Below are 72,089 nucleotides of genomic sequence, written 5' to 3'. Positions count from 1 at the left end.
ATGGAATAAAGAGTATGAAAAATGGTAAGAAAAATTGTGGTAATGGTGAGGCAATGTACAGAGCATAAATAACACACACCTAGGTAGAAATATTTAAATAAATACCAAAATAATTATGAAAAAATCTTTTATTTAGGCCCTATATACAAAGAAATATTTACATACGCATGGGCCATAATGTACTTATATTTTTTATTTTTTTGGCTCAACTAGCCCAATGCCTAGCTAATTGAGGGTTTTTTATTTCAATAAGGAGATATGGGAAAAGTCCCCTAACTCACACGCACCTATATACAGTGAAAGGGTGAGGGTAACCACAATGTTTGAGTGATTTGATAGGGGGGGATAACTCACTATGGCAATCACAGAGAGCCGAAAAACGGCTATCAATAGATAGCCCTAGAGTGATGGGCGTATATACAAAGCTTGGGAGAAAAACCTCCTGAAGAGGGAAAAAATGCCCCGGCGGTCCTAGTGTGTTCACACACATCACTACCACATGTATATGGTAACAAAAAACCTCCTAAAGAAGGGAAAAATGCCCGGCGGTCCTAGTGTGTTCACACACATCACTACCACATATATATGGTAACAAATCTCCCCTTGAGCGGTGAACGAGAACTGGCACCTAAGTAAAGGGAACTGCCATGCCTTGAGGACATGATCAGTCCACAAAGGGGAGCAAGCCCAAAGCTTTGCTGAAAGCTTCAAGCTTCTCACGAGACAATGCCTTTGTGAAAAGATCTGCAAAGTTGTCCTGTGTTGGCACATAAGCCAAGCTGATCTCTCCTGCTGAGAGCCTCTCCCAGACATAGTGGTAATGCACCTCAATGTGCTTTATGCGAGATGTCCTCTGAACTTACATTACTGTTTCTAGTACATGACAGCAAGGGCTGAACAGAATCTTCCACAAACACTACATCTCGTGAAAATAGAATACGTTTTGTTTGCAAATGATACAACCTATAACCTTTGCTTTCAGCACTATAACAAACAAAAATACATTTGATAGACTTATCATCCAATTTTCTGCACTGTGCTTGTGGCACCAAAGCATATGCCAAACAACCAAAAACAAGCATGTGCTCAATAGAAGGCTTTCTATCATCCCATGCTTCATATGGAGTAATAGACTGCAAAGCTTTCGTAGGACACCTGTTAAGTACATAAGTGGCACACATGATGGCCTCAAGCCAAAAAGAATGCGGAAAAGCTTGACTTTTGACCATACATCGTGCCATTTTCGTAAGTGACCTGTTTTTCCTCTCAGCAACACCATTTTGCTGAGGTGTATAAGGCACTGTACATTGGTGTTTTATCCCACAACTAGACAAAAATGCATTGAATTCATGAGACATATACTCCCCCCCTCGATTGGAACGATGGGTGCCCATAGTACATTTCGAGACATTTTCAGCCATAGCTAGAAATTGTTTGAAGCACATAAAAACTTTGGGCTTGGCTTTAAGCGGAAATACCCATGCATGCCTGGAGTAATCATCAATGAAAGTCATGAAGTAAAGGTAATTTCCCAAGGATGGAGTTTGCATGGGCCCATAAACATAACTATGGACAAGCTGCAACCTGCATGTGGCCCGAATTGAACCATCCTTTGGAAACTTAGAATGCTGCATCTTACCCAAAATACAGCCTTCACAAACATGTTTGACAGGTGCTTCAAGAGGCGGCAAAGAAGCAACCATATCAGATTTCAGCAAACGCAGCAAACTGGCAAAATTCAGATAACCAAAACATGCATGCCAAAGTTTTGCATCTGAAATAGCCCTTGAATCTACAACAGCATTTGCAACAAAAATTCCACACTTGTCGTACAAAGTGAGCTTATATAGGCCGCGGCACAAAAGGCTAGATACAACAATTTCATCACCAAAAATGAGATCATGGACTGTACATCTGTCATCCACAAATTAGACTACAAGTCCAAGTCTAGCAAGTGCGGATACAAATAAGAGACTCTTCTTGATCCCAGGTACATAAAGTGCATCAACAAGTGGGAAGGAATGCCATTTGCAGCAGTAAGCACAATCTTTCCAACTCCCTGAACCGGATAAGAGGCATTGTTGGCACAAGTGACTGAATTCCCATCAGGGGCAGACTGGAGAGAGGTGAACAATTCACGATGTGAGGTAATGTGCTTTGTAGCACCACTGTCAAAATACCACACATTTGAGTCTGCAACAACTGACAAGCATGCATCATGGACAGCAGGATTGTAAGTGCACTCTGCGCTAAAAGCCCATTCTTCATCAACACCAGCAACACAGTCTCCTTTCATAGAAGACTCAACAATGGCTACATTTGTAGTGGAACCAGCATTTGCAGTGGAACCACCCTCTTTCTTCTTAGCCTCTTTGGCCTTCAACTTAGGACACGACTTGATCAAGTGATCATTAGCTTTACCATAATGGCAACGCATTTTCTTTTTGCCCTTATCACCAGAATTTCCACACGAATTGCTGCCAGTAGAAGCATTAGGAACAAAAAAAATTCCACTCGCAGCAGAACCATAAGAAGTGGTTGTATTGTTGTTACCACCATTTCTCTGAGAAGCAATAAAAGCTTGTTCAACTGCACAGTGCTAGTCCTATTTTTCCTAGAAAGTGACTTTTGCAACAGCAATGTGCATAATGCATCAAACTTGACAACTTCAGGATTTCCTTGGGTCATAAGTCTCCAAGTACTAGCAAAAGTCTAGTAAGAATCTGGTAAGGCATTAAGAACAGTCTACACAAGGGAACTGTCATAAATGACTTCACCTGCAGAAATAAGTTGCTCATTGATGTCCTTGACACTAGCAAGGAAAGTGTCCATATCATCTTCCTCATGCATAATCTTCGACTCCAGCTCTTTACGCAGCAAAGCAATTTTAGCCTCATGGCGACTTGCATAAAGACCATCCAAAAAATCCCAAGCCTGTTTTGCAGATTTTGCTGAACGGATGTGAGGAACAATGGTTCCCTTCAAAGACAAAGCAATCAATGCATGAGCCTACGCATCCTTTACATCCCAACAAGCTTGTTCTACCGTAGACAAAACAACTCTAATAGCAGCAATCCTTGCACAAGACCTGCAACATCCTCAACATCGCCTACATCCTCACAACCAGGACGTACATCAATGCCCTGCACAATATTCCAGACGCCCTTTGATACAAGAACGTGTTGCATCATATAAGCCCACATAGGGTAATTGTCCCCATCCAACCTGTCCTTAGCAGCAAACATCCTGAAGACATTAATGTTGCATTTGATGTGAAAATTGCCCAAAAATAGGAGAAACGGAGCGGGAACAACACGTGCTATATAGCACAAACCGTAGAAGACTGTAAGGCACCTGTAATGAAGAAATCGGCACTGACAAAAATTCTGCACAATATGACAAAATTACCTGTGCAGACCTGCCTGTAGTGGAAACGGAGGCCGAAATTAACCCGAATTAGAAATCTGAGCAGACTAAGCTCTACAAGCACTCCCAAAATATTTGTCAACCTACAAATGCTTGCCATACCTCACTGTAATTGGAGAAAGTGAGCAGGCGTGTGCTGGAGCAGCTAGCGACTAAGCTCGGGAGGACATAACCTGCTCTGATACCAATTGTTGGAATTAGGGTTGCAGAGAAACGCACACAGCTTGGAGAAGATGAAAGGAAGCTCAAGGCACACAATAGAGAGTGTGTTACTTAGTGTGCAATGGAAAGATAGATAGCCCTAAAGTGATGGACGTATATACAATCCTCGGGGGGAAAATTCTCCTAAAGAAGGAAAAAATGCTCCGACGATCCTAGTGTGTTCACACACATCATTACCACATGTATATGGTAACAAAGTCAATCCAAAGGTGAGTACTCTATCCAGGGCTTCATAAGTCTATATGAACCTTAGATCTGGTCGTATACTAGGAAATCAGGGCATACTCGGAGAAACCTCTAGTAGAGTATCCACCGAAGAAAGCGTGAATCAAGGCAATTCCTTGCACACAATTCTTGAAGAAGTCTCATACACTTTTTCAGACTCAACATCCGAAATGTCTTCTTACTTGACTCACTCGGAAATCGGAACAATGCGCTATAAGCATATACTCTCTTTTTACAAGACTAATCGTCATGGAGCCCAGGTTTACTTAGACCCTAACGAGGAGTATGCTATTCACATTGATGACCATGGTATTGAGTTCGAAGAGGAGATTAGGGCAAACAAACAAGGAAAAATGTACATGGATCGAAACGGAACTCGGTCTTTACAAGTCGAAAACCCTGACGTGATAGACAAATGGGGGTTAGAAGTAAACACCATAATCCCAGGTATGTCAGCAAAAGAAGGACCACCAACTTTAGAATTCAAGGGATACGATTAAGTAGACTTGAAGCCTTTGAAACGGCTTAGTATGGATAATCCTAGGATCGGGGTCTATTGTTGGGAAGATAGAAACATAAAAGATCTTTTATGGACTTTGCATGCCAGACCAGGACAACTAAGGGCCATGAAGATCATTTATATCTTCAAGATCAAAGATAAGGGATCAACGGACCTACCAACCTACCTATTTAGGGATTGTTATAACAACAACTTTGTTATGATGACTCCTGAGGAGGTAGAACAAACCAAATACCAAAGGTATTCCATACGGGATTGGATATTGGGACAAGGACCAGAGACAATTCCAAGAGATGAACACCGTGAGAGATCATCTGAGAGTAATTTAAAGAAACTAGAAACCACCTCATCACGTAGAAAACCGGGTGACACTAAGGCCACTCCAAGGCTACATGAGTCACTATTTCCAACAGACTGGTTTGAAGGACTCGAAACAACACCAACTGCTAGAAGACCTGGAGTTGAACCAAACACACGCGTCAAACCAGCTGATTTTCAAAAATGCGTCATAAAATACAGTGGATCAGGGGATCCATACAGCCACTTAACAAGCTTTAAGCAAGTGCTAAGAGCAGAACGTATATTTGATTTCCATACTCAATTCGAGGGGTTTGGAATGAAATTAGAAGGAAAAGCATTAACATGGTTCCGAAACATTCCACCAAGGTCAATCATGGACTTGAACACATTAGCTCAAGGATTTGTAGGTGCTTATTTCAAAACAGGGATCAAACATAATACGGTGCTCAAATCTACAGCTTTAAACAGAAACATGGTGAGTTTGTTAGGGATTGTGCAACTCGAATGAAACAATGCATTGCCAGATGTCCAGAGCTGGAGATACCTACAGAAGAACAACTTGTATCTTTGTTTCTGGAGGGACTGCTAAACAAAGAACTTCATGCTATACTCTATAGTTGTTGACCGCTGGGTCAACAACACAACATAACTCAAGTTTCATACCAAAGTCTTATCTTTTGCGAGTTATGAAATGCTACGGATTATGGATATAAACGTCATTTGTAATGAGTAGTTATTCTAGTTTCAGAAGCCGGGGTGCAATGGCACTTCCAGATTGTAAATACAAAGACATTTGACCCTTTCAACCGCATTTTTGGTTAAACCTAAGGTAGCCTTAGTATATAAGGTACCTAGGTCATTTTGTAAAGGAGACTTTAATCATAATCAAACTTTAGCGTTGCCGTCTACTGTGTGTGAGAGAGAAAGAGAGTGAACGTGAGCTTCATCCTCTCGCTACGCCAGTCTCGCTCAACACATTGGAGATCCGACTGCACCATTGTTGTAGGCTCGAGGAGAGCTACGCGACCACGCCAAGCATTCCACGCGAGAAGAAGCGCACACGCCGACGCATCTACGAGCTATTTGTGGCCGTAAGTGTATCAAACGATGTCTGTTTTCTGCGTGCTAGTAGTCTATAGAATCGTGGCGACATAAGCTACGCATAGGTATTCATAAATTTCAGTTTTGGGCACTTTCAAAATTCGGCTCTATCATCCTACGCGTTTTCCGCAGATGAGTTTAGAGTGAGGGTTTTGAGTGTAGAAGCTTAGGAACAGGTGTATCCTAGTGAGGGGATGGTGTTCCTTAAGTTTCGTATGAATCTGGCATGATTAGGTGAGTTACCTTCCGTATGTGTGTATGTGGCTAGGTGGTGTAGTTGAGAGCAGTGAGGTTCTTGATTGTGGTTTAGTTGGCCTTCCTGAGTGTTGTATGTGTAGGATGGTCTCAGCCTGACAAGCTAGAGAGATTTCCTCCGTGTGCCTATCGTGTCATCTGTGTCCTCGATTGACATTATGTTGATCTAGGTAGTGTTTGCATGCACTTCATGGGTGTGTGAGTCTCTCCCGTCCAACATTGGCGCCGCTGCCGGGGACACAAGGACCTAAGTAGGTTTCCTACTAACACTCATGTGATGGTTGCTTGATTTAGTTTCGGCTAAAGAAAGCGTTTTTGTTAAGTGGATCCGAAAGAGGATATTCCGTGATCAAGTGGATAGCCAGAAAGCGTGTGTCTTGCCGAGGGTCTGCGACTAGATAGGTTTAGTTAGGATTTGTGGATTAGAGTAGTTGTTGGTGGCCGAGTGATTTGTGAGGTGATAAAATCGTTTACTAGTCCATGGTTGGCAGTGAAGCGTTTTTCTACTCATAGATGCAAAACCCCATATGATTTGTAGGAGTAGCTTTAGGTAAGTGATCCGATTCTGATCTAGAGCTATTCACATTGAATTATTTGCTAAAGTGCTTGATTGCATTTGAAATCACAAAAAAGTGTGCTTTTGAGGGTAAAAATGCATTAAACAAGCTTTTGTGGATATTTTTGTATGACTATCTGATGCTGTGCATGCATATAAAACAGCATTTGCAAGGGTTCTGTGAAGAAAACTTGCAATTCTGTAAACATAGACATCCTACGCGTAGGATGTCTCAAGGGGGTTCTGGAGACCAAATTTGAAAATTCTGACTGCACCAGTGGGTTCAGAGGGTAGATTTTACCCTAGTAACATATTGACTTGGGTGTTTTTCCCTATTTTTGTTGACCAACTGCCAAAAGGCGGAGTCAAAAAACGTAAAATTTCAGCAAAGGCTTAATTGAGTGATTTTTGCATGTTTTTGCAATTGTGAAGCATACTTGCACTTGCTGAGAGCATAAGGAAGCATCAGAGACACTTCAGTCTCAAAAAATCAGCAGTAGACATCCTACACGTAGGATGTCTACAGGGTGGTATTGGCATTTTTTTGAAAATCTGAGGTTACCAGTGTGTTTAGAAGGTAGGTTTTACCCTATTTTTATCTGGAAGCGGGAACTTGACCATATCTTGACAGGATAAGGCCAGATAGACTGAAATTGTAAGACATCCTACCCAAATTGTGCCAAGGCATTATTCCAAGACCAAAACCATAGGATGGCTGCAGGAGCATGATCTACATGATATATTGAGTGACTAAGAGAGTTTTCATCTCATTTGGGGGAGAAACGGGGGTCCTAAGTAGACTCTAGCACTTTTGACTGAAAAAGACTAGAACAGCTAAAATTGGGGTCTTTTGAAATCCAAACCAAAATCTGACCATACCACTGGGTTGCTGACATCAAGGGGAAGCTTTGGGTCAAGTCTGGGGTCAAACAGGCCAAAAAGACATCCTACGCGTTGTCGAGAAATTTGCGGTCTTGCCAGGAAAGCACCGGGCTTATGGCTGTGAGAGTTTGTGAGAGAACTCAACAAAAACTATATGAAGGAGTTAAACCATAGATGCCATGAAGACTAGGGTTTGTAAAGAAGTGCAATCAAAGAAGATTCACTCTTTCTCTCTTGCACTCACACACACAAAGAAAGAACACAAAAGAGAATGTCAAAACAATACGAAAATGAAAACATCAAGGCTATGGTCATATCGTATCATGGGTAATATGAAATGGTTAATAAATGAGTTAATGGCATTCAATCTTGACTGACAAAATAGGCTACGAATTGTTCTTTGGAATTGTAGCTTTGTGCTTACCATAATATATATATTTTGTCTAGTGATTGGGATTAATTGTGTGTACAAATCCTCTTGGTTCATAGCAAGATAACTACGCTTACGTCAAAAGAAAAGTTATAGTCTATGAGAGGTAGTATGATGGGATCCGGTGATAGAAGTATTTCATTAAGCCTTTTTGGGCCAAAGAGAAACACTATACGTTGTTGAAAGTGTATTTTTTGGCTAATCCATACGTTAATTCTAATAGATCGTACAGAGTGAAAGCGATAGAAATGATCATCATGTGGGTTATTCATCTACGATAGTAGGTGAGAAATGTAGATATGAGAGAAGTGAAGAGATGAGAATTTTCCCTCCCAAGCCCTATTCTTGCCCGTAGGCAATAAGGATACTGCGGGGAGAGATGTACCTGTAGCAAAGAGAACCTAAAATTTGTAGAGAGGATGAATTACTAAGAGTGAGAGAGATAGGTTTGGTTAAGGAGATGAGATTAGATATATATATATATATATATATATATGTTGGATTAGAGATGAAAAAGAAAACAACAAGAAATCAAGAAAACATCAATGTAGAACACATCTTACTTGACAAACCCTTTGGCACCATTATTGATGGAGAGAGAAGAAGAGGGGAGAACTCCACTTTGATTGATACGCCAAGTGCAAGACCTTCTTTGATTAGAGTTGATCTTCCAAGGATAGCATACAAGAATTTCTAGTCTTCCTCTAGGAGAAAGTGTAGGCTTGGGCTTATGTTAATGGCTAAGTACAATTAAGCATTACTACTCACTCCCTCAAGAATTCTTCTCATCAATAGCTTGAATGCTTGAGTTCTTTTCAAGGAAGAAGAGGTCCCCTTTTATAGGTGAAGGGAACCCCCAAGGATTTACACAAGAAGAGAGGAGCCAGTGTGAACAGGAATTGGAAAAGTTGGAAATGAGCTGTCCCTGCATTATGTGGGCAGACTGAGGTCCAGTATTTTGATCATATCTCCTCAACCGTGGCTCCAAATAAAAAAGTAAAAATATGGGCAGAAACTTCAGCTCATTAGCTATGATTTTCATTTTAAAATCATTTTCCAATTCAAATTGGAACCTTGTGTAAAAAATTCATCAAAATAGGGTCCATTTCTGGCAGCAAAAGTCTTCCTGTGGTCCCCTTAGCTTAGATTTTCATTTGATTCCAAAGGACACCTCATGCCATATGAAAGCATGACATTGCTCTTTGACAAAGTTTTGTAATCATGCTTGCAATAATGCATTAAAATAAGTGTATCTTTGAAATCAGGCCACCAAGTGTCCCACTAGGATTTGATTCCCTCCTAGTAGCTATTTAAAAAGAAATATGAGAAAAATATGAAAAATACATAGAATATATATATATTGGAGTTTACCCTAGATACAGGATCTAGCTAGGGTGTGAGATGATAATGAGATAGTATAAATAAAGAATCAATGCTTTTTGCCCCAAGTTAAAGAGGCGGAGCTATTGATGCTTTTCCCATAGTATTTTCTGATGGTAAAGTAAGAATAGGTTATCCTTGAGAAAAATAATAGGATGAGATAGAAGGCTTATTATTATACTTAAATATGCATGTGTACATTATAGGAAAGATAATTATGTATCTAAAACTTTACAAGATAACTCTTGTAGGATGCGTTCTCACTATGTACGTGTCACAGCACGACATCCACCCCCTCTAAACCTGCACATCCTCCTGCATGTGCCAACCTCATGGTAACTTGTGAAAGCAATTGTATCCCCTGTCATCCCATGACCTCCTCCAGGATCATATGGGTAACTCAAAAACTTGTATTGTACTAAGCATTGAGATTCTACGCATCTTTTAATTGCTCTCGGATCAGAAGGAATTTTTATATACATCTGTCTCCAAAACATCTGTAACAAATCTTCATTATGCGCAAAATCTTCATGACGTAGAGACATAAGTTCCTCATCCTCCTCTTCAAAAAACACTTCCAGGCTTCCTGTAATATACTTGAAAGATTTTTGAAACTGCACTTCAATCTTCTGACCAACCTGTAAATCCATATGTACCTCTTTCGCATAGAAGTCTGAATCTACATCTTCATTCTCAAAAGAATCCTCTAGATAGCCTTTCTCAACATCGAGAGAAACCTCAGAAATGTGCATGGTAAACCTCTCATCAATCCTCTCACCTTTTACCAAATACCTCTCCAGCTTTATAGCATAAAACTTTGCATACCTCTCAAATATGGTGTCTAATTCCCTTTCCAAATCATCCTGGTAGGTATGCTCCCGGTCACTTGTAACCGACTGCTCAAAAACCTCCTTGGAGTTAGTCTCTGACACAATATCTTCACCCCTTCTTCCGTTTTGACTCATCGCTAAATTATCTTCAACTGAATCATGTCTCCACTCATCTAGGGAGAACCCTTCTTCATTACATGACTCTGGTGTCAGCATAGAGCTAGCATCCTCTTCTTGCTTCAAGGAATCACCATGTATACCCTTCCTATCCATAGCAGATAGATGCTCACAAACCTGCTTGCAATTTATACCCTGTGACACAAGACCTAAATCCCTTTTATGCCTCAGATATTGTTTGCATACCTGCAGGCAACCGAATTTCTTAGAACCCTGTTTAGTAGGCACTTTATGGCAAGCATCTTTATTTGCATCTTCACACAGATAAGAAATATCACCCCAATCACAGACCATATCCAAAGAGGTTTCTTGCTCTTCTACTCTATCCTCTAATGTCACTTCAACCTGCATAGCATAACCAAACACTTTTCTATCTTTCATTTGTGAATCTTGAAGATTCATAGCTTCATCTGCAGAACCCCAATCCTCATGCAGAGAATCTGCATCTGTCATTCCTTCCTCTACCATGGAATTGTGAAAGCTTGTTGCATCTAGCTCTAAATAAGGCACAATTTCATGAGTCATCTGCATCACATCTGCTACTCCATATATACAAGACATACATATTACTTTGTCAATGCACTCCTCTTCTTCCACCTCATCTAACTGAGGTACTTCACAATCCGCAATGCTACTAGCAGAGCTATACTCACAAAGGAAGAGATTTTCAGTCACCCCCTCTAAATTAGCACTTTTGCAGCTAGGCATATCCATTTGGGTAGTACCACATGCATCAAACTCGCATAGGAAAGCATTGATAATGGCTTCTTCATCCTGGTATATGTCTTCAGTATAGGCATCCGGCTCTTCTAAACTTGGTAAAAGTTCCTGGATCTGCTCAAAAGTAGATTGTAGCACATCACTAATATATCCATCTTCCACCTGTTTTCCCTTCACATCCTCTGTCAAAACCATAGCATCCTCATCCTTGTATATACACTCATGTGCATCTTCAAACGAATCAAAAGGAGCGTCCAAATCATCTATCATAGCCGACGAGTTTGCATCATCCTCTAAGTCGCTTTGAGCCGTTTCAGGCACTTGGATAGCATCATGAGAGTCATTATCTTGAGATACGAAGGTTACAAGACCCAAACATGCATAAATAGCTTGCACTATGTCTGCTTCATCTGCATACAATAAATTTGCATCTTGCAAAAGATATGCATCTATTACTGCTTCTAAATTGGCCTGTATGGATGTGTTGACACTTGCATGGCTTACAGAAGACACCAACTCTAGCTGGTCACATCCACTTCCACTCTACTCCATCTCTTGGTCTTGATGTTCCAAGCATACCTGTGTTATAGCTGTAGAAAACTCACCCCAGTTGCTTGCATATACACTTGCATAGTCTTGAACTTGGTGCTTGAAATCATCACTCACAAGTTCAACAAATGCTGCAATCATCCGAGCTTCTGGAATTGCTTGAAGCCTCATCTCTGTCACATAGCACTCAAGATATCCTTCTGGATCATAGCCTTTGAATATATTAAGCTCATTATATACGGATTCCATAGCGCTTTCAATCGTTTTTTGAATCCGGTCTTCTTCTTCAAGCCATTTGCATCTGTCTTCAAGCTCTTTCATTTAAGCATATAGCTGCTCCACTTTGCTAACCATCTTTATGTACTCTCACCCCGGCTTGTTCATGTCGGGTTCACCAAAAATATGTCGAGAAATTAGCGGTCTTGCCAGGAAAGCACCGGGCTTATGGCTGTGAGAGTTTGTGAGAGAACTCAACAAAAACTATATGAAGGAGTTAAACCATAGATGCCATGAAGACTAGGGTTTGGAAAGAAGTGCAATCAAAGAAGACTCACTCTTTCTCTCTTGCACTCACACACACAAAGAAAGAACACAAAAGAGAATGTCAAAACAACACAAAGATGAAAACATCAAGGCTATGGTCATATCGTATCATGGGTAGTATGAAAGGGTTAATAGATGAGTTAATGGCATTCAATCTTGGCTGACCAAATAGGCTACGAATTGTTCTTTGGAATTGTAGCTTTGTGCTTACCGTAGTATATATATTTTGTCTAGTGATTGGAATTAATTGTGTGTACAAATCCTCTTGGTTCATAGCAAGATAACTACGCTTACATAAAAAGAAAAATTATAGTCTATGAGAGGTAGTATGATGGGATCCGGTGATAGAATTATTTCATTGAGCCTTTCTGGGCCAAAGAGAAACACTATACGTTGTTGAAAGTGTATTTTACGGCTAATCCATACGTTAATTCTAATAGATCGTACAGAGTGAAAGCGATAGAAATGATCATCATGTGGGTTATTCATCTACGATAGTAGGTGAGAAATGTAGATATGAGAGAAGTGAAGAGATGAGAATTTTCCCTCCCAAGCCCTATTCTTGCCCGTAGGCAATAAGGATACTGCGGGGAGAGATGTACCTGTAGCAAAGAGAACCTAAAATTTGTAGAGAGGATGAATTACTAAGAGTGAGAGAGATAGGTTTGGTTAAGGAGATGAGATTAGATATATATATATATATATATATATATATGTTGGATTAGAGATGAAAAAGAAAACAACAAGAAATCAAGAAAACATCAATGTAGAACACATCTTACTTGACAAACCCTTTGGCACCATTATTGATGGAGAGAGAAGAAGAGGGAAGAACTCCACTTTGATTGATACGCCAAGTGCAAGACCTTCTTTGATTAGAGTTGATCTTCCAAGGATAGCATACAAGAATTTCTAGTCTTCCTCTAGGAGAAAGTGTAGGCTTGGGCTTATGTTAATGGCTAAGTACAATTAGGCATTACTACTCACTCCCTCAAGAATTCTTCTCATCAATAGCTTGAATGCTTGAGTTCTTTTCAAGGAAGAAGAGGTCCCCTTTTATAGGTGAAGGGAACCCCCAAGGATTTACACAAGAAGAGAGGAGCCAGTGTGAACAGAAATTGGAAAAGTTGGAAATGAGTTGTCCCTGCATGATGTGGGCAGATTGGGGTCCAGTATTTTGATCATATCTCCTCAACCGTAGCTCCAAATAAAAAAGTAAAAATATGGATAGAAACTTCAGCTCATTAGCTATGATTTTCATTTTAAAATCATTTTCCAATTCAAATTGGAACCTTGTGTAAAAAATTCATCAAAATAGGGTCCATTTCTGGCAGCAAAAGTCTTCCTGTGGTCCCCTTAGCCTAGACTTTCATTTGATTCCAAAGGACACCTCCTGCCATATGAAAGCATGACATTGCTCTTTGACAAAGTTTTGTAATCATGCTTACAATAATGCATTAAAATAAGTGTATCTTTGAAATCAGGCCACCAAGTGTCCCACTAGGATTTGGTTCCCTCCTAGTAGCTATTTAAAAAGAAATATGAGAAAAATATGAAAAATACATAGAATATATATATATTGGAGTTTACACTAGATACAGGATCTAGCTAAGGTGTGAGATGATAATGAGATAGTAGAAATAAATAATCAATGCTTTTTGCCCCAAGTTAAAGAGGCGGAGCTATTGATGCTTTTCCCATAGTATTTTCTGATGGTAAAGTAAGAATAGGTTACCCTTGAGAAAAATAATAGGATGAGATAGAAGGCTTATTATTATACTTAAATATGCATGTGTACATTATAGGAAAGATAATTATGTATCTAAAACTTTACAAGATAACTCTTGTAGGATGCGTTCTCACTATGTACGTGTCACTGTACGAGAAAGAGGTGGATATTTGGTCAATGAACGACCACAAATGCCTCCACCAAACACGAGAATTCCTATAGGAATTCCAAGAAGAGAGCCACCAGGATTCCCTTCAAGAGAGATAACGAGAGAAGGATTGGGAGAGTCTCTGGTTAGACGTGTAGACAATCGACGAGTTAGACCATCCCAAGTCCAAAAATGGGTAAACAGAAAATACTCCGGAGATAAAGATCCGATAGATCACGTAGCGGTTTTTAGACGAGTGATTAGAGCAGAGGAAGTTTCAGATTTTGCATCACAGTTTGCGGGATTTGGATTGACTCTAGAAGATGATACAGCTACATGGTTCGACTCGGTGGAAAAATGGAATTTTGAGACCCTAGATGAGCTGTTTGAGGAGTTTATTGAAGAATTTTCGCCAAAAGGCATTGCTCACAACACGGTCTCGCAAATCCATAGATTCAAACAGAAAGAGAATGAATCAGTACGCAAAGCATCATTACGGCTCAAGAGATATGTTAAGCTCTGTCCGAGAGCGGAATTACCTACGCAAGCACGATTGATGCTGATCTTTATCCAGGGAATGAGAGATGAGGGCCTTCAGAGGGATCTGCATATGATAAGGAGGATGACGCTAAACGAGTTGATCAAAGAAGCTCTTTATCTAGTGGATAACTATGAGGCATACAAAGAAAAGGACTTAAAGAGTCAAGGAGATGACACATCCTCTCAGCACAGTGTTTCACAGATAAGTGAGTCCATTGCCAAGCCAACGGCACCTATTGATCAAGAAAAGCTTATCGACGACTTGGTCAAGAGGTTGATTCCTCTTGTAAGGTCTGATTCGGGAGAGCCAAAGTGGTGTGAAATTGAGATAAAATGGACGAACCATACGGCGGAAGAGTGCTATTATAGCATGGAAAATGCTAGGGAGAGGTATGTACAACATGTTCCAGAAGCACCTACTCCACCTAGATACATTACGGGGAATGTGCCAAGACCAGTAGGAGTTTTAAGGCCACAGCTTGTCTTAGGACAACAACCTCCGCTGCCAGGTGCTAGAATGCAGGTAGACATGAGATACATGCCAATGATGGAAGCAGCAAATAAACCAACGCCAGTACCAGCTACAATGTGGTATAGCAACCAAAGTGAGTACTACCCTTCGGAGCAACAAAATGTGAGAGAAACACATGGAGTGGTGAGGCCGGTACAACCTCCACCTCCTGGGTTTCAGTCGAGAGAAAGAAGGTATGAAATGGACGAAAGGACATTGCGATTCATTGCAAATAGCGGCTTATCTAGGTCAAAGCTTGCTTATAGCCAAGAGGAAATGCTAAAAGAATCTCCTCAACCAGAGACAGATTGTCACAAAAGTCGTGACAACCACTTGGTCAAACAATGTCCTCATACGGAGATCACTGAAGTAAATGCCTATTGTCTTGAGTGTGGCATCACTCACTTGATCCCCGATTGCCCGAAAAACCCATACCAAATCAGGAAAATAACGACAAATGTATCAGGGATTGTTCAGCTACCTAGTAGCTCAGAAAATGAAAATGTCATACGAGTTCAAGTGGTTACGAGAGCACAAGCTCAAAAGAAAGATGATGAGAATCCAGAGACAAAGAACACGGAAAGTGACATGAGTCCAAAGACAGATGAAGGACCAAAGATAGACGCACCTAGTCAGAAAACCAAGAGCAAACGAAATAGTTGGAAAGCTAGAAAGACTAGGATGAAAGCACGCAGGGAACGAGAGCAAAAATCCCTAGCTGAGAAGCTTACCGAAGCTCAGGAGAAGATAAAACAACATGAGGAAAAGGAGGCACCTTCTCTTACACAGATGGTTAAACCTCTAGAAGAACCATCCACGGATGAGAAATCGAGAAGTGCTAGTTCAGGAGGATCTGTGTTGGCAAAGAAGGTTAATGAGACATTAGATGCCCTCTTGAAAGCCTATGATGCGAGGCTCAAAAACAACCAAACCCAAGAACACAGGTGGATGACATATCCCTATACGGAACTAGAAAAGCAAAGGTTTGAAATGTGCAAGAAAATGATTCAAACAGCCCAAGCTTTACTAGAACCACCAGTTGCAAAACCTGAGGATGTGATCCGTGTCATGCCTACACAAGTAATCCCACCAAACCAGGAAGTAAAAGAGCCAGATTCTAGTCATGAGCACAAACCAAACCTCAAAGACCCAGCATTAGAACCAAAGATAGTACTGAATACCACGGATAACTCTTCCGAGGGATTTCACCAAGCTATACCTGAGGATTGTAAAGAGATAGATGGTTTTGACGAATTGTGGAAACAACTGAGAGAGGCCAATGAAGCCGATGACCTAAGAAGACAAGTAGACAAGACTAGTGATGAACGAGGAGTGATTCTACCACCAATAGAGGAATTTGAGACTGGATCTCAAATGAATCTAGACGTGCGATCGTATTGGGGCGACAAAGGATCTGTACAATCTATGGATAGTCAACCCCATTCGCTAAGAACACTACCGTCCTACATGGGAGAGTACGAGACCAAGTCAGATGCGGTTGCAGTCCCATCACAGAGACTGTCTCCCAACAAGGCCATCGATTCAAAAGGGCTAGTAAATATTCTATCTACCCCAGTCACCTGTACAATAATGTTAGCCGTGTTGCTCAAAATAAGACCAAACATGTGGGCTAATGTGGGTAAATGTCTAGAGAAATTTGGTGTAAAAACCCCAATGACTCAAATCGAGGAAGGCATCAAAGAGCTTGAAATGCCTCAACTAAATACTAGGCCAGTGCCATTAAACAAGGTAGGTGAGTATTACAAGGGAGAAGATGGAAACACCACCCTTCCTATGGAATTCAATAATGTAAAAACCATGGCAATCCTTGACAGTGGAGCTGGTGTGGCCATTGCAACCAAAGAGGTTTGGGAAAAATGGGGAAAACCTGCCTTGAGATCCACACGAATGACCCTGCAGCTTGCAGACGGACACAAGGAAAAGCCCATAGGACTGCTAGAAAAAGTACTTGTTACTTCTTGTGGCATTGAATATGAACACACTTTTGCTGTTGTTGACTTTGGCAGGAAAAACAACTATGACATCACTACGATTACAGTACAGTTAGAAGAGAGCAAGTCGCTTCAATCAAGCAACGATACATGAGCTTCAAAGACCATTACATTGCTTAGAATAGGAAGCCTCGCCAACAAATGCCAATAAGCAAATTGCTTATACCCACATCTTACACAACATAAATCTTTTCCATGCATTTACTGTGTATGCATAATAGGGCTACATTACAAGGCCTGCATAGGCACAACTTTTACTTGCCCAAGCACAACACATACCCTTTGCGATACCCTGTCGTAAAGGATGACTCCAAATAGGAAGGGGGGAGGCATTCTGAATGCGGACCTAATATTATGACTATTAGAGGGCAATGTTTTGTGAGATGCATTGAATTTTTGCGTTTTATTGTGATAAATTTTTGACGAAATTTAGAGTATATGCCCTCATAGTAGTGTTACAGAGGAGTATGGGGACAAAATCCATATATGAGCCCCTAGGGACATGTGTTTAGTGTACATAGCATTTAGATTTCTATTTGAATGATTTTTCTTTTGTTGAGTTTTTTTTAAGATTTTCTTTGTTTATTATTAAGAAAAAAATTTAAAAAATCCATAATCCACATGAAGAAAAGACTGACGAGAGGCCTGAGCACTACAAAGAGAAGAAGGTACAGGGAAACGATGAAACTTCACGAAGTATGTCTCAGCAACCACTACAACAGCCGAAGAACTTGTCACAAAGCAGTGTCAACATGCAACCGACAAGTCATAAAAGTCAGAGTCGAGTAGCTAAGCCACAAAATGAGTGAGGTGTTAGTCCCAAAGCTTCAAGTAATATTCTCTGTGGTCTAAGCGTCTTAGCTATTCTAGGTACTGCTCAAGCTGGAAGAGTTGAGCATATTTACGTTGTGTCGCTCATGCTGGTATAGGTGAGCAAAAGAGTCGAAGTCTAAGTACTTAAGTCTGGTGAAGTGAAGGAGAAGGTCCAAAAGGCACTCACGTACTGAGCACAGTGAGATACGAGTGGAGAAACTTCTACATCAAAAACCCTTCTTGGAAAGGTGGAAGCTATTGAAACATCTTTTGATGTCACATGTGCTACATTTATTCCTCGAAACACCCATCATCTCCTTTCACATTGCATGCTTTTGTTGACAAATTTCTCATATGCATATAGAGTGTCCCATAATTGGCACTTGCATCAGGCACTCTTTCCGTGTTTCACCGAAGCACTCACCTTTCATGAACATGTACTTCACATTCAACTGCTCAACTCCAATAAGAGCGTATACCAAAGGCATTTTTTTCCCGCCGGGTTTTTTCCCTTTGGTCATCCAGGTTTTAGACCCTAATCTAAAGACACCTATCACCATCCTCTTGTACATATTCCTTCTACATCAACAATAAGAAAATGCTATTCAAATCAATTGACAAATGAATTGGAGCACCAATTTCAGATCATAGCATACTTCTCCTCAATGGCGAGTCGAAGAATGGCCTACAATGACAAAGCTGCAGTCAACACTAACAACATGATTGCACAGGAACAAAGAAGTTACCAATGAAGAAGAGCAGACATAAAAGTAATCAGAGGATCTCAAAAGATGAATGGTTATGATGATAGATGTCCGCTCTAATGGATCATAGTTCTTGTTGTTGTTCGACAAAGATACAAGCAGTGCAACAGATGAAGCCAAAACAACAGCAAAGTGTTGACCGCTGGGTCAACAACACAACATAACTCCTTACAAAGTTGTCATTGGCTCACAAGATCAGAAAGCCAATCACTCAATTCTACATATTGTAGAAGTTGTTTCTGAGAATCACAAATACTCCGAATTGACAGATTTGTTGGAGCAAATGATGGTTGGAGCTTTCTCTATCCATGATGATAAGAGTCAAGTTAAACGACACTGGGTTCTTTTTGAATTTAGATCTGGCAGTAGACCTATAATGACAGAAACAGATGTTGCAGCTCGGAGCATGGATGTGAAAGACATAAAGTTTGTCATCAATTATGATTTTCCTGAATCATGTGTATACTATGTACATCGGATTGGACGAACAAGACAAGCTACTGCAAAGGCTATAGTCTATACTTTCTTTACAACAATAAAACGACAGCAAAGACCACATCGCCATCGACAATCAGGTCATGTTGGGGACGATATGAACGCGGAAGGGGGGAATGTTGACCGCTGGGTCAACAACACAACATAACTCAAGTTTCGTACCAAAGTCTTATCTTTTGCGAGTTATGAAATGCTGCGGATTATGGATATAAACGTCATTTGTAATGAGTAGTTATTCTAGTTTCAGAAGCCGGGGTGCAATGGCACTTCCAGATTGTAAATACAAAGCCATTTGACCCTTTCAACCCCATTTTTGGTTAAACCTAAGGTAGCCTTAGTATATAAGGTACCTAGGTCATTTTGTAAAGGAGACTTTAATCATAATCAAACTTTAGCGCTGCCGTCTATTGTGTGTGAGAGAGAAAGAGAGTGAACGTGAGCTTCATCCTCTCGCTACGCCCGTCTCGCTCAACACATTGGAGATCCGACTGCACCATTGTTGTAGGCTCGAGGAGAGCTACGCGACCATGCCAAGCATTCCACGCGAGAAGAAGCGCACACGCCGATGCATCTACGAGCTATTTGTGGCCGTAAGTGTATCAAACGATGTCTGTTTTCTGCGTGCTAGTAGTCTATAGAATCGTGGCGACATAAGCTACGCATAGGTACTCATAAATTTCAGTTTTGGGCACTTTCAAAATTCGGCTCTGTCATCCTACGTGTTTTCCGCAGATGGGTTTAGAGTGAGGGTTTTGAGTGTAGAAGCTCAGGAACAGGTGTATCCTAGTGAGGGGATGGTGTTTCTTAAGTTTCGTATGAATCTGGCATGATTAGGTGAGTTACCTTCCGTATGTTTGTATGTGGCTAGGTGGTGTAGTTGAGAGCAGTGAGGTTCTTGATTGTGGTTTAGTTGGCCTTCCTGAGTGTTGTATGTGTAGGATGGTCTCAGCCTGACAAGCTAGAGAGATTTCCTCCGTGTGCCTATCGTGTCATCTGTGTCCTCGATTGACATTATGTTGATCTAGGTAGTGTTTGCATGCACTTCATGGGTGTGTGAGTCTGCCCGTCCAACAATAGTAAAAAGCATACAACCCTAAAAGCATGTATGTCGGATGCTATTGACTTACGAGACAATTGCAAAATTTTCAACAAAAAAGATGTCACTAAGCATAACCAAAGCGAGAAAATAGCATCCACTAAACCAGTACAAGTGGGAACAACTACTGCAGCACCACTCTCAGCTATCAAAGATATGCTAAAAAGGATGAACGACATGATGAACAACATGCAAAAAGCACTTATGAGGGGACCAAGATAGGGGACACCTCCACAGGGACAACCAATTAGGCCACAAAAATGGTGTGCAATCGAGGGTAAATGGACCAACCATGAGACCCACGAGTGCTACTTCAAACCAAACTATGATGGGAATGTTCAGTACGTGTCTATGAGGCCACAAGGACAACCCATGTACAGATATCAGACTAATATGGCCCAAGCTCAAAGACCACCAATGGGTATGGAAAGACCTCAACCTGTGTTGGGACAACAACCTCCATATCCAGGACATAATGCAGTGCCCATAAAGTACATGCACTCTGAAGGAGTCATAGATGAACAAGCATTAGTGCCTATTACACTCTATGTGGAGCCTAGTCCATCTATAGTAATGATAGAAGGAGATTGGTATAATTCACATCCACCACCAATGGAAGAAACCGTGACTTATGCTCCACCAGAGCTCGCACAACCAATGTATTATGTAGCTAATCAAGGTGTCAGACCTCCCATGGTAAGACCCATGATGAAGCCAAGAACAGGAAACTGTCATAACTGTGGTGCTGATGATCATTGGAAAAATGAATGTCCAGAGCCTGACAAAAACCTCAAACCAATTGAAGCCTATTGCATACAATGTTGCAAAAAGGGAGGACACTTTCCAGAAGATTGTCCAAAAAATCCTTTGAACAAAGGTAAAATCGTAGTAAACGTAGTCCAAGTGATACCTAGTAGCTTATCAAAGAGTGAACCGATTGTTCCAATCAAGGTAATCACTAGAGCCCAGGCCAAGAAAAAGAAACACAACTCCTCTAATGATTTGGAAAAAACGAAAGTATCCTCTCAAAGAATCAAAAGGAGCAGAAGCAAAAGATATGAGATGAGAAAACAAAAACAACGGATAGAAATTGAGGAGAAAGCAAAAAAGCTATTCCAGGAAAAGTTGAAAGAACTGAAAGTGAATTCAAGGAAACAACCGTGAAATCTGGATAATCCATTCTGGTTGATAAGATTTTTGAGCCTATTAATGCCGCCTTGAAAGCCTACCAAGCAGGACTTAAATCAGGCCAAAACATGGAAAACAAATGAAAAAACTATCCTTATCCAGACAAGGAAGCAGCAAAGCTGGAAGCTTATCAAAATTTGGTAAGAATCATGCAAGAAATGCTGGAAAAACAAAAACCTGAAGAGCTTGTGGTGAGAGACACTAAAGAGAAACCCAATGTGGTGGCAAAATCCCACCTTGAAACAAAAGAACCAAAGCTTATAGTGCCTAACAACGAAGATGCCTTAGACGGAATTCCATTCATGGAGGAAGACTGGCTAGGACACTAATGGGAAAAAGTGAGAGAGATCAATGATGGGAGCCTAACTCTAAAGTCAGCTCCTATAGAGGAAGTATGGTTGGATAACCTACCGTCTAATATAAACATGGATGTACAATCCTTGTACGAGTGCGGATCGGAAGCTTCAGGAATGTTGAAACCATTGACCTTTAAAACATTACCTTCTTACTTGGGAAATAACGAAGATGAATCCATCGTGTGCGAGACCACTCAAGTAAAAAGAGTTGAACAGACCTTAGAAGTAGACAACATTCATTCAATCATGTCTACACCCATCCAATGCACTCTTACCTTGGGAGAACTGTTAAAACTCAGACCATGCTTATGGAATGATTTACAAAAAACCCTAAAGAAGGTGGGGATAACAGGGTTAATCTCAAAAAAATTGGGAAAATTGAAAAATGAAATGGACAACAAAGAGATTCGATCAGCTCCCATGAACAAAGTCAAAGAATATTATGAAGGACATAGCCACTAAAGCAGTATGGAAATCCTGGGGACAGCCAGCCATTAGACAAACTCGAATGAAATTGTAGTTGGCTGACGGACACATTGACAGACCATTAGGGCTGCTTGAAAAGGTGATAGTCAATTCCTGTGGAATTGAATACCAACACACTTTTTCCATAGGAGACTTTCGGAAAAAACTCAACTATGAAATCATATTGGGAAGACCTTTCATGCAACAGGTACAGCTTATCCAAGATTGGAGAAACAATTATCTGTACTTGAAGCAAGTGGGATCTATATTAAGAGTAAATCTAAAAGATCACACTTATAGAGATGTCTTGAAAACACCCATCCAAGAGTTTGATTCAGTCTCTTTGGCTGAAACTAAACTTCCATCCTGGTTAAACAAAGACACTCCTATTTGGATATGTGGAGCTTCAGAAAACAAAAGCTTAAGACGAGAAGAATGTATCCTAGAAAGGGATTGCACAGACGAAGCCTATGTACCTGAACCCTTTCCAAATCGTTTGTTTGAGCCATTCGAGTGGACCCAAATTTTAGCGACAATGGATGTATGTGTGAATACGTATATGCCTACTCAATTTTGCAATGAGGATGGCTACGACATAATTCCTATCCAAATGATTTTAATCCTCAACATTAAAGACGAAAATGAGGAATCCAAGGACTTAATGAAAGCTCAACAAGTCTTTTCAAACCTCTATTACGATGCAACTGATGATTAGATGAACGCTCAGCTACCTCAAAAGATTTGGGGTCAAAAAAAGAGCATATGAGAGCTAAGCTACTTTTAAAAGGAGGGGAGGAAAAAATTATTGACTTCCCAAACCAGAAATCAAGAAGATAAAAATGGTATAGACGAACAGGATTGTGAAAACACGACCTATGCCATCAGTCTCCAGTAGAACAGAATTCCCGATGCAGATAGATGCAAATGATTGTGTCAAGGACAAAATAACTGGCAGATATCCTTCAAACAAAAACTCAAAAATGTCTCAAACATCGAGAAAAACAAGGAAGGGTACTCAAGTAAAATCACACGATAAGAAACCACTCGTGACCAGAGTCGAGCGGAAAAAGAAATATCAAGAGTTGAAAAAAGCTCTAAAGGAGATATACACAACCAAAATGAGAATGGTAAGGATGTAATGAGTGTTCCATCCCATTACAAGAAGTATACTCTCCAAGATCAAAAAATCATAGTCGAACAACCTGTTAGGGAACTACGGAAACAGGGCGAGTCTTACAAAGAACCTGAAAACGCTAAAAGGATAGACTTGGTTGAACCAGGAGAAGAACCTCGACCTGCTTACATTGTGAATGACCTAGCAGAAGAAGAAGAAGAAGAGCTCTTGCTAAGCTTATTAAAGGAATACCGAGATATCTTCGCTTGGTCGTACAAGGATCTCAAGGGTGTTGATCCAGAAATTTGTCAACATACCATACCCATGAGAGATGATTCAAAACCAAGTAGACAAAGGCCATACATGTATAATGAAACATTTGCCAGGAAGATAAAAGAAGAGATTGAAAAACTAAAGGAAGCAGATTGGGTGTCTCCAATTGTGGTAGTACCCAAGAAGAATGGAAGTGTGTGTTAATCTCAAAAAGGTGAATGCAGCTACCATTAGAGACAACTTTCCTCTTCCAATAACTGAGCATGTTTTAGAACGAGTTGCAGGAAAAGAAGCTTACAGCTTCTTAGACGGCTTTTCGGGATACAATCAACTTTTGGTTGACCCAAAAGATCAGCATAAAACTGCTTTTGCAATAGAATCGGGTATATTTGTCTATCGGGTTATGCCGTTTGGGTTAACTAATGCTCCAGCCATGTTTCAAAGGTTAATGAGCCATGCTTTCAAAGAATATCTTAGGAAATTCTTAGAAGTATATATGGATTATCTATGCGTACATTCATCAATCCAAGCTGATCATTTTGAACACCTCAAAAAGATATTCGAAAAATGTTGACTTCATAGGATTTTCTTAAATCTTGAAAAGTGCACATTCATGGGTAGACAAGGAAAAATTCTTGGACATATAGTGTCTAAAAATGGCATAGCTACTGATATTGAGAAGATTCATGTCATTGCTGATTTGCCTAGACCAACAACAATCAAGGGGGTACAAGCCTTCATAGGGCATTGTGGATATTACCGATGGTTCATCTACATGTATGCTATAATTACAAAACCCATGTATAGCTTGATCACACACTTTGAGTGGACCGAGGCATGTGAAGCATCCTTCATAAAGCTTAAGCAAGCTCTCACCTCAGCACCAACATTGAAAGCACCAGATTGGAATAAGATATTCCACGTACATGTAGGTGCTTCCAATTTTGCTATCGGTTGTATACTAGCTCAACTAGGGGATGGGAAAATTGACTTTCCTATTTCTTATGCTAGCCAACAATTGACCATGACGGAAAAGAATTACACCACCACTGAAAGGGAAGGATTAGGAATGATCTATGCCATTAAAAAGTATAGACATTACCTATTAGCCAACAAGTTTGTGTTCTTTGTGGACCATCAAGCTTTGTTGTATTTGGTCAACAAGCCATGCAGCACAGGGAGAATAGTGAGATGGTTCATCATTCTTCTCTAATTTGATTTCACTGTGGTTGTATAAAAGGGCACTACACATCAACGAGCAGATCATTTGTCAAGGATTATTTCAGGAGAATCACCTAAAGGGGTAGACGATGATCTACCAGATGCCTATTTGTTCTCCGTGGAAATGATACCTAGATGGTCGGAAAACATTGTGTCATTGATGACAATTGCTCAAGTGGATACACAAATACCACTTCCTATCACAATCAGGTTAATTGAGCAATCGGCTATGTATCAATTACTAGCTGGTAGGCTATACAAAAGAAATTGAGACGGGATGTTGCTCTTATGCATTAATCCTAAAGAAAAAGAACAGTACCTAAGTTAAGCACATGTTACCATAGTAGGACTTCACTTTGCGGAAGACCAAACTATGCAACGAATCTTGTGACTTGGAGTATTTGGCCCGACTATGAGGAGAGATGTTTTATCTTTTGTAAAGGATTGCCCTCAATGTCAAAAAAAAACACCCATACCTCATGTAACATTGTTTCAAATGTCACATGTTCCTAAGTGGAGTAACTATCTGGTTACTTACTTATCGAGCCGAACATCTCCTGAAAATATGAGTAAACGCTATCAAAGAGCAATTGAAACTGAGGCAAGAGTCTATGCTCTTATTGGGAACCAATTGTATCAGAGAGGTAAAGATCAACAATTGCGTCTTTGTGCAAATGAAAACGAGTATATTTCGATTATAGAACAAGCACATGCTGGATTAGCTGGAGGTCACTTTTCTAGTGAGACCACCGCAAGAGCGATCTTGATGGCAGGCATATGGTGACCAACACTTTTTGCAAATGCCAAAGAATATGTTTGAAGGTGTGATGCTTGTCAACGAGCAAAAATGCCAACACGAGTAGATAGCATGTCCTTAAGACCAATGATGGGGGCTAGAGCTTTCGCAAAATGGGGTATAGATTTTGTTGGACCAATACAGCCACCTGCTTATAGAACCCAAGCTCAATATATCATTGTAGCTACGGACTATTTGACCAAGTGGTCCGAGGCTAAAGCAACTCAAAAGAATGATGCAAGAACCACTGCTGCATTCTTATATGAGTATGTATTCACGAGATATGGACTGCCAAGAGAAATTGTCAGTGATCGGGGAACTCATTTTCTCAATGAGGCAATTGAGTATTTGCTTAATGAGTTTATGGCCATCCATAACAAATCAGCTCCCTATCACCCACAAGCAAACGGACAAGCTGAGCATACGAATAAAATTCTTAGCTCGGTGCTGACTAAAGTGGTTAGTTCAGGAAGGAAAAACTGAGAAATGAATCTCCATGCTGCTCTATGGGCTTATCGGGTTTCATTCAGAACAGCTTTAAATGCTACACCCTTTAACCTTGTTTATGGTCTTGATGCCATACTGCCAATAGAATTTTTATTTCCGACATTAAGGGTAGCACAAAATCTTGAGTGGACTTGACATGAATTGTCAGAAAGACTTGAAGATTGGGAAAAGCTAGATGAGCAAAGGCTAACTGCTGTAGCTCATATGTATGCACAAAAGCAAAAACAAAAACAGTTTTTTGATTCCCACTTAATCACAAAAATCTTCAAGAAAGGGGACTTAGTTTTAGTCTATTCCCTTAAGCAACACATTCCCAAGTTTAAGAAAAGGGAAACGGACCGTTTATCATTGAAGATGTATCTCCAAGTGGAGCAATAAAATTGTCCGTTCTAGATGGTGAACCAACGGCTAATTGGATTAGTGGATGTCGTTTAAAGAAATACAATTTGCCGCTAACCAATGAATTGCTAGAAAGAATGCATGCAGCCAAACAAAGGAAGATTAAACGACAGCAGGTTATTGATGAAGCCCAAGAGGAAGCTTGGCTTCGGGTACTCAAGAGGAAAGCTGCTCTCAAGAATCAACAGATACCGATTTCCATCAACACTCTGGAAATAAATGATCGACAATGGAAATTACCTAAAGACGCAGTTTCAACAGATGATGACTGGTTAGACGGAATGGACCTGCGCATTAAAGTACAGCTCAACAATCATAGCACCAATGCTTTGGTCGACACAAGAGCTAGAGTAAATGCAGTAAGTTATTCTACGTACAAAAAGGCAACAAGTCAAGCATTGACAGCAAGAATAACAACAATCAAAGATGCAATAAGAACCCAACTCCAACATTGGGAGTAGTCAGCTTGAACGTGATAGTACATGGATGTTCAGGTCCTCATCAATTTGTATGCTTACTAGATGAACACATGAATGAGACGATGATTCTTGGAATTCCCTGGATGTGAACATACAAAGCAGTACCAGATTGGGATACAAATCAGCTAAAGCTATCACCTAAAGGAGGGCAACTCATTGTTCCAATTGCACCAAGCAAGGAGGAATAGAAAAGAATCAATCAGCAGACCAAACCATGAAGTAGTCAATCTTCTCCATCCCCTCAACAATCAAATGATACACGTAGCATGCAAGGAGTCGGGAAAATTTGGGTACCAAAAGCACAGCTTAAGGATAAACCGATTCAGATCTGGGTGCCTAAAACTTCACCGACAAAACAAAAGAAGGTTCCAAGGGTTAAAACACAGAAACGGGCATCTTCGAGCAAGAACCTAACATGGAAATTTTTTGGAAGAAAAAGGAGCACTTATCTTCTCCACAAACCGTAAAACCAATCAAGCAATGCCGAGTTAAGTCTCAAAAGACTCCACCACACCATACATCACCAAGCATACCAAGCTACCAATGGTGAGAAAAAGCTCGACAACAGTCAAAAGTGCTACCAACAGCTCAAGCAATCAATGTGTTAAAGCATCCTGATGGTACAATTAAACAGAGAGCACACAAGCTACAAGATTTTCTCTTTGACAGACATCAGCAGCAAACCTCGACATCGGAAACCCTTGAGTTAATTACTCAAGACCCAGCTCTTGCACAACATATTGGTTTGAATTGCATTGATCTTCATAGCATGGTAGAGTCAACCATGGCTATGTATAGACACAATTGTTCAACCCATGCACACAGTCGTCCCGGAGTATGCCATCTAGGAGGGGTGGAAGGGCAATAAGTACTAAGTAATTAAGGGCAATGTTTGAAGAGGGAGGAAAAGGTTTGATGTTAACGTGTGATTTTTTGCAAAATTACCTAATAATGTTCTTATAATTCATCATCAAGGAAAAATTCATTGAAAATGTCTTCTTGATGAGTGTAAATAGTGTATATACTATCAGAAAATCGTCAAAAATAGTCCTTTTTTGGATATTTTTCATCACTTTTATTGATAATGAGGCTTAAAAATAGAAAAATCCAACAAAAAATAATAAATTTGTGTTTTTCAATGGATTCTCTTAATTATTGGATTTTCACTTTACTTTTTTAGAGTATTTTGCTATTTTCTCTGATTTTTTCAAATAAACAGGTCAAAATATAATAATAAATAGCAGGGAAGCTCAGATGGAAAAACGAAAGACACGATGATGATTACAAAGACAAGGCGGACAAATACAAAAAATTTCGATGAAATCAGAAGATGGAAGCGGGAAGCCTAAATTAGGCCGCCATGCCTACTTTTGCAAAATTTTTGCAGAATGAGCTACAGGAATCCGATCAGGGAAATTTTTTAGTGTAACATATATTTCACAGCCTAGTAGGACTAATGGGGGAATCTGGGGAAAATTGGCTCGGGAAGTTCGGGTATAGATATCCAAAGTAGGCTAAAACCACCTCATTTCCACTTGTAGCCTTACAGAGAGAGATTTCGGCCTCTTTTGCGCGACTTTTCTGGAGCCCATAGTTGACCATTTTCAGCGCCGTCTCACACGAGACATGAGGGGTAAGTTCTTTACTCGTCAATGATCCATTTTGTACGGCCGGTAGCTAGTCTAAAGCCCTAGAAAAAACCCTAGAAATCGAGCAGTGCAAGAAGACCTACAACCAAAAACTGACCATAGCGGCCTGCCAACTCGACCAAATCAAATGGGATTTGAACCATAGCATGCCCTAACATAATAGAACCTTTCTATATCATCAGTTGACCATTCGGCATGGGTCGAGGGGATCCACCGTAGAAAAGCTAGGTTTTTGGCAAATGCCATAATTCCGATCTGACTCCACAGATGGCTTGCTTATGAGGTCCATATACAATGTATATGATTGGTTTGGAGAAATACATCAAGCAAAGCCCTCGAAAAGCAGAAAACGGCTCGAAGGTTACAAAGCGTCAAATTCGACATGCGGGGTCAAACTGACTCCAAATGAGCCAGAATTGGACAGGTTGCTTCACGACTATGTTGTGGACAAGTTCAAAGCCTCAAAGTTGATTGACTAACCCAACAGGTAGTGTAGTCACAAAAAACGGTGATTTCAGAGTTGACAAAGCACAAAGTGATGCCGGCATGACCAAACTTGACCAAATTTAATTTAGGACTTGTTTTAGGTGTATAGAATATGTCTAGGTCAAAATTTGTAAGTTTTGCAAAGAATTTGTCACTGTTGTAAATAATCACGATTATTTACTTTTGCATCATTTTTGCTTGAAAATTATCATATCTCCTCAACTATCATGTGTACACACCTATTACATGCCAAAATCAAGTATGAGCCAAAATGAGCACCCATTACTTAAAAAATTGTCAAAAAACGCAAGTCTTTGCAAGCCAATTTTTGGGTTATAAACAACATTTCTTGATCCAAATCACCTTATATCTCATATATAGGGTCTATACAATGCCTAGTACTAGTTTGTACCAAAAAATGTTAATTTTGGAAGAAAAGTTAATAATCGCGATTATTTACTTTCTAGCCAAAATTGGAGAGTTTTGATATTTTGCCATCATACATCCAAAGTACATGATGTGTTAAGCCCACTAGGCAAGTTTGAACCAATTTGGAGCTCAAAGTCTCAAATTTCCTTTATATCTATTGTTTCAGAGACCTAAAGCCAAAATCTGATGCCATTTTCACCCTATGCATCCAAATGAGCCCATGTTTCACTCAGAGCATGTATTTGGTATATACTTCAAGCCTATGAAGCCAAGTTTGCAAAAAGTTGAAAAATTTTCTCAGCTGTAAATAATCACGATTATTTACTTTGGTTGCAAAAATTTGTTTTGACTTTACAGTTTTGTTCTTTGCATGTTTTTATACATCTATGCTTGTTCAGAGATTCATTTGAAGCAAATTGGACCAAAATTGTCAGCATTTCAGACTAAAGGACATTTCAAAGAAAATTTCGACAAATCTGCTAACTTTGCACTCTATTCACTGAACAGGAGCCATGCAAGCAGCAGAGAGGGCCAAGAAGAAGCTCAACCAAAAGGAGAAGTTGCAGGAACTGCCCGCATATCAACTAGACCCTGATTCAGTCAAGGCAGCATACCTCTTTAAAGAACAACTAGAAGAGCATCACACTATAGTCTTCACCGGCAGATTCAAGAGTGAAGAGGGGGATCAGGTGGAGTTGCAACTCTTACCTAAGAAAGTATATGATGTTGCTGCAAAACCAAAGACCAAAGAAGCCAACCGCAGGTTAGGACTCGGAGACTTCTACAAAAAAGCGCCTTGCGGACTTGATTTTCACAATGCTTACGAGCTTTTATCTACAATTAAAGAAGATGGAACTGCACAAATATCTGACACTCAGGGAAACAAAGTCGAAGTGGTCAGCACTAAAGATATAGTGGCAGAGGCACTCGACTCACTACAGAAGGAATGACCATGAGAGCAAGAGAAAGGAAAACAGTCGGAACCTTTACCAAAGAGACAGTCGCGGCTACCTTCGCAGATTTGATTCACAAACAGATGGAAGAGCCAACCAGATTGTACCATCAGCACTTCCACTTCTTGGCAAAAAGGCCACCAAGGTACACCATGCCAAATCACGCAGTTGCCACCACATTTACCCAAGTTCTAAAGTCAACAACTAGGCAACCAGTGGACCACGTGCAGTATGTCCTGAACACCTTGAAGGGCACCAAGAAAGAAGGCAAAATCACTTACTTGGGTGCACCAGAAGTCTTGACGAGGATAGCATACCATGCCATTGGCATGGCTAACAATTAACCACCTGCTTTCGATCAAATACATGGATATTGGCAGCACAACCCTCTCCAAGAGCTAAAAGGTCAGGAAAGAGATCTTATAAATCTGATGAAGAATCAGCTGACAACTCGCTGCAAAGGCACAGCAGTGAGAGCTCTGATAACGAGGAAAAGAGAGCTCGTAGAGAAGAAATGAAAAGAAAAGTTGTGGCCGCTCACTAAGAAGAGCCCGCACAAAAACAAGCTCGCTTTGAAAGAGAGAAATAGGCCTACCAGCGCAGTAGACAAGCACAAGGGAAGGACCCAGAGAATTGGGTCCCGAGCGGACTTAAAAGCCCAAGAACGAAGCATCACACAAGAAAGGAAGCTGAAGATCCCATTGAATCTTTGGAAAAAATGTACCAAGAAGCAGAGGCCCTAAAGTTGAAGGAAGCCGAAGAAGCGGCTAGAAAAGCCAAAGAGGTGGAGGAACAAAGACAAGCCGAGGAAACGGCTAGACAAGAAGCACAAGAACAAGGTTATGAGTCTCCCAGACCCACCTCACCGCCTACAGAGCAACAGGACTACCCTATGCCAAGCCCACCACCATCACCTGCAGGCAAAGACACCAATAAAGAATCTGAGTCCAACAAAGAAACAGAATCTACACAAGAGGCTGACCAGCATGAGAAACAAAAAGAGAAAGAAGCAGAGCCGGAACAAGAGAAAGTCACCGAACCTACTCAAAAGCCCGAAGGGCAAAAGGCAAGTGAATCTGCACAAGAGGACCCTGCTACACAAGAGCAACAACAACAGAAAGAATCGGAGGCAGAGAAGGAAGTGAGCCTTGCACCTGAAGAGACTACAGAGTCTGGGCCAGCACCCTCTACTTCCATCAGCAAGAAATCATCGAGGCAACAAGGCCTCAGGATGACAAAGAAAAATACCAACCCTCTACCTTCACGCAAGAAGAACGAGCAGCTATGATGCAGCAGGAAGACACACATGAGGCTGCAGGAACATCCACTCATCTGGCAAGACAGGAGGATTGGCAGTCAAATGACAAGGTTATACTGCAAGTAAAAAAATATGCAAGGCAGATGCAAGACATGATGGAGAGACTCCGTTCAGCAGCACTTATAGCCACAGCACAAAGGCCAAAGAGCTTGAGATGGTGATTGACGCTCTCCAAGGAGAGTTAGAAGACAGGATGACTGTCATCACCAATCTTCACAAGCAAGTGCAGGAGATGAAAGCCGAAGCTGAACAGCATCAGCTAGCTAGAGATAGACAGCAAAAAGAAATGGAGGAGTTAGGTGATCTGCTCACCAAGTTATCCGATGCTTGCAAAGCGAAAGACGAGCAGTTGACAAAAGTTACGAATGAACTTCTTACGACATCCCTCTCAGCTCAAAAAATTCAAGTGCAATTGGATGCTGCAAATGCCTTGTTACAATACTCTAAACAGCGAATCAATGATCAAGCAATCTTCTTACGACAAATAAGAGAAGATCCAGTCGTGGCCTCGATCAAAGGGACTGATGAAGTATACAAGGCACTAGAAAAGAAGAACAAGGACCTAGAGTTAGAATTAAAGCTGGAGCAATCACAGCAGAGGGACCTGGCATTGATGCGAGTCCAGAGAGAAGAAGAGCTCCTCAAAGAAATAGCTGAGCTCAAGAGAGTTAACCAGCTCTTGAGAGAAGGAAGGCCAGATACGCAGGAAGAGGCAAGCACTTCAGAGCCGCCATAGATAGACATACCCTCGATCTCATTTGCTGAGGTTGAGACACAGTCCACAGCGGTGCCGAGTGGTGAAGAGGATTTTCAGATAAACATCGCAGATACAAACACAGTGCCTATGGTCCAGCTGTCGAAATCTAAAGAAGACGCACTAAAAGAGAAGATCACCCAAGAAGTGGATGAGCAGTGGAAAGCCGCAATGGATTGGGAGTTGAGAGTTCTACACTCTGTCAACGTCACTCAACTCACTCCCAATCAGATCAATGCTCAATGGCATCAGCAATCCCTGCCATACCCTCTCATAAAAGTGGAATTACTACAGGTAAAAGAGAGGCTGTACAAAGACATGCAAGAAGATGGTGCAGATAAAGACCACCCAAAGTGGAGGTTAAGCTGGCTGAACAAGAATCCGCGGTATTTGATTTTGTTCACAGGAGCACCTGCAGCCCTGCAAAGAGATCCCACATTTTGTCATGTACCCAGAGTAAGGACATGGCAAGAGCATGAGACACTGACAAAGAAGTGGCCAACCTGGCTGAACTACCCAAGATTGCCAGCTCCAAAGAAAGGACAAGCAACAGAGGAATACATGGTGAAAACCCTAATGGACGCCACGTCTTTCTTCAAGAGTCTACCAGATCTCTCCTGTGTCATGTTATATAAGATATGCCGAATGCTGCTCACTTGTAACAAAGTATTTCATGAGCCAGAGCAAGCAGGCGCCCCGTGTATGTCATTCCTCGAGGGAAATCAGGGGTTATGCTATGATTTGAGTGGGCAACCTTCAGAAGAAGTCCTTTACGGCTTCTATGCCAGATGTATGTTTTTACCATCAAGCAATATGTTGGCATTCGAGGAAGCTTTCTACACTGGATTCTTCACTTGGCGAACGAAGATCTTTGCGCCAGTGATCAGCAACCTCACATCCAGATTTGTAGGCTACTCAGCGGTGGAGCTAAAGAACAGAGTGACCATGCAATTTCTGCAAGTGCTAGACAAAGAAAGAAAAATCAGATACTAGAAGGCACTTGATGCGCTTAAAGACCACCTCGCCAACCGTCAACCCAAAGATTATTTCAGCCCATAAAGCTGTGTCAAGGGACGACACAGGCGAGGAGGGGGGGGAATGTTAGTAGCAAGCTAGCACGGATACCATTTTTCGGAGTTCTCTTTGTAAAACATTTATTATTTTGATAAATCGGGAATATTATAACTCCTATTTTCTCGGATAAACTCTGTAATTAATGAGTTGGGGCTACAAGCTTCCAGATTGTATCAGCCAGTCATTTCCCAACTTTGGTAGAACTACAGATTGTTAGTTTTGACCACCCAAAAACCTTGGCTAAGGTATAAAAGCCAATTTTTGTAAGTTTTTTATAAGTTTTTGGATAAGAAATACACAGCGTGAGCTAACGGTGCTCACTCCTCTCCTTCTCGCGCTTCCTACGGTTGTCACATTGCAGTCGTGTTTGTTGCATTGCAACCGCAGGTAAGAGCTCTACGCATTGTCGTAAGTAGTTCACAGTATTTCGTAGCTTTTGGCGTCACCGACCCGCGGCCCAATTTCATCATAACTAGGAATTTACACTTTTAAATCGAAAACTAAGCATAGGTGGAGTATTGGTGCATCATTACTAAGCATTTAGATGCATTTTGGGTCGAAAACGACTAGGTCAAAAATCCACTTCTGTAATTAATCGCGATTTTGGAAGTTGACCTAAAGTGGGGTTTGAGACCATCAGCATGTGTGCTTAGGTCTTATAAACATGTCCTAGAAGTTTTGCTACGTTTGGATGTCATTTGATGCTGTAATGGATATGATTTGTGTGCCGATGAGCAATTGGCTTTTGGTGATTTCAGTCACTTGAGTGTAGCTTGAGTTAGATGCAAGTTGTTAGTTGTTTTTCGAGAGATTGACACCCTCTTGTAGCCTCTATGCACTAGTCGAGTGAGCTTCGTCCGATGGATTGACAATTTAATCGTGGTTCTCACTAATACTACAATAAGATAGAATGGTGAGGTTAGACATGTATCCCATATTAATCCAAGGGCCCAATGCTAGATCAAGAGAGGTTTTTGAGAGAGCATAGCAGCCATATTGAGAGGTGAGGACAAGGTAGACTTTGGTGCAGACGAGGCTAGCAGCGGTGAGGAATAAGCTGAGGGACTAAGCCACTGGCAGGAGGTCAAATATGCAGTGTGGGAGGCTTGGCGGTCCTTGAACTTGAATTCATCAGGGCGTGCACGTTGAAGGTCTGAACGATGAAGAGGTGCATGCCCTAAGCCAGCAGGAGGGTGCTGATGACGTAGAAATCCATGAGGAGACGAGCAGAGGAGAATCCTTCAAGCAACACAATTGTGGCCTAGGTGAGGGTGCTGTTGTAGCCTGAAAGAGTCTCTCTCTCTCTCTCTCTCTCTCTCTCTCTCTCTCTCTCTCTCTCTCTCTCTCTCTCTCTCTCTCTCTCTCTCTCTAGTCTCGTGATTGAGGTCCTACTCCCTCTAATCCTAGAATGGAGAGAGAGCGACTATAGAGAGAGAGAGAGAGAGAGAGAGAGAGAGAGAGAGATGGAAGCTAGCTGTTGGAAACACAAGGAAGGAGAGAGATGGATTCTAGTAGCTGCTAGACCTAATGAAATTGTGTTGAGAGAACGAGAGAGATGGAAGCTATCTCTTGAAAATGTAGGGAGATGGGTCTTCGTGTAGAGAGAGAGAGAGAGAGAGAGAGAGAGAGAGAATGCTAAAAATGCAAGGATGGCTAAGGAAGAATGATGACCGTAGAGAGAGAGAGAGAGAGAGATTTGCAAGCTTGGTCTCATTAGGAGGCCCAACAAGAAACCTCAACATCTGCTATCACTTCATTGCAAATGCTCCTGACACCCATCAAAGGGAAGCAAGAGAGAGGGTCTACCAAATCAGGCCCCGTGATTTTTGTTGTTGTTGTTGTTGTTGTTGTTGTTGTTGTTGTTGTTGTTGTTGTTGTTGTTGTTGTTGTGTGTGTGTGTGTGTGTGTGTGTGTGTGTGTGTGTGTGTGTGAGAGAGAGAGAGAGAGAGAGAGAGTACACCCTCTTGCTTTGAAAATTCTAGAGTAAGAGGTTTTTGGTGTACATCCTCTCCGCTCCTCTATCTCCAACTTTGGCTCTCCCAGTCTCTTCCCTCACAAGTGCCAACGAAAGTTAGTGGTGATCATCGGCCTGGTGAAGATAGCCAAGGAGGTCCTAACTTCCCTCCGACCTTGGTCCTTTTTCATCTTTATTTGTGCACAAAACCTAATATCTCTCTCTCTCTCTCTCTCTCTCTCTCTCTCTCTCTCTCTCTCTCTCTCTCTCTCACACACACACACACACACACACAGGTCCTTGCACACCTTTGCTCAATCGTATCTCCTATCAGGCATCCTGAAAAGATTCTAACTAATCGGTATTTTCTAAAATGTGTATTGCATATTTCATTATCGTGTATCAAATAAGGTAGGGCCACTTTACCACACAAGTAGGCAATGAAAGAAATGGCATGAGATTGTGACCTTTTGAGCTCTATTTAAAAAGCATTGATGTATCCCACTCACACTCAAATATTTTGTTCATAGTCACTGATTTAATATTGATCAATATCAAGAGGTACACAAGTGTACAGCAAAGATGGTTTTTTTTTTCATCTTTTAAGGAAGCATATTCACCACCTAATAGCTCTACCTCTATATCTATCTTGGCATCTATAAAGCATAGTTCACATGTGTGCATTGAATCTCTACTGCATGTTCTTTAACAATATATATCCTCAAAGTAGCCCACGATAGTGCCGTTTTATGGGTGGCTTCATAGGAGAGACTTGTCACCTCATGTGTAGGTAGCCTCTTCGAAGCACATCAATGTTGTGCCTCATGGTCCTCTATATTATCAATATTCATTTATATTCCTTTTTTATGTTGCTATGCATTTTTGGTGCGGAATTTTATGTTTCTCTTTTTGAAATTAATTTATGTCATAATCGCTCGGTTTTTTCTTTGCTCAAAAAATCTTGCTCGGTGTTTGGTAAAGCTCGTGAAATGCTCACTATGTTATCACTTTCCACTACACACAAGTTAGTAGTGCATTAAATGTTACAGTTTCCAATGTTGTTGGTAGAGTGGTTGCATGTTTTTCTTCATTCTTAGGAGATTTTGAATCCGAGAGAGAGAGAGAGAGAGAGAGAGAGAGAGAGAGAGACGGATGCTAGTAGTTGCTAGACCTAATGAAATTGTGTTGAGAGAAAGAGAGAGATGGAAGCTATCTCTTGAAAATGTAGGGAGATGGGTCTTTGTGTAGAGAGAGAGAGAGAGAGAGAGAGAGAGAGAGAGAGAGAGAGAGAGAGAGAGAGAGAGAGAGAGAGAATGCTAAAAATGCAAGGATGGCTGAGGAAGAATGATGAACGAGAGAGAGAGAGAGAGAGAGAGAGAGAGAGAGAGAGAGAGAGAGAGATTTGCAAGCTTGGTCTCATGAGGAGGCCCAACAAGAAACCTCAACATCTGCCATCACTTCATTGCAAAGGTTCCTGACACCCATCAAAAGGAAAGCAAGAGAGAGGGTGTACCAAATCAGGCCCCGTGATTGTTGTTGTTGTTGTTTGTGTGTGTGTGTGTGTGTGTGTGTGTGTGTGTGTGTGTGTGTGTGTGTGTGTGTGTGTGTGTGTGTGTGTGTGTGTGTGTGTGTGTGTGTGTGTGTGTGTGTGTGTGTGTGTGTGTGTGTGTGTGTGTGTGTGTGTGTGTGTGTGTGTGGGAGAGAGAGAGAGAGAGAGAGAGAGTACACCCTCTTGCTTTGAAAATTTTAGAGTAAGAGGTTTTTGGTGTACACTCTCTCCGCTCCTCTATCTCCAACTTCGACTCTCCCAGTCTCTTCCCTCACAAGTGCCAACAAAAGTTAGTGGTGATCATCGGCCTGGTGAAGATAGCAAGGAGGTCCTAACTTCCCTCCGGCCTCAGGACTTTTTCATCTTTATTTTCGCACAAAACCTAATCACAAAAAGAGATAGAGAGAGAGAGAGAGAGAGAGAGAGAGAGAGAGGTCCTTGCACAACTTTGATCGATCGTATCTCGTATCAAGCATCCTCAAAAGATTCTAACTAATCGGTGTTTTCTAAAATGTGTACTGCATATTTGATTTTTCGTGTGGAATTTTATGTTTCTCTTTTTGCATTTAATTTATGTCATCATCGCTCGGTTTTTTATTTCCTCGGAAAATCTTACTCAGTGTTTGGTAAAGCTCCTGAAATGCTCACTATGTTATCAATTTCCACTGCACACAAGTTATTGATGCATTAAATGTCACAATTTCCAATGTTGTTGGTAGAGTGGTTGCAATTTTTGTCTTCATTCTTAGGAGAGTTTGAATCCGAGAGAGAGAGAGAGAGAGAGAGAGAGAGAGAGAGAGAGAGAGAGAGAGAGAGAGGGAGGGAGAGAGAGAGAGAGAGAGAGAGAGAGAGAGAGAGAGAGAGAGAGGGAGAGAGGAAGGAGAAGAATCACATGAAGCCTCAAAATATAGCCAAAAAGTCTTGAATCTTGAAATCTAGAGAGCTTGTATGCATACATGCATAGGGAGAGATAGAGAAAGGGAAATTTTACTATCATAGGGACAAGTAGCACAATGTGTTCAACTACATCGAGTGTGGCTTCCTAGAAGATTGCATAAAGTGACTCACCAATCCAACTATGTAACTCAAGTTTATCTGTGAGATAGTCAAGTAGATCAAACTTCCCATAATCTTTTTGTACATGGTAGAATTCTCAAGTACTTGACCTACATCATTCCCCAACTTCAAACTTCAATCCAAGTACATTCCAATAGTCTTATAATTATCCATATCATAATTCATCAACATGGCCAAAGTACACTACCTTCGTGACACCCATATACCCTCTTGTGTGTGGATGATCTCAATGCTCAAAAAGTAACACAAATCTCCCAGATATTTCATCTCAAATTCTTGTATAAGTAGAGGCTATATACCCTCTACTTTAGACGCATTATCACCACTAACAATCAAGTCATCCATATAGATGCAAATAATTACAATTCTTGCATCATTCTTTTGGACATCCAAAGTATCAAACATGCCAAAACCTAAAGAGATGAGGACTACCACAATCCTCTCATACCAAGCTCTAGTGTATGATTTAGCCCATATAATAATTTATTTAAACTATGTGCAAGGTCACGTAGACTCATATTCACATTACCCTATGGGTGCATCTCTATTGCTTCTCCACTCCATGGATTCTCACCATAACTTGCACTCAGTGACCCTTGTGGCCCACTCAAAACTTGTGATTGTAGATCTGTATTTTTGTGACTACATTCTCTCTTATATCAATCCCTAAATCATCTTTCACATCAGTATACCAACTTGCCATTTCACTAGAAACAACATCTTTGCTCACCCTCACTTTACCTATGATAACACTTATACCCTTTTTGCTCAAGGGAATAACCAATAAACACGCATTTTTTTATCTTTTGGGTCAAGCTTTCTTCTCAACCCATATGACACAAGCACATAAGTAGCACAACCAAACACTTTGAAATCTAACACATCATGTTCTTCACCGTTGAACTTCTCTTCATGTGTTATATCATACCCTTTTTGCTCAAGGGAATAACCAATAAACATGCATTTTTTATTTTTTGGGTCAAGATTTCTTCTCAACCCATACGATACAAGCACATAAGTAGCACAACCAAACACTTTGAAATCTAACACATCACGTTTTTCACCGTTGAACTTCTCTTCATGTGTTATATCGTCCATTATGGATGTATGGGTCATGTTCATAATGTAAACACCTGTAGAAATATCTCAACCTAATAACAATGAAGCATGTTATTCTTTTTCTTCATAGCTCTACTAACTTCTACTATGTACTTGTTCTTTCATTCTCCAACACCGTTGTGCTATAAAAAATACCTGCATAAAAATTGCCTATGAATACCATGATTTTTCAAAAAATATTTGAACTTGTCACAAAATGATGATGTGGGATGTCCATTCAGAAAACGAACAAATTTCAAAGATTATAAGTTGTTCCAATTTATAGGGTACCCGTCCATGGGGTCCTGAGGACACTAGAATAAATAAAAAAGTCAAATTGCATGGACGTGTTGATGTGGCAGGGCTATGCGGATGTTTTCGTGTTTTTTGATGGCTGTTGATGTGGCACTGTACAAAATTCCACAATTTGTGCTGGCAACTTTTGGCACCAATTTTTGGACCATATGCTTTTGGAACTTGTAGCTTTTCATGCAATTCCTTTTGGGCTTTACTTTTGGGGCAACCCTTGTAAGAATAAAAGAGTCCTTGGGGCCTCAATCTGTAGAGCATCTGGACGCAGATTCTAAGAGCAAAGGCCCCTCGAGAGTTGTACTTTGAAATGATTAATGATAAAGAAATACCAATAGGGACATCAAACTTTGGGGCTAATACCTCTGGGCATGAAACTACTCCAGGCCGTGTCTACTCTCTCTCTCTCTCTCTCTCTCTCTCTCTCTCTCTCTCTCTCTCTCTCTCTCTCTCTCTCTCTCTCTCTCTCTCTCTCTCTCTCTCTCTCTCTCTCTCTCTCTCTCCCTCAAAGTTCAATGATTTTGAAGTTTTTGTTTGTGTGTTGCTATTCATTTTTTTTTTGGAGTGACCAAGCCTGTTACAATGGTATCAAAGCTTAGAAAGATTCTTCTTCTACGGAGGATATGATCCCTTTTGCAGCACACATAGGTTCTTGAGGAGAACATGACAAAACAGTTGAAATGCTATCTGTATGTGAAAGAATCTTTATTTCCCAACCCCAAACTTATTAGCCACTCCCACCCTTACTTCATCGTGCATCGAGCACGCTCCCGCATTCATCACTCTGTCTTATACGACATAATCCATAAAGAACCACAGATCACACATGGGTTCTTGCAGAGAATTTGACAAGATAACATATCTCGAGGGGGAGGCAAAGAAAAGTTGAAATCCGGAATAGGAATTGAAGAAAAGAATGTAGATTTGGGAAAATTCTTGCCAAAAATTTTTGCCAGAGCATAGTACAAACGTCAATTGTAGGTTAACACATGTGTGAAAAGATTGATCAAGTACTCTAGAGACCAAGATTTGCAAAAAATTTTGCCAGAGCATAGTACAAACGTCAATTGTAGGTTAACACATGTGTGAAAAGATTGATCAAGTACTCTAGAGACCAAGATTTGCAAAAAACCTAAAAAATTATCCGATTGATGAGATTTTCTTGAGATGGCGAGAGGCCATTTATTCTCCTCACAAGTTGGGAGGAAATCTAAAAGGATGGACGAGTGCAGAAAAGTGAGACCTATACTCACAGAAAGAGCTAGACAAAATTCTTGAAAAGAAGAACCAGAGCACCACCAAAAGACAAGCCAGGGAACTCCAAAGCAGCCAAAGAGCGCGGAAGAAAAGGAAAGACAAAATCAAGATTGGTACCAAACTTTGTGAGGACTGACCTTGATCGAATGGACGAAAGGCTTTGCCACGTGTAAATGTACGTGGAATTGAGTTCACACCTTTGTGGAATGACCACATCATTCACCGAGTCATGTGGAGCCTCTCACTAGTAACTCATGGAGTTTTAGCACTATGGCATGCATCACAAGCTCTTGCTTTGGGAGGGAGGGTAACACAATGAGTTAGCCGCATTGTGGATGGCACGCTTGGGTGCGGACTGCGGGAAGTGAGTACGCTCTATCTTGCATACACCCTGCTAGATTATAACAAAATGCGCACAGAGTATGTTGACAAAGTCAAAAATGGTAAAGTGTTGTAACACATTCCTATCTGTGGGTGTACTATTTCCTTTGGACCAATTGTTAAAAGAATCTTTTAATCAATGTGATGTTCATTTGTCCCCAAGATTCAGTATTCTTAGAAGCCATTGATACATCTTTGAAAGAAAGGAAAAAATCCTTTCTTTCAAAGATGTATGAGCATGCCATATCAAAAGGTGGAGGGCCTAGGAATGTAATAGCCATCATCACCGACAATGTTGCAAAGTATAAAGGCACGGGTCTTGCAATTCCAGCAATGTACCCAGAATTAACATGGGTACCATGTGGTGCACATACTATCAATTTTCTTTTAAAAGACATTGGCAAAGTTGAGAAAATATTGACCACTTTGCTGGAAGCAAACACAAAAATAAAATTCATTAGAGATCATCCATTTTTTTATGCCTTATTCAGAACAAATTCCCCTAACAAGGCATTACAAATCTTTTGTGTGATTAGGTTTACTAGTGTATATTATGTGTTGTCAACGCTAAAAGAAATTCAACATGCACTTGTGGAGACAATTATCGATAGGCAATGGGGTGCATGGCTTAGCAAATATCTGAACGATCAAGCTACAACATTAAGGGTTCATCAATTTGTCAATTCTTCAGTGTTTTGGAGAAATGTGGCAAAGGTTTTCAATGTTATCAAACCCTTTTTTGACTTGTTGCATGTTGTGGATAAAGATTCTTTTGTCTTTGGGAGTGTGTATTGGTATATGTTAGAAGCCATTGAGAATATTAAGGAATTTTACGGCTACTGTGGTAGAGACAAAACATTTCTAGTTTCATGTGTAGAATTTGATGGGCACAAATGCACACATCATTACATAGCACGGCATTTTCTTTGGATCCAAAATTTAAGCTCCATGAACAATCCTCCAATTTTGAAGTGATGTGTGGTTTCAAAACTGTGTGCATGTATTTCTTAGGGCGTGAAGGGGGGAAAGATGCATTTCACCAACACATTGACTATGCATATAGGATTGGTATGTTTGGTGATCTTTAGCACATTGACACCATCAAAAAATTCAATGTGCCTATGTGGTGAAAAGAATATGATGGAGAGAAGATAGAATTGCAGCACGTAGCTATCAGAGTATTATCTGTTGCTACTTTAAGTGGTAGTTGCAAGAGAAATTGGTTTGCATTTGACATCCTACACACTAAAAAAAGAAATATATTGCAGCCAAAACGAGCCGAGGTAGCCAAAACTATGTCACTCTTTGTCGTGATGTCTATCACTTTTTGTTACATGTCTTATACCCATTAATCGACACATCTAAAAATAGCTACCTGTCATAGTATCAAGTAACACGTGGAGAGTATATGTTTGCTCATCTATTGTAAGGAGCACACAATGATGAAAAGAGAAGTGAAGATTCAGCTTAGCACTCAACATTTGTTACTAGTATTAAGGTGAGTTGGATATATAAATCAAAAGCATAAACAATATAATGCAAATAAAATATACACATTGATACAATTGTAGATGAAGAAAAAGTTAAACTTAACTCTTCACTCTTCAATTGTAGCAATGTATATACTTTATTTATACTATAGTTTAGCTCTATGTCTCTAACATGTAAAGCAAACTAAAGTTGGTAGCAATAGTCTAGATATGTCCACATTTCTTTTCAACTTTTGAAGTGTGAGAAAACTCTCATACACAGCACGAACTAACAAAAACCTACCCCATCTCTGAAAGGCAGGAAGGTAACCTCTACACATCACGAGTGGGATTCTACACTCCCTATGACTCTCTCTAGAGTGTGACAAATAGGTCCACACAACCATGAGATAGAGTGCTAATGTATATCTATTCCAAGAGTGTGACCTGTAAGGCAACACAACCTCGGAATAGTCCTACATGCCTGCTCACTAATTCTGTGTGCAAGGAAATCCTCTTGCATAACATGAACTAGCCAAAGGAAAAAATAGTTGAAAAGAGATTTTGCAAAAATAAATTTTATGTGCTCTTCTAGCTATGGTCGCTATCAAATCACGCAAAGTATTGTGTGGTCTTTTGATTGAAGACGCGTTCATATAATATGGTCTTTGATCAAATTCTAAATATTCAATCAAAGAAATCTTTGATCAAAAGATTGCTCTGATTATACATCTTATACGGTATTAGTAAAAAAATACAAAGTATAATTTTGAATAATACGTATAATTTTCATTATATGGCCGTATAAATGAAACCCAGATATGCACAATTGCATCCTTTCACCACACAAGACTAGCATGAGTCTATCTATTTGTAGAGTAGTGGCTAGCAAGTGTAGCTCATCTCTTGTCATAGGACTCGTGTCGCTTGTTGAAGCTATAGCCTCATGTGACACAACTCTATCATGGTCATGTGCGTCAGCAATCTCCTCAAATGTAGGTTGTAGTGAGTCATCTACCTCTATGGCAAGTGCACTCAAATCATCAACAAGTGTAGAATATGGCAGCATGCTATCCATCTCTACTAGCTCAAGACTCGTCTCTGGCATAGGAGAAAATTTCACTAGGTTGTACCTCCTCTATAGAATAAGTAGCAACCTCTGGAATAGTCACTCTAGGTGGCTCTATGTGTGTGCTCTCTGGTGTACTTGTCATGTCATCAATCTGGGACTTTGTCTCCTTCATCTCAATCATTCTAGACTTCAACTAATCAATTGTGCTATGAGGCAAATTATGTATGTGTGATGGAGATTTGGGAAGTGACCGAGTAGGGAAAGTCTGACTAGCAGGTGTCTGTACTCTGTGTGTGGTCATCACTACAGGTTCCTGGCCAAGCTGGGGAGAATAGGGGAATCCAATCATGAAGGAATATCGGGTACCATCTATATCCCTATAAATCCTATCATGAGGATCTCCAACAAGATACTCCATAATTCTCATGGCTGGCTCAAAACGTCCTACAGTCTACTCTTGTCAATATCTACATCCACAATCATCAGCATATGTCAATGTGTGCTCCAATCTATGTAACAGGATTATCCTAGGATATATGTGGGTGTCCAAACACTCATTGGGATGTGCTCTATCCACAACATCATAAGGGATGATTGACAGGGACACGTATGTGCCCTTGAGCTCATCAGTAAAGAACTCAATCAAACCAAGGTGACATCTTTGAACTCAAACAAACCAAGGTGACATCTTTGAACTCAATCAAACCAAGGTGACATCTTTGAACTCAAACTACCTATCATATTGAAGGGTCAATGTCATCCAAGAAGGTCCCTCTGGTCTAGGAAGGTCAACAAACCAAGGCATGAGTCCTCTATAGCCTACAAAATGAAGCACAAGCTCAGCATGGTGCTCTTTGCTTGTCATGGCCACTCTATCCTCATGTGGTACCTGCATCGGGTCTCTAGGTGGTGATACATGTCTCATCAACATATCTAATGCATGTGATCTAGTAAACTCAATGGCTGGTGTGCTCACGGTTTGTGGTGCAATCTCTATAGCCTCTCTAGCATGTGTACTAGTAGCAATGGTGGTCAAAACTTGTGATGCGGTTGTCTCTACGCATGATAACTCTGGCGATGTAGTGGTAAGGCTCTAGCTCCTATTCTCTATATCAAACCTCACCTCTCCCATTATCTGAGTAGATTCCTATCTCCTAAATGGTCTAGATGATGTAAATCCTAGAGGTGATCTCAGTCATTGTCAATTGTGTAGACAATGTGGTCATTGTATTTGATGTAGGCTCAACCGCACTACATGAAGAAGGAAAATAGAGTCATCCACATAACAAAGTATGTGTAGCTCCATCATAAACACTCCCATAGGTACCTTGTAAGGAACCTAGTGGGATAGCACTAATTGTATCGTAGGGAGTGTACTCTCCAAATTTGGCTCTAGTAGTCATGTACATCCTCCGATCCGCATGATCATAAAAGATCCTCACAAAGGGATATCATGAAAATCTTTGGAATATCCTTCATCATGTGTCTATATAATGTACCAAAATCATCAAGAATGTGATCTATCAAGGTCGGGTGTGCTCAGGCTTTAAGCATCGGGCTCTAATTGTGTGCAAGTGTGTGACCAACGGCTCTAGCTAGCATAATCAGGGCACTATCAAGGCCACAAGCGAATCTCTACAGCAACTCCGGGTCAAATGTGGTCAAGTGTGGAATTTTCAATCAAATCAAGCCAAAGTAGAAGAATGCGCATGAACGGACTCTAAAGCTCATCAACTGGTCAAATGTAGAACATTCATGATTTTCTCTAGTCTTTGAATATATAAGGATGTCATCAAAGAAGACTAGAAAACAATCATCTAACTCTATTCTAAAGAGGTCAGCTATGAGACGATTAAATGTGGCAGGGCCATTAGTCAGGCCAAAAGGCATCATGGTGAACTCATAATGCCCAAACCTTGTGTTGAAAGCTGTTTTTGGGATATCCTCCTTTTTTATCCCAACTTGGTAACAGCCTGACCTGACCTGATATCAATTTTGGTGAAATATTTAGCACCACCGAGTCAATCAAGTAGCTCATCTATGCTTGGATAGAGCCATCCAATCTCACAAGCTTCCATAGCTCAACTTGCATGAAATCCTCCAGTCGGCGTAAGGAGGTGAGGGAGACTTCTTGTCTCTACCAAAAGGCCCGAGAAGCACAACATCACCCTGTATCTCTCTCTCTCTTGCTCACATGTTGCTGCAGCCCATGGTCACCATTTGAAGAGGCCTTTGAGTTCATACTCAACGGCCAATCAAAATTGAATTATTGTGGCACAGTGGTGCTTTCCAAAAACACCCCCCCCCCCCCAGCCAGGGCCAAGCCAAGAAAAACCATGGCACAATGGGTAAGCTTTGAAGACAAAAAACAAAAAACAAAAAAATCCAATAAGGCAAGGATTTCCATCTTTTGATTGGTGGTGCTCTTTGACACTCGCAAGCTATAAAGCTACGATTTTTTTCTTTAGCGAGTCAAGTTTTCTCTCTTCAGAGAGTCTTCCGAAGGACACTCATAAATAGATACCTCAAGCCATCAAGTCAAGGCCTTGTATTCACCGTCTTTTGGAAATAAATTTTAACAAAGCTTTAAATTTGGGCAATCAAGGCTGCTATAGCTTCTAATTGCTAATCAAAGAGGTGATTTAGAGGACTTATGGAGTCGGGATCAACATTGGATTTTTTTGAAAAGCTATCTCAATTTTGGTCTTTGATTTGGCACAACAAATTGATATCCCTAGTTGTGATTGCTTATTTTGGAAATCATTACATCAACTCAAAACAGCTTTGCAAGGCATTGTTTCTTCCAGTATATTCATTTTTTCTTGCTCATCACATCACTGCACAATGGATTCAGACATAGACATGCATAATACTTTCCATTTTGAAAATCTTGTTTCACCACAACGAGACACTTTCATGGAGGGTACTCGCACAATAATTGGCATGGTTGACACCATAGAATTGCTTGATCTTCAAGATTTTAGAGCATTTCAATCACACATGTTTATTTTGGAAACAAACTTTGCATGATTGAATGAGAATGTCACTAAATTGTCTTATCTCATAGTGCAATACATGTATCAACAGGCCAAGGGCACTACAAGTGAGCAACCTTGGATTTTTTGGAGCTCTAAACCTGAAAATACAATCCCTGGCATGTCAGATCAAGGCTCCAATCTAGACCCATTGTCAATCCTCACTCAGAAGTAGGTGGATGAGTTGTCAAAAAACACAAAATGACCAATAGGGAGGAAAAAGAACGCAACAAAGACACGGTAAATATCTTCCTCAATAAATGGGATGGTATTCACAATCTTCGTCTGAATCCAAATGTAGTCAAGGCACTGCAAAGTAGTTTGACACTAGAAAATAAAGCCTATAATGGTGGATGTCGCTCAAGGAAAAGGGCATCATACCATGCACATGGGATTCCTTTAAGGACGTGTTCACAAAATAATTTCACCTAAGTTAATGAAAAGGACATAAATTGGACTGCATGGGATAAGTAATCTGTGTGTCAGCACAAGACAATGCTTAAATATATATTGCATTAAAGAGATGTTATCCTCAATCTAGAGGCTCTAGATGCTTTCCATCATGTACACAGATTCATCCATGGTTAACCCATGAGCTTAAGAAGCATGTTAAAGCCTAGTATCCCAAAATACTTGAGGAAGCTATAGTGCAAGACCATATTCATGATGATCCATATGAAAAAGCATTGCATAGCACACATATGCTTGATACTTTGCATGGATGTACATCTCATAGTCATAATAAAAGAAAAATTATGGTAGTCTCGTGCATCCAAGAAACCCAAGGGTCCTAGAGGCCATTTTTCAAGTGAGGAATTTGAAAAGGCAAAGAAAGATAAGTTAAGGTTTATTTGTTTGGGAAGCGAGAATGGCAAAAAGTATTGTCCCAAAGGAAATATAATGCCCAAGGTAAGGAAAAAGTTGTGCACATAGTGCATTTACTTTTCCTATAATCCCCTTCTTATTATTTTAATGTGAAACTAGCACATACCAAAGCGGTTCATTGAGTGTTGATTATCGTGGTTTGAGCACAATTACTACTAAGAATAAGTATCCGTTGCCATGGGTGGATGAGTTGTTTGATAAACTCATCCGTGACCATATTTTTACAAAAATAGATTTGCGGTCAAGGTATCATCAAGTAAGAATTCGGCTTGTTAATATACCTAAAATGCTTTTCGATTATTTTGAATTTTTTGTTATGCCTTTTGGTTTAACCAATGCACAACTACTTTCATGATGCTCGTGGATAGTATCTTGAAATCGTATCATCTAGGAAAGTTTCTCATTGTTTTGCTCGATGACATCCTAGTGTATAGTTCATTTGAGGAAGAGTACTTACAACACTTGAAGCAAGTGTTTGGTCTTCTTAGGCAACTAAATTATATTATGCTAAGTAATCCAAATGTGATTTTTGGAAGGTAGAAACTCTCTATTTGGGGCATGTAGTTTCTATTGTGGGCCTTCATATGGATCGATCCAAAGTGGACGCCATCCATAAATGACCTTCTCCTAAAATTTTGTCAAAGCTTCGAATTTTCTTGGGATTTGGAGGTTTTTATGCAGTTCATTACAAAGAACTATGGTAGAAATGTTGTTCCCATGATGGCAAAACATTTCATTGGGGAGAAGCTCAACTCCAAAGCTTTGATGCACTTACGACTGCTCTAGTTATATCACCCTTCTTAGCTATTGTGGATCCATTGAAACCTTCTGTGCTTGAACCAAATTCCATTAATCAAACATAGGAAAAGTTACTCTTCAAGAAGAAAGGCCAATTGCTTTTGAAAGCAAGACTTTGCACATTAAAATTATTGTGCTTATGAAAGAGAGCTATATGCAATAGTGTGCACTTTGAGAAAATGGTGGCATTATTTGTATGGTGCTCAGTTTGATATAGTGCATGACCATGAAAGTATAAAATGGTTTGCATAGCAATCTTACTTGAAGAGTCAAAAGGCCAAGTGGGTTGAGATTTTGCAGAGTATGACACAAAGCTCTAGGCTCGTAAAAGATTATATAACGTGGTAGCTAATTCTTTCAGTAGAATGCTTAAGATAAACTCTCTTCTATTCACAAAACTTAAAAGTGAGTTTCTGGAGTCTCTTAATGGTACATGTGAACATGATGTTGCATACTCCAAGGTGTGGAATCGTGTCAAAGAGAGGTATCCTTCTCGCTCCAATGTCGGTATTATGTTTATTTTCTCCACTCCCGGTTCTCCTCTTTTGAGTGATGAGATGACTAGATGAAAGAATTTTTCGTTGATGGTGGGTACCTACTGCACAAGGGGAGAGTTTGTGTACCAACAGATGCAGACATTTGGCACCAAATTCTTTATGAATGTCATGAGAGTTCTAGTGTAGGGCACCCAAGCATAAAGAGGACTTACGCACTTATACGATGATGCTTTTAGTGGCCAGGCGTACATGGGTATGTTCAAGACTATGTCTTGCATTGCCAAAATTGTCGAGCTAATAAAGTAGAGTGCCTAAAGGTAGGAGGTCTCTTGCATCCTTTGGAGATTCCCATTGGTGAAATGAGAGAGTATCTCTATGGATTTTATTGTGGGTCTACCAACCACAGTTTTATGAGTTCATGAATTGATATGGATGATTATAGATAAGTTGAATAAACTTTGTAAGTCTATTTCAACCAAGTTCACTTTTAAAACTCCGAGTTAGCCAAAATATTTTTGACTAGCAATATCATGAGTGATCATGATTCCAAGTGTAATAGTCATTTTTGGAGGGTTGTCTTTAAACGTTTGGGAACACAACTCAATATTAATCAAGTGCTAGAGGATATGCTAAGAGCAATCCAATTGGAAAGAATAACTCCCTATTTTAGAATTTTCTAACAACAATGCAAAGCATGTTACGCCTCGGTTTAATACCTTCATGCTTATGCATGTTTTTAAATCTAGATCCCTAGTTACACTCAGGTTGGCTAGTGAGAAAATTCACCAAGTCAAGGACTTCATCCAAGAACATATGGATATGCTAAAGATTGCTTGTCGAAATGTTTGACAAGCATGTGACAGATACACATGATGGAAACTAGCACAAGGTTGCCTATATGTAGAGGTAGGATGGTTGGGTGGGGCATAAATTTCCCTACCCTCTGGCCTCTCGCATGCTTGTGGTGGCCACTATACAACCTTTCCTCAATCTTCTTGTAATTTCCATATATCTTGCACTTCAGAAACTAGTAGAATCTCCCTTTGATTGACTAGCTAGTAGCAGATGGACCATTCCTACTCTCTCTCTCTCTCTCTCTCTCTCTCTCTCTCTCTCTCTCTCTCTCTCTCTCTCTCTCTCTCTCTCTCTCTCTCTCTCTCTCTCTCTCTCTCTCTCTCTCTCTCTCCCACCCCCCCTCCAGGTTGTCTTTTGAGGCTCAATGGCTGCATGTTCTCTTGCACAGAGTCGAATAGACCTTGCAAAGAGATGATCTATCCCCACAAATCTCTCTCCAACCATTCGCTAAAGATCTCCATGAGCGTGGACACAATTGCTGCAACAATCAATTTTGTGAGGAGAAAATGTCATGCACGTGCCATTCTTGTATATGTCCCATTGCCAGCCCAATATCTATGTGACATCACTGCAACAATTACTATCCACACTACCATCTCTTCTGCTCCAATTTCTTTATGATGTTGATGTATTTTATGTTGCACACATTAGTGCCACAAACTCTAGCTAATTTTTTTCACGTATACCTCTTTCCCCTTGAACACTAGCTATAACCATCCATTCCAAGACATGGATGGCTACAGTTAATGCTTGAGACAAAAATAGAAAATTTTGATAGTATCCCAAGCAATAGTTGTAGCCATCCATGCCGGCATGCTACGTCAAGTGAAAGTCAAAAGAGAAGATTCAATGCTACAACTATCTTAGAAGTGCATGTGCAAGGGATGTACACGATTAACTTGCTAATTTATATTTTATCATTGGAAGTCTCTAGGGTGAGGTCCCCTTTGCAAGTATCTAGTAGCTAAGGGTCTAAACAAATTGTGAATTAGTTCCAAACTATTCAAAATATAACTTATTTACATGGCAAAGAAATTGTGATGAGTTGCAAACAAGTTGTGACCTCGCACCTTCAAATTGTGAAGGAGGAGCCATACGACAACTCCACTAGAAGACAAACTTTATGTGCACTGCAAAAGTGTAGGAGGTGGGGTAGGATGGATTTTGCAAGATGATATAGGTGAATTTTGTGGTGATAATCTCCCATTGTGGGCACATCTACTTTCCTCACATGAACATATAGCTCCTTGGTGAAAGGATTAGGGTGGATAAGAGAGAGAGGCATTCACGATAATCACATGCTAATTACAATCTTAATCAACTAGGTTTTAAGCAATAAAGATTAGGCTATAATGTAGACCCAAATGAAACTAGATAATTCAACTTGATAAAAGAAGCTACAAGACTGCTCTTATATAGGAGAATTGGAGGGTAGTACAATGTGTGGTACAAGCTGTAGAAGGCGAAGACAGTCCCAACAGGCGGAAACTGTCTCCTGGAAAGCCAAGCAGTTGATCAGTCACACATTAGTAACTACCACGGCAGTTACTATAGTAACTTCTAAAAGGCTATAAATAGGACCCATTACATTGTAATCGGGTTTTTTGTCTTCATGCTTCTTGCTTCTTACTTCTTACTTCTTAGTTTTAGCCTTTTAAGTAAATCCTGAGCTACAATCTATTCGCATGTACCTTCATCTTGTGATCATTACTGTTTCTGTAATCATTTGAGCTTCAATCCATTATACCTTGTACTGGATGTTCCTGAACTATGAATCTGAAACTACAAACACTTTTCATGTTGTCTAGTCTATATCTCATTTCAGTATACTATTTCAATTCATATAACTATTCCAATCCAGTCTCTGGTCCCTTTTCCAGTTTCACTAATTGAACTGACAGCTTACCATTAGCTCTAAATTTTAACACTGGAATCAGCTATCTGAAGAGATCAGCTCCAATTCCGCAAGCTTTCCACATCAGCTTCCACCTAGGCATCCACATGTGTTCTAGGCCAACTAATCATCCTAGTAGTCTAGAGGTAGTTCCCACTCATTGACTAAAGACCACAAACCCAACAAGTCTCCCCTTGGACTTTGGGCTATGGTGGTGACAATGATGATTATGATGACTCTGACCAACTCCAATCCAGGAGTCCACTCCAATTCAGGAGCAATACATGATGTCTCCAATCCAAGAGACCCAACATCTTTGATCCAAGAGACAATATATATCCCCTTGACCTAATGACGTCAAAAACCATGACTTCATTACAAGGGGCAAAATATTTGCTAGAGTTTATAAAACATCAATGTAAACAATGTGGTTGCTGCCAACATCTTCCTCCTCTTCTTCTTCAATCATATTTGCTAATGCTCGATTGCTGCCACTTCTTCTGCTGGTACTAGCTCCTCGATCCTTGAAGAAGAAATTTGAAGCAAGATGCCTAGTCTTCTTGCAATTGCTGCATTCCTTGGAAGAGAGGAAATCTTTGGCAATGTGTCCTTGGTTCCCACACTTGAAGCATGCCTTGATGTTGTTGCTAGATGAAGTCACAAAGGCTCCTCCTCTTGCAATGAAAGCTCCTCCTGATGATGATGCTGGACTTGCATGAGTCTTCTCCTCCTTTTGCAAAGAACTGATCATGTCTTGAAGCTTTGGCTCTGGCTCTCTCTCCTCTAGAATGGTGACTATGTTGTCATATGCTTCAGGTAATGCACTAAGAAGTACCGCCACTTGGTCATCTTCAGGGATGTTGCACTCTAGGTAGGTGAGTTGTGTGAGAAGACTCTTAAGCTTGTTGACTAGGCTGGCTATGTCTTCGTCATGCTCCATAGTTAGCTTATATAACCGATGTTTCAAAATCATTTTGGAATTCTTGGTCTTGGCACCAAAATTGGTCTCTAACACTTCCCATGCTTCTTGTGCACTTTCACATTCCCCAACGAAATGAATGTAGTTGTCGTGTAATGAAGTGATAATGATACCTAGTCCTTGCTCATCCTTGGCTAAAACTTATGCATTAGTAGCCCTTGTTTGTACCGCTTCACTCCTTCCTTGGTTTTGCTTGATGACTCCCCGTATTCCCTTTTTCATTAAGTAACCCCGCAATTTTATCTGCTATGTGTGGAACCTGACCCCATTGAACTTTCCTATCCCCTTTTCACTCATTGTGGAGAGGTCTTATCACTTGGAGACTCTCCAAGGAGAGTGTCTAACTCCGTACATGTGTAAAATAAAGTATACCTTTTACGGTGTTAAGGGTATCCTAGTAGGAGGTGAATGCAAGTCTTTTGGGTGGGAATGTTGTTGAGGCCTTGAGGCTTTGTGTGACACCCTTCTTGCTTGAGTGTTGCAGTGGGAGTGCTCCCTTGGATAGGCTTGGCACTTGGTGTATAGTGGCGCTCTAGAGGCCTCAGGGTTTTGAGGCTTGAGGCTCTTGAAGGTCGCAGGAACAAGAGTCCAGTAGGGCGGCCGGACGAAGCGGCTTAGGTCAAAATCGGGCAGGAGCGGGCGCGAGGCGGTCAGGCCGGTTGGTCACCAGTTTGGTCACCGAACAGAGCGCATGGCCGGGGTGTGAGAAGCGCATGATGATGATGGTGGCCGGTTCAGTCCATCAGTTCGGACCTGACGGTGTTATCTGGAAGCAGTTTACCGCCCAACTGAGATCCACCGGTTGGTGCTCCTTGACCATCTTAAATGTTGCTAGTTAGGCCTTCCCAACTGGACCACTTGGCTCTTGCAAGTGGGTTCCCACCCGAAGAGTGGAGTCAAGACACACACACACACGTAGAGACCGTGGATGACATGGGTGGATGGTTATGGTCTCGTAGCTGGACTCTTATTACCAATTTCCTGTTTCCAAGTATAAAACTCCTAGTTTTTTCAGTTTTTTGGATATTCTCGACATGACATTATGTCTGGGAACATAGACAAGATCTAGACCAACTAAGGGCATATAGGTTTTTATAAACTAGTTTTTCTTTTTGACTCGGCATGTTACTATAACATGTACAAATTACTTCATATATAGTCATTGTAGTTAGACTCACGGTTTTTTTGTATAAGGTTGATGGAATCCAGCCATGTGGTGGAGGGTGTCGCTCAGGATTATGGCAAAACTTGTCAGGGTTTTCTTATATATTTATTTATTTATTTATTTATTTATTTATTTATTTATTTATTTATTTATTTATTTATTTATTTATTTATTTATTTATTTATTTATTTATTTATTTATTTATTTATTTATTTATTTATTTTTTTATTTTTTTTATTTTTTTTATTTTTTTTATTTTTTTTGTAATGATGGTTTTGGTGCTAATAATTCCAAAAATGATTTGTCTACTATTATCAAGTTATACCAAGGTATAGGATGACTGCTCAGAAGAGTACTATAGTCAATCCAATCAAGAGAGCACAAATCTCAAAAAAGCTTAAGGCGGCTAGGGCAGAATATATAGCCTCCTTTGCGGCAAAGAACATGGCATGGTCGAGGAAGAGAGCATATCTTAATAGAACCTACAAGAATAAGGAGATAAATTATAAAGATGCTTAAATGACAATGATTGGTAATTTATAGGCAGTTGAAGTTTTTTTATGAAGTTGTAATTGGCTACCAAAGTCTATTAAGTTTATCTTTCCATGATAAGTTTATTTGCACAAAAAAAGTTGTACCTTTGTGACATGGATATAACAACTACGATGCCCGTACATCACCTGCATACAGAGAAAATGCTAACAGAATGTTATGTTGTTTCTATGGGTGCAGGTCAGCGCTACTCTCTTTGGTTCAGCTTTTTGGTTGCTTTACTGTTTGGAAGATTAACTACTGGTTCGCAGTTTGTAAAGGAATCTCTACCCTTTGGATGATGACTTGTACCAACCTGGTGTTATTCACTTATACAAAATCATGCTATCTAAGTTTGTTTTGTATAATAAATCTTGTATTTATGGGTACCTTGGTCTTTGAACATGTATATGTTCGTTTGTGGGTAGTATAATAAATCTTGTATTTATGGGTACCTTGGTCTTTGAACATGTATATGTTCGTTTGTGGGTAGTATATGTAGATAACTAAAACACACACACACACACACACACACACACACACACACACACACACACACACACACATACACAAGCCCAAGACTCAAGAGGCAATAAGGAAACATGTCAAGTACCTACCCATGTCGCCCTCATGGTGTGCCTGAATCCTATTGGATGGCCTTTAGGGAGGTCCAGTGAGAATTGAGATGCATTTAATTAACTAACTAATCTCTCTCTCTCAAAAGGGGAAAGAAGGACACTTGTCCAAATGCTACCCCTATTACTTGAAATGACCATAGCCTATGATTGGCTAGGCTTGGCAAGGGTCAATAGGGATCAAGCTAAAGTAAATTGAGAGAGGGGTCAACCTAGGCAAGAGAGGGGCTTCCTGTTTTTCATTCTCCCACACACTCACACATTCTATCATTGTGTTGATTAAGAAATCCATCTCCTCCTCCAAGCTTGAGAAGTAGAGAGCCTACACCAACACCTCTGGTCTATGGATTGCAAATCCAACCAAGAGTCATGCTTCAAAGCAATGCTTACCATCTTCTTCATCTTCATCACTATCATATGCTATGCTCTATCAGTAATAATATGAGAGGAAACTACTTCTTCCTCGTTTGCTACTTCTTCTTCCTCTTCCCTTCCCTCACCCCCTGCTATCTCTCTCCACCTTTGAAGGTGTTTGAGGTCTTGGGATTGAGGTTGGGGACAAGTTAATGTTTTTACCAGGTAGTTACAAGCATAACTTTGGTGCATGAAGTTTACCATGTTCATTACATCAAAAAGATCTCAAGGAACACAAAGCATGTATTGTACCAAGTCTTTCTTCATGGGAGAATCTATAATACAAAATCCTTTTGGAGGGGGATCGGCTCCAAGTAAATTCGGTCCTCAATTGTTGTCAATTTCTCTAATTCTCTCTCTCTTTTACAAGTATTTTTCATGCCAAGCTAGGTAGGTATAATGTTCATTTTGTTACCTTTAATCAAGCGCTCTCCTTATGCTCTTTAAGAATTGTCTTAAGGAAATGCTCACTATTGCTACTTTAATTCCGCTACAATCAATGTTATAGCCATATATTGTTACATTGGTATCAGAGCTATTGGTTTCTCTTTTCTTGCTTAAGAAGAGATATCCTTAATTTGTCCATGAAAGGTTGGACTTGTTCATTGCAAGAGGGTAAGTGGGATAGGGATTTATTATCCCGGTTGAAAAGAACTTATTCGAGGTACACCATTGGGAACTATAGACTTAATAATGGAGTCTTTTGGGATTTTCCTTTGGCTTAACCATTATTGATCTACTAGCAAGCTCAATAGGAACCATTATCAATAGAGAAATTCTAGACCCTCTCCACTACTCTTTGCAATCAACAGTCTCTAAGCCATGTGTGTGGCTGCTTGAGAGCCAATTTTTAAAAGTAAAGAAGAGTAGCAACTAAATTTTTGAGTTTCCAAAGCACAAAGTAGCATAAATATAAATTTAGTTAGCATGGTTGACAATAATAAAGAGTGTAGAATGAATATTGACAATTTTGATTTTGCGAATGAAGGTGCTACTAATGATGCCCCCATGTTTGTGGACTATCTTGTTACTAGGTTGCAAGCCCTTCCTTGCAAGCCGAAGTTAATCAACAACTTCGCACTCATCGGATTCTCCAAACTCCCAAGCAGAGAGAGAGCTTAGGAAGCCTCTTGTAGAGACTTCCAAAAAAAGACTCTCTCTGGTGAGAGACGAGGGGGAACCCTATGAAAGAGAAAGAAGTGAATCTCCAAATTCTTTTGAGGATGTGGGCCCACGAAGACGGTGGTCTCGACAATCCCCAACTCCCGGGGAGGTCACCTAATGAAAATGTAACCTATTACGTGAGTTGAACAGAAGGGTATTTAAAGTTCTTGAAACTTACATAAATATATATACAGAAGGGCATTATTTTTTCAAATTTCAGAAAAACTTACAGATTTTAAAAGAAAAGGGTACATTATATTCTTAAAAAAATTCACAGATAAGGGGTTTTACAAACATGTCTTGAACGCACGTGATATGGTAGTTTTACACATAGTGAACCCCTCGAGCCCCAACTGCTCTCCCAAGAGGAAAAGATCATCATATAGTCCTTCTCCTCGTCATTCTGAGAGAGAAGAGAGGAATCAAAAGAAGAAAAAGGTGAGAAATAGGTCACCCTCTTCTCCATCTTCATCATCTTCCTCCTTGCAAAGAGTCCTTGGAGATGAGGGCTTCAAAGAGTCCTCCAAGCTACGTCATGTACCTATTCATTTTCAAAAGTCTCCTCGGCAATGGTGGGCTAGTCTACAAGGTAATGGCGAAGCTCCCAAGACATGGAAAATGTTACCATATACATGTGGTAGTGATGTATGTGAACACACTAGGACCGCTGTGGCATTTTTTTCCCTCTTTAGGAGGTTTTTTCCCTCGTGCATTGTATATACACCCATCACTCTAGGGCTATCTATCTTTCCATTTTCACACTAAGTAACACACTCTTAGTTGTGTGACTTGAGCTTCCTTCGTCTTCTCCAAGTTGTGTGCTTTCTTTGCAGCCCTAATTCCAACAATTGGTATCAGAGTAGGTTGCATCCTCCCGGGCTTAGTCGCCAGCAACTCCAGCACACGCCTGCTCACTTTCTCCAATTTTTGTGAGCTTTGGCAAGCGTTCGCAGGTCGACAAAAATTTTGGGAAAGCTCGAAGAGCATAGTCTATGATTTGGGCAAATTTCGACCTCTGTTTCCACTATGTCCAGGTCTACACAGGCAATTTTGTCATTTTGTGCAAAATTTTTGTCATCACAAATTACTGCATAACAGGTCCCATACAGTCTGCCGCAGGTTGTGCTATATAGCACGTATTGATCTCACTCAGTTTCTCCTCATTTTGGGCAGTTTTCACATCAAGTGCATACATTTTCCATGGCTGACAACAACACAGATATGTTCAAGATGTTTTCCACTAAGGACGGATTGGATGGGGACAATTACCCTATATGGGCTTACATGATGCAACATGTTCTTGTGTCATGGGGCATCTGGAATATTGTGAAGGGCATTGATGTACGTCCTGGTTCTAAGGATATAGGCGATGTTGAGGATGTTGCAGGTCTTGCTGCTATTAGAGTTCTTTTGCCTACGACAGAACAAGCTCTTTGGGATGTAAAGGATGCACAGGCTCATGCATTGATTGTGTTGTCTGTGAAGCACACCATTACTCCTCACATTCGTTCAATGAAATTTGCAAAACAGGCTTGGGATATTCTAGCAGGTCTTTATGCAAGCCGCAATGAGGCTAAAATTGCTTTGCTACGCAAAGAGCTGGAATCAAAGATTATGCATGAGGAAGATGATATGGACACTTTCCTTGCTGGTGTCAAGGATATCAATGAGCAACTTATTTATGCAGGTGAAGTCATTTCAAATAGTTCCCTTGTGCAGACCGTTCTTGATGCCTTACCAGATTCTTACCAGACTTTTGCTAGTACTTGGAGACTTATGACGCAAGGAAATCCTAAAGCTGTCAAGTTTGATGCATTATGCACATTGCTGTTACAAGAGTCACTTTCCAAAAAGAATAGGACTGACTAGACTATGTGCAGTTGAACATGCTTTTATTGCTTCTCAAAGAAAGGGTGATAACAACAATGCAACCACTTCTTATGGTTCTTCTATGAGTGGAAAAGCATTTGTTCCTAATGCTTCTACTGGCAGCGATTTGTCTAGAAATTCAGGTGATAAGGGCAAAAATAAGATGCGTTGCCATTATTGTAAAGCTAATGATCACTTGATCAAGTAGTGTCCTAAGTTGAAGGCCAAAGAGGCTAAGAAGAAAGAGGGTGGTTCCACTACAAATGTTGGTTCTACTACAAATGCAACCATTGTTGACTCTTCTATGAAAGGAGACTCTGATGCTGATGTTGATGCAGAATGGGCTTTTAGTACAGAGTGCACTTACAATCCTGATGTCCATGATGCATGCATGTCAGTTGCTGCAGATTCACATGTGTGGTATTTCGATAGTGGTGCTACAAAGCACATTACCTCACATCGTGAATTATTCACCTCTCTTGAGTCTTTGTCCCTCATGGGAATTCAGTCACTTGTGCCAACAATGCCTCTTATCCAGTTCAGGGGGTTGGAAAGATTGTGATTACTACTGCAAATGGCAGTCCTTTCACACTTGTTGATGCACTTTATGTACCTGGGATCAAGAAGAATATTTTGTCTGTATCTGCACTTGCTAGAGTTGGACTTGTAGTCAAATTTGTGGATGACAAGATGTATAGTTCATGATCTCAATTTTGGTGATGAAATTGTTGCATCTAGCCTTTTGTGTCGTGGGTTGTATAAGCTCACTTTGTATGACAAGTGTGGGCCAAATTTTGCAAATACAGTTGCAGATTCAAGGGCTGTTTTAGATGCAAAACTTTGACATGCACGTTTTGGGCATCTAAATTTTGCCAGTTTGCTGCATTTGAAGAAATCTGATATGGTTGCTTCTTTGCCTCCTCTTGAAGCACCTACCAAACATGTTTGTGAAGGCTGTATTTTGGGTAAAATGCAGTGTTCTAAGTTTTCAAAGGATGGTTTAGTTAGGGCCACATGCAGGTCACAGCTTGTACATAGTGATGTTTGTGGGCCCATGCAAACTCCGTCCTTGGGAAATTATCTTTACTTTGTGAATTTCATTGATGATTACTCCAGGCATGCATGGGTATTTTCGCTTAAAGCAAAGTCCACAGATTTTATGTGCTTCAAACAATTTTTGGCTATTACTGAAAATGTATTGAAATGTACTATGGGCACCCTCCGTTCCGATCAAGGGGGGGAGTATATGTCTCATGAATTTAATGCATTTCTAGCTAGTCGTGGGATAAGACACCAATGTACAGTGCCTTATACACCTCAGCAAAATGGTGTTGCTGAGAGGAAAAATAGGTCACTTATGGAAATGGCACGATGTATGGTCAAAAGTCAAGCTTTGCCGCATTCTTTTTGGCTTGAGGCCATCATGTGTGCCACTTATGTACTTAATAGGTGTCCTATGAAAACATTGCAGTCTATTATTCCATATGAAGCATGGCATGATAGAAAGCCTTCTATTGAGCACATGCGTGTTTTTGGCTGTTTGGCATATGCTTTGGTTCCAGAAACACAACGCAAAAAATTGCATGATAAGGCTGTCAAATGTATTTTTGTTGGTTATAGTGCTGAAAGAAAAGGTTACAGGTTGTATCATCCGCAAACAAACCGTATTTTGGTTTCACGAGATGTAGTGTTTGTGGAAGATTCTGTTCAACCCTTGTTGTCATGTACTAGAGACAGTAATGTAAGCTCACAGGACATTTATGACACTTTGTTGCCTCTTTTTAGTGGTGGAAGTTCGAATGTAGATTCCAATGAGGAAAATGTATAGCCTATGGGGGTTTCCAAAAATGTTATAGATCAGCCTATTACAGATGCAGATGTCATGATGTAATTGATGAGGAAAGGGCTGAAAATGAGCAGGCTAGAGGTATGTCAAAATGGCTGGTGCACACTTTGTGTGACAGTAAATTGGATGCTCCTTTGTCTAGTCGTACTCGTTCAGGCTCTAACCATGTATCTTATGCATCAGATTGTTATGCTTTGGCTATGTCTAGCTTACATGATGTTGAAGAACCTCTGTCTCTTGATGAAGCATAGAATTCAAAGTCAAAAAATACTTTGGGAGGGCTTGTAGAGCTTGGTTGCTTAGATTTTTGATTTGGGCTCATTTCGGCCTCCGTTTCCACTGCGAATAGTACCAACGCATGCTATTTCATCATTTTGTACAGAATTTTTGTCAATGTTGTTTTCTACATAAAGGTCCCTTACAATGTTCTACAATTTGTGCTATATAGCACGTGTTGTTCCCACTTTGTTTCTCCTCCTTTCAAGCAGTTTTCACAGCAAGTTCAACATTTTCCATTGTTGACAACAACACATATGTTTTCAAGATGTTTGCTACTGAGGATAGATTGGATTGGAACAATTACCCTATGTAGGCTTATATTATTCAACTTGTCCTTGTGTCACAAGGGAATTTGGAATATTGTGCAGGACATTGATGTACGTCTTGGTTCTAAGGATGTAGACGATGTTGAGGATGTTGCAGGTTTTGGTGGCAAGATTGTTGTTGCTAGAGCTGTTTTGCCTACGGCTGAGCAAGCTCGTTGGGATGTAAAACATATGTAGGCTCATGGATTGATTGTGTTGTCTTGGAATCACACTATTACTCCTCATATTTGTTCAACAAAATCTACAAAATAGGCTTCGGATATTCTGGTTGGTCTTTATGCAAGTCGCAAAATGAGGCTAAAATTTCATTGTTGCAAAAAGAGTTGGAGATTATGCATGAGGAAGATGAGATGGACACTTTCCTTGCTGGCATCAAGGATATCTTATTCTTGTAGGCGAAGTCATTTTTGATAGTTCCCTTTAGCAGACCATTCTTGATGCTTTGCTAGATTCTTACCAGACTTCTGCCAGTACTTAGAGACTTATGACCCAAGGAAATCTAGAAGTTGTCAAGTTTGATGCATTATGCACATTGCTCTTGCAAGAGTCACTTTCTAGAAAAATAGGGCTAAACATCGTGTAGTGAATAGGCTTTTATTGCTACTCAAAGAAAAGGTGGTAACAACAATGTAACCACTTCTCATGGTTCTTCTGCAAGTGGAAAATCTTATGTTCCTGATGCTTCTGCTGGCAGCACTTCGTTTAGAAATTCTAGTGATAAGGGCAAAAAGAAGATGTGTTGCCATTATTGTAAAGCTAATGATCACTTGATCAAGCAGTGTCCAAAATGGAAGGCAAAAGAGGTTGGATCAACTACACGGTCTAATACAAGTGCAGCTATTGTAGAGTCTTCCATGATAGGAGATTGTGATGGTGATGTAGATGGAGAGTGGGCTTATAGTGCAAAGTGTACTTATGATCCTAATGTCCATGATTCATGCATGTCAATTGGTGCAGATTCACATGTGCGATATTTTGCCAGTGGTTCTACAAAGCACATTACCTCTTGAGTACGTCCCTCATGGGAATTCACTCACTTGTGCCAACAATGCCTCTTATCCGATTAAGGGATTTGGAAAGATTGTGGTTAGTGCTACAAATGGCAATTCTTTCACACTTGTTGATGCATTATATGTACCTGGGATCAAGAAGAATCATTTGTATGTATCTGAACTTGCTATACTTGGTCTTGTAGACAAATTTGTGGATGACATATGTATAGTACATGATCTCCGTTTTGCTGATAAAATTGTTGCATCTGGCATTTTATGTAGTGGGCTGTATAAGCTCACTTTGTATAACAAGTGTGGGTATAATTTTGCAAATTTTGTTGTGGATTCAAAAACTGTTTCAGATGCAAAACTTTGGCGTGCATGTTGTGCATCTGGATTTTGCCAGTTTGCTGCATTTGCAAAAATCTGATATGGTTATTTGTTGTCTCTTGAAGAACCCATCAAACATGTTTGTGAAGGCTGTATTTTGGGTAAGATGTAGTGTTCAAAGTTTCCAAAGTATGGTTCAGTTAGGGCCACATGCAGGTTGCAGCTTATGCATAGTGATTTTTGTGGGCCCATGCAAACTCCATCCTTAGGCAATTACCTTTACTTTGTGACTTTGATTGATGATTACTCCAGGGATGCATGGACGTATCCGCTTAAAGAAAAGTCCAAAGTGTTTATGTGCTTCAAACAATTTTTGGCTATGGCTGAAAATGTCCCAAAATGTACTATGGGCACCGTCCGTTAAGATTGAGGGGAGGAGTATATGTCTCATGAATATAATGCATTTCTGGCTAGTCGTGGGATAAAACACTAATATGCAGTGCCATATAGGCCTCAAAAAAATGGTGTTGCTGAGAGAAAAAATAGCTCACTTACAAAAAAATGACACTATGTATGGTCAAAAGTCAAGCTTTGCCGCATTTGTTTTGTCTTGAGGCCATCAGGGATGCCACTTATGTACTTAACAAGTGTCCTACAAAAGCTTTGCAGTCTATGACTCCATATGAAGCATGGCACAATATAAAGCCTTCTATTGAGCACATGCATATTTTTGGCTATTTGGCATATGCTTTGGTGCCACAAACACATTGCAAAAAATTGGATGATAAGGTTGTCAAATGTATTTTTGTTTGTTATAGTGCTGAAAGCAAAGGTTACAGGTTGTATCATCCATAAACAAGTGTATCTTGGTCTCACGGGATGTTGTGTTTGTGGAAGATTCTGTTCAACCCTTGTTGTCATGTACTAGAGACAATAATGTAAGCTCGCATGAAATTTATGACACTTAGTTGCCTCTTTTCAGTGGTGGAAGTTCAAATGTAAATTCCAATGAGGAAAATGTATAGCCTATGGGGGTTTTTGAAAATGTTTCTAATCAGCCTATTACTGATGCAAATGTACATGATGTACTTGATGAGGAAAGGGTTGAGAATGAGCAGGCTAGTGATATGCCAAAATGGCTAGTGCATACTTTGCATGGTAGTAAATTGGATGCACCTTTGTCTAGTCATACTCGTTCAGATTCTCTCCATGCATTTTATGCATTAGATTGTTATACTTTGGCTGTGTCTAGCTTATGTGATGTTGAGCAACCTCCATCTTTTGATGAAGCACAAACTTCAAAAAATTGGATTGCTATCATGCAATAAAAATATGATGCACTTATAGAAAATGACACATGGACTTTATGTGATTTGCCTCCTGGCAAAAAGGCCATTGATACAAAGTGGCTTTATAAGTTGAAATGCAAGCTAGATGGTGAGATTGTCGCTATAAGGGTCGACATGTTGCAAACAGTTATGCACAACAAAAAGGCATATATTATGAAGAGACTTTTTCTCCCACTTGTTGTATGACTACTGTGAATTTTCTATGTATGTTGGCAGCTCATTTTGGCTTGGATGTACATCAGTCACACATGGTTACTGCTTTCTTGAATGATGACATATTTGAGGAAGTTTATCTAACGCAGCCTCGCGGTTTTGTCATTAAAGGTCAAGAAGATAAAGTATGCAAACATAAGAAATCTTTGTATGGGTTGAAGCAATCTCCTCGTGCTTGGTATTAGAAGGCTGACACTCATTTGTTCAAACAAGGCTTTCGTAAAATAATAGTCCAACAAAATCACATTGTATGTAAAGCATGAGGGTGATGTACTTCTCATTGTCGTTCTTTATGTGGATGATTTGTTGATCATTGTCCACCAAATGAGAGACATATTGCTGAATTTAAGGCTGATTTGAATGCTACTTTCAAGATGAAATATTTGGGGCTACTGCATCATTACTTAGGAACACAATTTAGTGGTATTGCCTTGTGTCAGACAAGTTACATAGAGACATTTCTATGTAAGTTTGGAGTTGAGGATTGCTTGCCACTCCCATGGAAATAGGTTTGAAATTGAGTCTTCATGATGCTGGTGATCCTACCGATGTCACTCTTTATCAAACTGTTGTTGGCTGCCTTATTTATGTATGCAACATGAGGCCAGATATTCAATTTGCAGTCTCACATGTTAGTAGATTCATGTAGGCCAAGAGGGTTTTTCATTACTTGAGTGGAACTTTACATCTTGGATTTTTTTAATCCCAAGGGGGATTATTGCCGCTAGATTTAGATGCCTTTTTGGACTCAAATTGGACTGGTTGTATTGACACATGAGTATCCACAAGCAGTTTTTGTTTCATGCTCCACAGTTCATGCATATCATGGTTGAGCAACAAGCAACCTATTGTGGCCACTTCCAGTTGTGAGGCTAAGTACATGGCAATCTTCATAGCTACGGTTGAGTGTGTAGGACTCAGATGCCTTATGGTTGATTTGGGTGTTGGACATGACACTGCCAACAATATCTACACCGACAATCAGAGCACATTGGCATTTGTGAGGAACCGAGTTTTTCATGCTCGCACAAAGCACATTGAGGTGCATTACCACTATGTCAGGGAGAGGCTCTCAACAGGAGAGATCAGCTTGGCTTATGTGCTAACAAAGGACAATCTTGAAAATATTTTTACATTGGCATTGACTTGTGAGAAGTTAGAAGCTTTTCAAAAATATTTGGGCTTACTCCCCTTTGTGAACTGATCATGTCCTCACGGTGTGGCACTTCCCTATACTCTATGTCCCAGCAGGGTCAAAGCATGGTTTGGTGGTACAAAAAGGAGTGTCCTTGACACAACATATGCTTGGTGATTCTTGTGTGTAAAAACCATGGGCATTTTTTTGGAATTGGGGAGGCCAAATAAACTTCTTTTTTAAGTGGACATTTTTTTAACTTTAGAAGCATGCAATCCTAAGAAGAGGTGGGGGGTGACAGCAGGGCCGGGGGGTGGGGTTACGGTTGGGAGCTTTCACTCCAGCACCTCTCTCTCTCTCCCTCCCTCCCTCGCATGTCCCTCTCCCTGTGTGTCTCTCTCAGTTTTGAACCTTCTCGCCTTCCTTGCCGCCTCCATAGCCACCGAGCTGCTCTGTTCGATCTCTCTCTCTCTCTCTCTCTCTCTCTCTCTCTCTCTCTCTCTCTCTCTCTCTCTCTCTCTCTCTCTCTCTCTCTCTCTCTCTCTCTCTCTCTCTCTCTCTCTCTCTCTCTCTCTCTCTCTCTATTTGCAAATGGATAGTAGCGCTGGAGATTACTGGCTTGGTGATGCTCAGGACCTTTCTTTCGATGAGATAGAAGGTGATGCTCAGGACCTCTCTTTCAACGAGGTAGAAGGTGATGCACGACTCCTCTCTATCGACGAGATGGAAGGTGACGCACAGTTCCTCTCTTTTGACGAGTTACAAGGTGGCCCAAGCAATGTTCAGCAGATGCACATCAATTCCATTAGCACTAGTATTCCAACTGCATGTACCGATAATCAGGCTTTTCTTCGTGATTATTGAGCTGCAAAGAAACGTGCACAGAGAAGCAAGGAAAGACATCCTACGTCTGCTCTTGGATTACCGGAAGCCAGGTCAAGAAAGAACATTTGTGCAGCGGTGGCTCGATGTTGGCGCAAGCAAACAGTAGGGATTGCAAAGAATGAGTAGAAGGAAATATTCCGGCAACTCTTGGACCACCAAACATTTTCCTTGCTGCAACAATCAAATTTCAGTAAAGTTGAAGACACTGTTGTATCGGGTGTGCGCAACACTTTGACTCAAATCAAGGTCCCTCATTCAGCAAGTGAACTTTTTGTAAAGAGAAGCTCTTTGGCAATGATTCTGAACAATAGTACAAACTCACAATCAATAAACCAATCCAGAATGGCTATTATCCTGGGGATCCATCGAGCGAATATAGCTGCAGCAAGCTAACGGCTAGAGAATAAAGATGAAGATGAAGTGTTGCCATTGAGTGCTTGTGAGAGACAATTGCCATGAGGAACCGTTATTACCAATGAAACAAGAGATTTGGTATATGCCTTTTGGACATCAGAGAGCAGAGTTTCACCCAACAAGAAAGACATATGCAAGATGAGAATTGGAAGGAAAAGTGTCGTCAAACATCCTATACATCTACTCGACGAATCTCAGGTACCAACAACTTCTAGTAATTGTACATCTTGTTTCGTGCTACTTAAGGCTTATTTGGTCCAGACAGTACCAAATTTGGTAGTCTGCTGTACGGCAGCGGGTGTTTACAGTACCAAAGAATATCTATAAAGTACCAAATCCTAGCTATCAAGTGCCAAAGCCTATCCATAGAGTTTAAAACCCTATCTATAGAGTATCAAAACCTAATTATCCAGTACCAATGCCTATGTATATAGAACCAAAGTCTATTTATAGAGTACCAAACTCAACGGATACCACCAAAGCCTCTTTGTAGAGTACCAAATCCTATCACTATAGGACCAGGATCTATTTACAAGGTACCCCACACTTCTAATAGTATGAAAACCTATCTGTAGAGTACCAAATCCTGTCTATCGAGTACCAAAGGCTATCTATGGAGTAACAAAGCACATCTGTAGAGTACCAAATCCGGTGTATCGAGTACCAAAGCCTATGTATGGAGTACCAAAGCACATCTGTAGAGTACCAAATCCGGTATATCGAGTACAAAATCCTAGCTATCAAGTGCCAAATCCTATCCATAGAGTTTCAAACCCTCTCGATAGAGTACCAATACCTATTTATCTAGTACCAATGCCTATGTATAGAGAACCAAAAACTATTTACAGAGTACCAAACTCATCGGATACCACCAAAGACTATCTGTAGAGTACCAAATATTCTCTGTAGAGTACCAAAGCCTATCACTATAGGACCAAAGTCTATTTACAGGGTACCCCACACTTTGGATAGTACCAAAGCCTATATGTAGAGTACCAAATACTGTCTATCGAGTACCAAAGGCTATCTATGGAGTACCAAAGCACATATGTAGAGTACCAAATCTGGTATATCGAGTACCAAAGCCTATCTATGGAGTAGCAACTCAGATCTGTAGAGTACCAAATCCGGTATATCGAGTACAAAATCCTAGCGATCGAGTGCCAAAGCCTATCCATAGAGTTTCAAACCCTCTCGACAAAGTACCAAAACCTATTTATCTAGTACCAATGCCTATGTATAGAGAACCAAAGTCTATTTACAAAGTACCAAACTCATCGGATACCACCAAAAACTATCTGTAGAGTACCAAATCCTCTCTGAAGAGTACCAGATCCTACCTGTAGAGTACCAAAGCCTACCACTATAGGACCAAAGTCTATTTACAGGGTACCCCACACTTCTGATAGTACCAAAGCCTATATGTAGAGTACCAAACTCATCGGATACCACCAAAGACTATCTGTAGAGTACCAAATCCTCTCTGAAGAGTACCAGATCTTATCTGTAGAGTACCAAAGCCTACCATTATAGGACCAAAGTTTATTTATAGGGTACCCCACACTTCTGATAGTACCAAAGCCTATATGTAGAGTAGCAAATAATATCTATAGAGTACCAAAGCCTATCGACAGTACCAAATCTACGATACCATATTTGGAACTGTCTAAAGCCAGTTTTGGCACTACTACAATAGTGGAATTTTACCAATACCATGAAGTTGGTTTTTTTCTGAATCGTTTTGTTTTTGTGCCATAGGTTGATTTGTACCAAATATTCAAGAAGGATCACCCAACAGTGGTAGTGTCTCTTAGATGCTTCGATGCATTGGAGCCATACTTTGCACGGAAGTTGAAGGGCAAAAATACTAGCTGCTCTGTGGTTCATGTGCAGATGCTCTATTTCAAAGAGGCCCTTAATCAAATGCGGCAGAACAAGTTTGGGCACCACAGGAAAGGTCACCTTTGCACTTGATCCGTTTGTTGCAGAGGTGATGAGAGAGGAACGTGTTTTGCAAACCAAGCAGTGTGTCAGCACATCACCGGTATGTGGGAATCCATCATGTGCCCAAAGCCTCCAAATTGTGAATAGCATGCAAAGAAATGCTTGATGGGGGACTGCTCACAATGTGGAGTACGGAGGTTGACATTTTGTCCTGATGAGATAGGAGAGGATAGAAAGGAGGTGTCTGTGAAAGTTTTCATGGAGGTTGGAACAGGACAGGTTCACGAAGGTGGGAGTGAGAAGAAGAGAAAGGACTTGATTGTGCAACGGATGAAAAGTGGGACTTTTCTTAGCCTATTTTCAGCCCATCTGACAGTCTTCATCAGGCACAACTTTGTCTTCCGCTGGCAAGCCCAACAATTCAAGGACTGTTTGCGGAATTTTCCTAGCAATGTTGTAGTATCTGTTATTGACTTTGTGGAGAATTATTCCTTTAAAGTTCAGAATGAAATTTAGTCAATGCATTGGTGGTCTACCCAAGTCACAATACTTGTGCACATCACTTATTTAAGAAATGTAGCAGGTGGTACACAGAAGACGCTACACTTCTACATATCAGATGACAAGCAGCATGACACATTGTTTGTACAACATTGTTTCTTACTGCATGACAAGTGGCTAAAAGAATGAGGACATTCTCTGCAACAACATTGGGTTTGGTCAGATGGTGCTGCTTCACAATTCAAGGCCCGTAGACCTTACTATTTTGCGGCTAGGCACTATCAAATGACAGGCTTGCACATGATGCATAACTTCTCTACATCCGGCTATGGAAAAGGTGAGCATGATGGGGCAGGGGCAGTCATCAAGAGAACTTTGACGCATGAGGAATTGAAACCAGATGGCTGGCGTATGAAGTGTGCAGCCGATGTTGTCAACTTTTTGAAAGAAACTTTTCAGCCAAGAGAACAGTCTCAGAGGTGTAATACGCAAAGAGTCTTTTGGCTTATTGGCGCGGATGAAGTGTAGCGCAATCTGCAATGGGACTGTGAGCGCATCGTTGGCTCCCGCTCATTTCATTGTGCTGATGGCTATTCACAGGACAACCGCACCGCCATACGCTTTCGATCACTTTCATGCTTTTGTGATCCGTGTATGCGTGGGTTGTGGAGAAGATGCAGGAACAGAATGCACATTGAAGAATGGAAATATGTTTGCATCAAACCATTGCCAGAGTCCGGGGATACAATTAGGGATGACGAATCAGATGACGAGGAGGAGGGTGGAGATTCAACATCGATTCCGATGAGCCAAGTGTCCAACCTGCCACTATATGAAGGATGCCCTGAAATGTTAAGTGGCATGCTGTCCATAGGGGGTAATTTTTTAGTGAATGCAGCTGAGGCAAACAAAGACTTCTACATTATCAAATGCACAGAAGTGTTGTACCAAACGGTGAAAGCACAAAAGGATAAGTGACATAACAAAATTGTTAGAGGAGGGAAGGTTGTTGAAGGCTTTTTTTATGGCCAAGTTGAAGGAAAATCTGATACATACCGGCTCTTGGATCACACATCTCCAGTAATGATCTACTCACATCTTGTTAGGGCCATACGTTTCCCGATGCAGCCTATTGCAGGATCCCTAGGTCAAATTTTACAATACAAGTTGTCTACTGAAGTATATGAAAGGATATACAATAGCATGCCATATCATGATGATGAGAGCAACGAAGGTGCGTCCATGTTACTTGAGGGCAATGAGAAGCCCTGATTGAACAACTGAATCCGGTAGTCAATAGTACCAAATCCGGTAGTCAATAGTACCAAATCTGGTAGTCAACAGTACCAAGTGTATTCTGTACTATGTGCTTTTTAGTGACTGAGTCAACTTGATTTTTTTGCCCTGAGATTTATTTGTTCTCTCTATCTAGTTCTATGTTGGTATGTTACCTTTCATTACATTACTGTTTCAGTTGTCCACACTATATGTGTATTAAAGTACCAAATTTGGTACTTTTTGGTACTGTTGAACTTGGGTGCATGTCTGTCCACTATTACAGTACCAAATTTGGTACTTTTTGGTACTGTTGAACTTGGGTGCACGTCTGTCCACTATTACAATACCAAATTTGGTACTGTTGAACTTGGGTGCATGTATGTCCACTATTACAGTACCAATTTGGTACTTCTTGAACTTGTTGTATCACTTATGGTTTACTTTATTGCTCTATTTGGTTCTGTGTTGGTATGTTACCTTTCATTACATTATTGTTTCAGTTGTCCTCACTATATCTCTACTTTTTGGTACTGTTGAACTTGGGTGCACGTTTGTCCACTATTACAGTACCAAATTTGGTACTTTTTGGTACTGTTGAACTTGGGTGCACATCTGTCCACTATTACAGTACCAAATTTGGTACTTTTTGGTACTATTGAACTTGAGTGCACGTCTGTCCACTATTACAGTACCAATTTGGTACTTCTTGAACTTGCTGTATCACTTATGGTTTACTTTATGTCTTGGTATTTTTCAGTTTGTCTATTCGTATTTGATACGACCACCTTGAGCAATGTCTAGAACTACGTTGATAACATGAAAGGTATGCCAAACATAGATGCTATCTGCCTCAAAAAATAAAATGTTGGGCAACCTGGCTAGCTCCAAGAGGTTTCAACAGAATTAGTCAGAGGTTTCAACAGTAGATATCAAGATACCAAGACAATCTGAACAAGAAAAGTGGTTTTCCATTATGTATAGTATCGGGTTGCAAAATTCCACTATTTACATGATTATGGCAATCTCCTACCTCAGGGGATCAAATTTATAGGAGTACCCCTCCATCTGTATGAAGTAATCAGTAATGTACCCAAAAATATCATCTTCAGTGTCAAAGACTGGGTTTTTGCGAGTGTACGCTGTTGGGTACCGATCCCTTATCCACCCGAGCAACCGAGGCAAAACAAAATTCAACAAGTAAAATGGGTAATCGGTTCCTACTACCATGGGATCGTATGATCGGATTGCCATACAATTTTCATAGTCATTTTTAAGAGACTTGTATCTACAATCATCTACAAGAATAGTGTTGTTGGCATCGTACTTCGGGTGCCTTGCCCACAGCGTCCGTAGCTTCTTCATGAAAACGGGCTTATCGCCCATGTCTTTGGGCACAACCGGCACCTCCGACATACGAGGCCGCCATATTTCACAGTCCTCTTGGGAGAGAATATCTGCTAATGCCAAAAGACGAGGTTAGAGGTATGCGTAACTTATGTCCTGCAACATTCAAAGCGGGCATGCTTTACCTGCAAAATATTTTTGCCTTCTATGGTTGGGGAAGCACGCGTTCACCATGTGTAACAGTTTTTCCCTTCTACACGAGGACCACAACACTAGGCTGGCTTTCTGTTTAAGCCGTAGGATGAACTGCTCCACATCCGGCCTTACAAGACAAATTACATCCTTTTGGAGATAGACTACCCATGGCATGTGCTTCTCTTCCAGGCACTGAAGGGCTTCAGGGATTTCGCTGCAGCTATTTATTAGCATGCCATTAAGATCAATCACAATCATCCGCCCGGGTCTAGCAGCCACATCAGGCTGCAGCAATGTGCTTGCCGGTGTCTCGTCTAGCCACCAACTTACTACAGCACCAACAGACGTAATGAGTGGGGACAAATACACAGTGCAAACATCATATCTAAAACAGAAAACTGGACCAAAACCTACCAAATTTGGTACTGTATTGCACAAGTGATAAGGACTATCCGGGACAGCAAGTTCAAGAAGTACCAAATTGGT

The sequence above is a fragment of the Adiantum capillus-veneris genome, chromosome 8, assembly GCF_014529385.1.
Source record: "Adiantum capillus-veneris isolate H3 chromosome 8, ASM1452938v2, whole genome shotgun sequence".
NCBI classification, from domain to species: Eukaryota; Viridiplantae; Streptophyta; class Polypodiopsida; order Polypodiales; family Pteridaceae; genus Adiantum; species Adiantum capillus-veneris.
This window is presented reverse-complemented; position numbering follows the sequence as displayed.